General features: G+C 41.2%; 6 protein-coding genes across 10 annotated transcripts in view; 4 read left to right on the top strand and 2 right to left on the bottom strand.

Moving 5' to 3' along the window:
• Window positions 1-591: 591 nt before the first annotated feature.
• c2h16orf87 (chromosome 2 C16orf87 homolog) lies at window positions 592-6792 on the top strand. The gene is made up of 4 exons (XM_010897758.4): window positions 592-915; window positions 1849-1945; window positions 5283-5462; window positions 5946-6792. The coding sequence occupies exons 1-4, from the start codon at window positions 736-738 to the stop codon at window positions 6062-6064; spliced, it is 576 nt and encodes a 191-aa protein (XP_010896060.1). The 5' UTR covers window positions 592-735; the 3' UTR covers window positions 6065-6792.
• Window positions 6793-16247: 9455 nt separating this feature from the next.
• On the top strand, window positions 16248-34982 carry mylk3 (myosin light chain kinase 3). 2 transcript variants are annotated; one of them, XM_010897757.5, is made up of 14 exons: window positions 16573-16587; window positions 20819-21517; window positions 23197-23290; window positions 24165-24456; window positions 27721-28220; window positions 28395-28500; window positions 29565-29658; window positions 30234-30343; window positions 30516-30657; window positions 30756-30826; window positions 31252-31380; window positions 32042-32194; window positions 33107-33242; window positions 33376-34982. In XM_010897757.5, exons 2-14 carry the CDS (start codon window positions 20981-20983, stop codon window positions 33448-33450), a joined length of 2439 nt encoding a protein of 812 aa, XP_010896059.2. In that variant the 5' UTR covers window positions 16573-16587; window positions 20819-20980; the 3' UTR covers window positions 33451-34982. The 2 variants fall into 2 exon arrangements, with proteins under 2 accessions (XP_019909763.2, XP_010896059.2); XM_020054204.3 differs by lacking the exon at window positions 20819-21517 and having other exon boundaries at window positions 16248-16587.
• Window positions 34983-35140: 158 nt separating this feature from the next.
• Window positions 35141-43674, bottom strand: orc6 (origin recognition complex, subunit 6). The gene is made up of 7 exons (XM_010897756.5): window positions 43355-43674; window positions 43081-43207; window positions 42800-42963; window positions 40722-40811; window positions 40503-40612; window positions 35869-35952; window positions 35141-35712 (listed from the first exon to the last, which is right to left on the bottom strand). The coding sequence occupies exons 1-7, from the start codon at window positions 43417-43419 to the stop codon at window positions 35585-35587; spliced, it is 768 nt and encodes a 255-aa protein (XP_010896058.2). The 5' UTR covers window positions 43420-43674; the 3' UTR covers window positions 35141-35584.
• Window positions 43675-43810: 136 nt separating this feature from the next.
• Window positions 43811-55797, top strand: vps35 (VPS35 retromer complex component). Of its 3 annotated transcripts, none has more exons than XM_010897755.5 (17): window positions 43811-43927; window positions 45050-45133; window positions 45901-45997; window positions 46131-46254; window positions 46439-46621; window positions 46813-47032; window positions 47593-47676; window positions 47881-47990; window positions 48580-48676; window positions 49520-49668; window positions 50735-50942; window positions 52720-52875; window positions 52988-53110; window positions 53238-53417; window positions 53612-53851; window positions 54247-54390; window positions 54650-55797. In XM_010897755.5, exons 1-17 carry the CDS (start codon window positions 43925-43927, stop codon window positions 54827-54829), a joined length of 2382 nt encoding a protein of 793 aa, XP_010896057.1. In that variant the 5' UTR covers window positions 43811-43924; the 3' UTR covers window positions 54830-55797. The 3 variants fall into 3 exon arrangements, with proteins under 3 accessions (XP_010896057.1, XP_010896056.1, XP_010896055.1); XM_010897754.5 differs by having other exon boundaries at window positions 43812-43927; window positions 45047-45133; XM_010897753.5 differs by having other exon boundaries at window positions 43821-43927; window positions 45035-45133.
• A 528-nt stretch (window positions 55798-56325) lies between these two features.
• hrh3 (histamine receptor H3) lies at window positions 56326-58663 on the bottom strand. The gene is made up of 3 exons (XM_010897752.4): window positions 58283-58663; window positions 57917-58083; window positions 56326-57422 (listed from the first exon to the last, which is right to left on the bottom strand). Exons 1-3 carry the CDS (start codon window positions 58608-58610, stop codon window positions 56532-56534), a joined length of 1386 nt encoding a protein of 461 aa, XP_010896054.3. The 5' UTR covers window positions 58611-58663; the 3' UTR covers window positions 56326-56531.
• A 6022-nt stretch (window positions 58664-64685) lies between these two features.
• The window catches only part of shcbp1 (SHC SH2-domain binding protein 1), a 13153-nt gene continuing 7491 nt past the window's right edge, over window positions 64686-70347 (top strand). Inside the window, exons 1-8 of one of the 2 annotated variants that reach the window (XM_010897750.4) lie at window positions 64686-65062; window positions 65423-65629; window positions 66138-66253; window positions 66481-66689; window positions 67723-67818; window positions 68725-68955; window positions 69471-69648; window positions 69970-70090. In XM_010897750.4, the coding sequence (XP_010896052.2) occupies window positions 64852-65062; window positions 65423-65629; window positions 66138-66253; window positions 66481-66689; window positions 67723-67818; window positions 68725-68955; window positions 69471-69648; window positions 69970-70090 (1369 nt within the window). In that variant the 5' untranslated portion in view covers window positions 64686-64851. The remainder of the gene's footprint in view (window positions 65063-65422; window positions 65630-66137; window positions 66254-66480; window positions 66690-67722; window positions 67819-68724; window positions 68956-69470; window positions 69649-69969; window positions 70091-70347) is intronic. The other variant, XM_010897749.5, reaches the window with a different exon arrangement.

Raw genomic sequence — 70347 nt, 5'->3', positions numbered from 1 at the left:
ATCCTTGAATAAACGATACTGTTTACATAACTCCTCCCCTTCACTGTATACTTAGGCTTTTCCTTTATTAACCCTGTATCTCGCTGAATACAGAACAAACTTTCTGTCAGACTCTGGTGCCTTGTATGGGGGATGGTAGCCATGTGTACCATAAATGCTTGCGGTTTACACACAAAGGATTTTATATATTACCATCTATCTTTAATTTTCATCATAAAGGCACATTCTGAATATGGAGGCACATGGAGAAAAACATGCAATGTACAAAATTAAGAACAGCATTTTCATGTAATCATGAGCAACTCAAAACAAATTAAGTAAATAGAATTGAAAAGGTCAGCATGTGTCCCCTCGTGAAGTACAAATAGCATTCACATGAATGTACATTCTGCTAGCTATATGCCTTTGATTTATGTAACTCAGTTGTTCTTCGACCATGTGAAACGCCTATTGGGAGAGAAACGCATGCTCAGTTTAGAGGATAAAAATGCAGGCATTATCAAAGCTCGAAATTCTATAGTCTGCTGTATTGCTCTAGCCATTGGCCTACTGTTTTTAGGCAAGGCTGCGCGCATGCCCTATGTCATTGTATAGGAAAAAACATAATGAGGTCTCTCAGTGGAGTTGAGTGTACTCAGCTACTCTCTCATTAACCTAACGTAGCAGTCGTAAAAGAAACTCTCGCATTGACCTGAATGCGCATGGTCAGTGCTTTGGTGTGATTGATGTCGGTTTATGTGTCTGAGCAAGATCAGCTGCAGTTCATGTATTGCAGAAAGAAGTTTTACGGCGAGACTAAGCGTTGAAGTAGGACATTTAGAAAATAATCATCGGATACGGAAACATAATATGTCGGTGAATAAACCTAAGAAAGTAAAAATGGCTACCAAATCATGTCCTGAGTGCGACCAACAGGTGAGATTCTATAGATATTCATTTTTATATATTTTAACTTAATTAGAGATCATGTTGTTTTCCTCGCATTAGTCGTCTGCTGAAGTCCCTTGTGGTAGCCTATGGATTCAGGTTCTGCAGAAACATAGCCTTCTCTAGCCTGTATTTTGGAAAATAATCAGGACAGTAATTTAATGTAAAATTATTTTGTCAAAGACTATGTTACAATGTAACTGAATTACAGCAAGGCATTCCTGACAACGACACGTTGATACGATTAAAGAGTCGGAATGTTATTGCTCGCCAAATGTAGCTAGACGTTTCCTTATGTTTGATACACTTACCTAAATGACACCGGTTTATCATCGTAATCGGACCTCGCAAATCATATAGCCTTAACAGTATTGCTGGAAATATTATTATTATAAATTATATATAGGTCTTATATATGCTGACATTTGCTATTTTGTGAAAGTAACTGATCAAAGAAAATCAGCTTATTCCAAATGGCGACATTGAATATCGCTAGATGGTTTCCTGATATTATTTCTCTAAACTGCATAGATTAATTTATTTGCTTACACAAAGAATGTGTCGACGAAATGTAATAGTTTTCTGGATGGAAATGGGGGGTTTATTTATTACAACATTTTATTGTCACCACTGTTGTCGGCACGTGTCCAAAATGTGGTACGAGTCTGCCAGATTGCGTCAAGGACTTATTCATGAAATATTAGGCTACAAAGAACAGTACTCTAAAATCACTCTGTTGGTCAGTACAGTTACTATAGGGTGTTTACACTGGCTACGCCCTTGTTTAACTATTACAAACAAAAATTCGAAACAACTTTAGACTATTTATTCTACCACGTCATAGCCCATACCTCATCAACACAGTTGCTACAATGTTGAGGTTTATTTAATATTAACCATGCTCCTCCCGTTTTCTTTTAGATTCCAGTTGCTTGCAAGTCTTGTCCCTGTGGCTATGTATTCATTAGTCGAAAGCTTCTAAATGCCAAACTGAATGAGAGATCACCACCAGCTATAGGTAAATTCACAATGAAGGAGCCAAATGAGAATATTTTCTTATTTGATCCCTTCTGCATACACTCAATGTCACATTGTTTATTAACCTAGGTGTTTAGTTTATTATTCTGTAAAACATACACTGATTAATATATGACTGTATACGAGTTTGCAATCACATAGAATTAGCTAATTAATTGTTGTAGTCATTGTTGGTTGTGGGCTAATGGAGTTCAGTTTACAGTTAGCTGGATAAGAGCATAATGTTTGAGTGGTGCAGTGGTGGCTGGTTTAAATAGCTGTTTGCTTGAGTGAGTAGCCTAGTGCAAGAGGTGGGGGGATGGGATCTCCTACTCCTCACTGAAAAGCTTGTTCACACAGTTGTAGGCTTCTGCAGTGGCATAAAGCAGCCTGTAGTTTAGACCTCAAAAGTTAGAACATTTAGCTACAGGGCTAGATCAGTCTGTTGGGCATAAAATAGTCAGCAGAAAGATCTAACAAGATTTGATTTAGCCATTTCTGTAAGGCCAGTAAGAAAAAATTGAATAGACAGTTGTTATATAACCCATGAAAGGCCAGCTGATTTTTCATTGATCTTGTCAAATGTAGAAAGTGTTAGATAGATAGAGACCACTGGAGCCTGGCTGTGTATCTGAGTATGCAGATTAAGCTGGTACTAGCAGATTACTGGCTCATTGTTTTATTCCAGGGAGGGCTGTTCAGGGTGCATGTCATCAATGTGTTACTATCTGCCCACAGATATATCTCTCCCTCCAGGTAGACAGTTTTAAGATGCAGTGCCATTTTATTAATTATTTTAAGCAGTTGATTGAGCATGTAATTTACAAAAACTTGAAATAGCTTAGTGTTACTTTATTAACTGATATTTAAGCAAAACAGATTTTTTTAACCTCATACAATGAGAACAAAACATAAATGACTACATTGATGTTGTTTTGGTTTTAGAAGATTGAGTTCTAAATTTATACTGTAGATGCTGTATCATAATTTGAGTTATGTAGATTATAATTCATTACCTTTTTTAGAGGCTGATACATTGTTATGTAGGACAAATGCAGCCTGACACTTGACAGTGGAAATTACAAATGTCTGATGTTTTTTAAACACACTGCAAGTTTTGATTTTGTGCAAGAACAAGATGATCAAATTATGATACAACATTTGTAGGGTAGAGCTCTTTAAATGATTTTCCTGGGTGAAACCCTTGTGTAAAGACTACCACAGTGCCTCCAGTTGTGAATGGAATGTTAAACACAATCTGCCTTTGTGACAACTGTGTTATTATTATACACTAAGTATTTGACAGTTTTGGAGTAAAATTACTCACACCCTCTCTTGATTTCTGATACAATTTAATTAGTTTGATATGATACCAAATGAACTTTGAGGTCTTAATATATATCTTGAAGGATGAGAACACTGTTTCCTTTTAAAAACTCAGGGGTTTTGAATTACAGCCATGTGATATTTATTGATGTTTTAGGCGTTCATCATTGTCATTTCTCTGGTGTTTTACTTTAGAGTTTCATTTGTTAATTCAAGACAGTCTGATACAACAGAGATTTTCTTATAAAGTATTTTTTTTTCTCAGGGTAAATGCCATTTTTACTTACTCTCGAGTCCTTAGTGGAAATTTTCTCCCAAGCCTGTGTTATTTTCCGGTGGCATTTGAAAGTATTAGCTGTTCTTAAAAAAATCTTAATTTACCTTTGGAAAAGGGTGATGTTTCACATTTTTGTGTTCATTCTGCATGTCATACCAAAGGCAAACTACACATTCTTACAAGTTCCTGCTCGACAATGCAAAATTAAAGTAAAATATACAACAGTAGCAGGAATGATGTAATAATTATTTAGTAAATTATGTATAGCATTTATGTAATAGCATGCAGTAAAGTTGCTTTATCCCAATATAATTTGTAATGCCTCATGTTCATGCAAATATTGCCAGTTTGAAGACAAAGCCTGTTTGGGCAGGCTGTTGATAAGTTGATACATTCCTGGGAGTTTCTGGTTGCCTTTTTACTGTACACAGCAGAAATGTGGTTAATGTGGAAATATTTTATCAGACCTATTCCAGACATTTAACACATAATACAAATGAACACCAACTGTATTGCTATATACAATTATTATGTATTTTCTGAAGAACTATCCAACAAAATGTTAATATATTTTTGTTATTGCTGAGTAATGCTGGTTGGCTATGAAGTTGCCTTTTATGGAACAACATGTTTGTCCATTTGCAACAATATTTAAACTGTCCTTTGGATCATTTTCAAACCTGATTACTCACTTTTTTCCAGTGAGTAGCAGTACATGGGGAAACTAAAAGTTTAAAAGAGATATCCCATGTATAAATTCAGAACAGTGCACACCCTAAAGAGTAAACAAATCCGTTTTTACAAAATATATTTGACTGCACACTTCAACATGTTGGTCTAATGGGAGTTTGGGATTTCATCGTTCTCCCCCCTTGCTTGAGGAATAGAGGAGTAATAGAGAACAAAAGAGGAAAGCCTGCCCCCGCCACACACACAAAAATTTCCACACACTGGTGCCATGTCATGACATACCTGTACCTGATACTGAGAGATGCCTTTTGTTAAGTAAATAATGTGTTAAATGAGGTGAAAAGGAGACCGGAGTGCCACTTTAACTTTCTTTTAAAAGGCCACTAGACAGAAAGTCCCTGTGAAATACAGTACAAGCCTACTTCCTGTTTTGTTTAAAAGAACACTCCTCTGATTCATTTACTAAAACTGCATTGGAGGAAATTACGCACATAGGAAGGTGGATATGAAATGGTATTGCAAATAAAGAATTGCAAGCTTTTTCCTTTGGGTGGAATTGCATGGAACATGAGAGAAAATTATTATTTATAGACAGTGATTTGTTGGAAGAAGAGGTTTGAGATGTTTAATACCCATAGCCTTCTCAAAAAAGTTTCTGTAGTCAACATTTGAAGATGCCCTCTGGTGATTTTGGAGCTGTTGCTATTGACCAGCTAACATAACGGTTAACATACCACTAACATAACAGTTAAGCACACACACACAACCAATAGAGAACAAAGAGGAAAGCCCCTCCCGTCCACCCACCCACTCACTTGTGTTTTGTCATAACTTACCTGGACCACCTATTAAGATATATTTTGGTTAATTAAATCTTTGGATGAGATGAAAAGGAGACTGGAGTGCCTCTTTAAAAGGGAGTGTTTAGCTTGAGAGAATTTATCACTACGACGGGCGATGTGTGTTTGATATTTGAAGGAGTGCCTTATGAAAGTGTATTTATTTCGTTGATATTATCTTAAATCCTATTATCTGGTCTGGTTAGACAAGTTGGAAGCAAAAAGGAGGAGAACAGAAAGAATTCGCAGAGAGAAGATCAATTCTCCATCAACCAATGATATGGAGAACCGAAGGCGATGCCGCTCCAACAGCCAATCGGATCCGATACGGAGAGGGCGGGGCAGGCCAAAGACAGTTGGGCTTAAAAAGCAGGAGGAGGAGAAAGGTAACCAAACAATAAAAAGCCTCAGTCAGTAATGACAATTCATTGTAGATTTATGACATATCATGCTGTTCTAGTGCTTTAAAAGTGTATTTTCAGTTTAATTTTTTCATGCTAAGTTTATTTGTTTTATAACGAGAGGTTAGAAGAAACCTTCCAGTATTTCCTAGCCACAGGAGTGGAGGCTGTTGATTAATGAAGTATTGGGACAGCGCTGGGGGCTTTGTGTTTGGATGAATGATTTACAGAGCCGGTTGCTCTCTCCTCTCAACCATGAATAAAACATGGCATCTCTACCTCCGCCTGCGCCGTAGTGGCTGAATTTTAAGGACACATGTCTTTTTTCTTCCTCTTCTGTAGAAGACAGACATTTCGTTAATATGTTGCACAAGGTTATTGTTGCCAGAAGCATGTGATTTGTTTTTCAATTTGATTTCCCTATTAACCAGAGATGTTGATTTCATTTTCCTTTGTTTTTCTGAGCAGAAAAAATTGAGAAAGAAGTTGATATCTACGCCAACCTCTCGGACGAGAAAGCATTTGTGTTTTCAGTGGCATTGGCCGAGATCAACCGAAAGATCCTGGGCCAAAGGCTGATTCTGTAGGCCGGATGAATGCTGTGAGGGATTAACATGTGAAACCTCAGATTGTTACTTTGGAGAGACCTACAGGTGCCCACCACAGTGTGTCTAGCAGGGCATGACCTCTGATCCAAAGAACTCCCTTTCGCATTGGGCTAAGACCTTCGGACATTTTGGAAAACATGGAGATTCTGGCCCTTTGTCTGCTCAAGAAGAAAAGTTGGAACCAACTTTAGAGATTCTATAGCCATTGGAATTGGGGGGTATAGGAAGTCTGACATTTTTTATATATATAAATATAAATGTATAAAATATGGATTAGGATTCATCACCCTGTCATCCAGGAATCCAAGCAGTCAGTAATGAATGAAAATTAATAATAATTTAAAAGGGCTTACATTTGTTGAAGTTTGGAGGGCCATCCTAGCATTGTAACTGGCTTCTATGACAGAATTGACTTGTAAGGCTAGTATAAGCTGTTTATTTGTAAATCAAAATGCCATTGGAACATGATGTTCAATATATTTTGTATCATGCTTTGGACTTTGGGAGGAGGCCTTGTACATTTCTATTTATGATGCCTGTGTACAACCTTAATTTAATTAAGATTATTTCATCTTATGTTTCATTATTGGTGACAGTATATTATATTGGTGACAGTATGTAATATTCGCTCTTGACAATAACATAATTGTTAAAAGCAAATCTATTTAAACGCGACTTGTTTTGTCATTAAAATGAATAAATCTCAACCACGACTGTCGGATTTTTCACTTTAATGGAAATTTTGCCGCAGGTTGGGGGGGGGGGGGGTGTTAACCCAGCCTGTCATCTCCATTCGTTGCCAGGCAGCCGGCTACAGGGGATAGCCTGGGTTCCTGGGCCCCTGAGACATCTGTTTGTAACCTGCTCATTTCCCCTGGAGACAGCTGCTGCTGCCGTTCCTTCAGCTTTGCTCTGCCTCCACAAGGAAAGGCCCTGTCATTACTGGTTCATCCACCTGGAAAGCGGCCCAGTTTCCATTGAACTCTCAACAGATCTCTACCTCACATGGTAATCCATTTGAAGACATTTTCACTTTCGTGACCTCATTATTAGACTTCATTTTGTGTATGCACGTACATGTAAGTGCACGTGCAGAAACATGCTTTGCATCATACCCTGTGTCCGGGTTTGACTACTGTATGTTAAACAAGGTAGTTTGAAAATTGGGTTAAGAGAAGGGTGCTCTGTTTATCTGGTGTTGACATCTTTGTTTTTGAGAGATGTTTGTCAGAAATTGAACTGAAAGAGGCAGTATGTAGGCCTATGAGTAGGCCTATGAGAAATGGATGTGAATAAAAACAAAAGGCTGTGCTTTAAATATAGGAGGAAACTTAAGAAAGTGTGAGAATTCAAATGTCATTTGAGAGTTCCATTGAAAAATGTTGACCCCACATTGTGAAGAACTCCTTTAAGCAAACTAAGAAGAAACCTTGAGAAGAGACAGGCTCCGATAGCTGGTCAGTCCTCTTCTGACTATGCCGGTTCATAGGAATACCTGTCCATTTAGGTGATACAATTAAGATCTTTAAGATGTTTTAAACATTCAGATGATTACCTGGTCATGATTACCTGGTTATATAAACTGCTTTTCACTAGCCTGGATGACGTCTCTTATGCTTACATTCCATTTCCTGTTCTCCAGATTTGCCTAAAATCTGCCAAAGAAAATGAGTGGGAACGATTGGAATGTTAGCTAAAGACAGTAGTGCTAGCTTTTCATATCTTAGTGTTCAACTAATATTTATATAGGTTGCGAAAGTCACATGTAAAAGTAGGACACTGGCACTATGGCTGTGCATTACCCAAGGTGCATTGTTATAATTCATGGGGATTACATGCATTGGCTGACCTAACAGAAATTGTATTTACCCCCTTGCGCAACAAAACCATAAAATACATAAGATGGTTGAGTAATCCGCCGGCTGTAACGCAAAACCACACAAGATAGGCTGCAACTTCCACATTGGGACTCATCGAAAAAAATTATTCACCCATCTGCTCTCTTCAAGCACAACAAAAGACATTAGTCAACCACATCTCTAAATACTAAAACTGTTAATGAGATTTTCTGAGAAAGTTACTAAGCTCTGTGACTTTTAGGACATGACTGAAATAAGAACTGGCTGCCGACAGAAATCATTTTGGCAGGCAGAGCGTATAAGGATCTGTTGAGAGTTGAGGGATAAGGGACTCTACCTGACGAGCACATTTCTGAGAGGGTCAGCATCCATTCTGGTGTGATGTACTTCATCGCAAGAAAGTTCCATGATGATTGTAAGACAGTTTGCCGATGGATCATGTCTACATGCCTGGTATTTGAGCTGAAATGAACACCCAAAGTCAGGCTGGCCAGGACCGTGAACTATGACAAGCCCAGTCATCCGGAATACCATGCCTTATTATCACATGTCCCAGGGGGATGGAATACTCTGATTCCTGGCTTCATATCTAACAGGAAATATTGAAGGGAACAGTACTAATCACCACAGTGTGCGTGGGAGGAGAAAGTTGTATCATCGTTCATAGCATTTGATCAGTGTAGTGTGATCTCGTTTGATCTCATAAACAGGAAGTAAATTCTTAGTTTCGATCAGCTACATTCCAATCTAACATGAGATACAAGGTGTATATTTGGACAAAATCTAAAGACAATTTCATCAGCATAAAATACTCCCTACATTAGGCATATATGACAAATTGTTATTAGTTCATGACCTAAAAAACGTGAACATTTATATAACACAATCCTTGCATGTCAGTAGTGCTTGACAAAATTGTTCTGGTACCAAACTCAATGTCCACTCTTCCTATTGGAAAGGAATAATTGCATATCAGTAAGAAATGAATAGATCCCCATTCTACAATTACATTTATTCTGTTTTTATGTATGTAATCTTTCTGATAGGTTGAATCCAGGTAGGTAGCTTGAGAAGAAAAAAAAAAACCCAATGTGATGTATATCCCTTTTTGACTTTCTCACTAATACTCTGGTCCATTGACATACAGTAGCCTAACACATACAGAAATAGACCCTCATTTAAAAAACTGTGTTCAACAAAACATTTTTTAAACGTCTGCAATTGCTGGACTTAAGTGTTCTGTTTGTTAGTCTTATTCTTTGGCATTTAAATTGTAATACGTAATCTCTCCTTCCACCACTGGAGGGCAATCTAGAGTGACATACCAGAGTTACCTCTTAAAATATGACTTAATTACAGATCAATTTGAATAAATGTTTTACTTTTCTTTTCCTCCCCCTTTCCAAGTCAGTGAACTCTAAAATACAAATTATTACAGCACATAAGATGTGGCTAATACAATATTTACACCCTAGAGCGTAGGACAGAACTTTTTACTAAAATATGTATATATTAATAGTTTTCAAATAAATGGACATAAAATTAAATGTAACTATTAATGTAACTATGCACCACTCTGCTTCAAAGAAAACAAGTAAATCCAAACCATTTATTTTCATTGAAATAGAAGAAAAACAGGAGTTGTTTATTTCCTCTATTTGTTTCTCTGGCTCTATATTTAAACGGGAAAGCTAAGTAGAAAGCTCTCTTTCAATTAAATACAGTACACTCTTTATGTCCCAAAATACATGTTTTTTCTACCGTAATACACGACCTATCGAACTCCCATTGAACATCCTGTTCAGGGAGCCCACCTGCTCTTCACGCATAACAGACATGGTAGTGGTCTGTTATATCTTGTGAGGACTGATTGGGCTGTTTTCAACTGGAAAAACCATGGTCTGAGAGAACAGGACATCGAGTACCATTCCACTGAAACAGTGTCAGAGATAGAGACAAGGACAATAACACAGACAGGACCACATGCCACTGCCAGACACCAACGAAACGCACACCAGTAATGACAACAGTTTGAATCATGCTGTTCCGTCAGTCCGCACCACCTGTCCTGCGATATCTCAAGACAGGCGGCATGCGCGTCAGAAGGAGGATTATGACTTTGTGACAGTCCAGCGCCACATCGCCCACTCACGCTAGGGCATGCTGTTCACGGTTTCGTACGGAGCAGGCCCGTGTACAGTTAGACGATTGATCAACACCAATTAAATTAACGACCACATCGTCGGCACCATCATCCTTACAATCATTACCTTCACCCTTCCCTCTCGCGCTTATTGCTGGATTTCTCATTATGATGTTGTACGGCGTCTCCTCTGGGCCCGTGTGACATCATCCCTCCCGTATTCATAGATTTTTTCCCTTTGTCATTTTGAGTGACAGGCAAAGCCTTGGCAATTATTTTGATTTCATATTAATATATTCTGTTCATGTAATGTCTTAGTACATCCATCTTCATATCTATTTCTGTTGCATGTAGCCTGCCGTTCAAAAGTTCTTAATATTTTTTCATCCTTCATTTTACAGGGAAATTGGGAAAAATATACGAGAGAATTCTCGATTAAGAAGAAGTGGGCTGGACCACAACTCAAAAAAATTCGACAAACATTAAAAGAATTAGGCAGTAATCAATATTTAGTGACAGGTTTACAAAATGAAGATCATTATCAGGTGTATGAGTGAAACACCAATACATTTACAGTAATTCTATATTGAGGTATGCGAAAATAGGTCCCAAAATGTATAGGTGTCCTTCACTGTTTCTAAATATAGCCCTGGTGGCTGGTGTTTTATCCACTTACTGTAAAGAATGCATTTGCTACAAAAAATGCTTTAAATAAATTAGGAGATTGCCCATACATTTTTCAACTACATCAACATGAATGTTACCCTGATAATGGATAATCCAGAGTGGATTGTGAATAATAAATTAACAACCAACGTTAATGCTATTCTACCCTGTTATTGTTGAAGGGAGAGTTCAGTACAATGACTGAATGGCTTTGGGAACAGTTAACATGCTAATTGTTACTGTAGATGTCCTCTTTGTAGTTAACATTTTCTTGAAACACAACATGTGTTCTTCTGGACGTGCATAAAAATGGTATCCACAAGTTTGTTTAATAAAAGGGCTTAAATGTCCAAGTTTGTGCTTCTGTAATTTTCTCACTACTCATTAATCATGACTCATTCAGGATGACCTGTAATTATGATTGCACCCACATTATTGTAGAAGTGTTAAACACATTTTTTTAACAAAAAAGTGACTCCAAAATGACACAACACATGATTACATAATACCTATTGGGTATAAAATAATCTGAAAAACAAAAACAGACAGCATATCCATTTTGTTGTCCTTATATGCCAAGAATATGGGACCAAATATTTAACTTTAATCTACTTTATACACATAAGTGAAAATGTTCCAATGCTTTTGAATCCCTGAAATAGGGAAACTGTACAAAAAGAACAGGGATTTCCAAATGGTCACATACAACCCTGTGTAAAATGCAAATAAAAACAGAATGCAAAGATTTACAGATTAAATTAATTCCTATATTTAATAGAAAATACTACAAAGACAACATTTCCCAAAAACATATTGTTTTAGAGAAAGTACACATTTTGAATTTGATGCCAGCAACATGTTTAAAAAAAGTTGGGACAGGGGCATGTTTACCACTGTGTTGCATCACCTCTTCTTTTAACAACACTCTGTAAGTGTTTGGGACCTGAGGAGACCAATTGTTGTAGTTTTGAAAGTGAAATGTTTCCCCATTCCCTAAATGGTTTATATTGTTCAGCATTAATGATGCCTGTACAGATGTGCATGTCACCCATACAATGTGCACTAATTTACCCCCATACCATCACAGATGTTGACTTTTTAACTGTGCACTGATTACAAGCCAGATGATCCCTTTCCTTTTTAGCCTGAAGGACGCAGTGTCCATAATAAAATTAAAGTTATTGTCCACTTTTAATTTGTCAGGCCATAGGACAGTTTTCCACTTTGTCTCAGTCCATCTTAAATGAGCTTGGGCCTAGAGAATGCGGCAGTGTTTCTGGATCTTGTTTATATATGGTTTATTTTTTGCATGATAGAGTTTTAACATATACTGTGTTCACAGACAGTGGTTTTCGGAAGTGTTCCTGAGCCCATGCAATAATTTTCACTACAGAATCGTGTCTGTTCTTAATGCAGTGCCCTCTGAGGGCCAGGAGATCACATTCATCCAATATTGGTTTTGGCCCTGTCTCTTGCGTTTAGAGATTTCTCTGAATTCTCTGAATCTTTTAATTATATTATGTACGCTGAGAAACATTATTCTTAAATTGTTGCACTATTTGCCCATGCAGTCTTTCACTGAGTGGTGAACCCTTCCCCATCATTACTTCTAAAAGACTCATCCTCTCTGGGATGCTCTTTTATTACTCAATCATGTAACTGACCTGTTGCCATTTGTGAGATGTTCCACCAGGTTTTCTTTAGCATTACACATCTTTTCCAGTCTTTTGTTGCCTCTGCCCCAGCTTTTTTAAAACATGTTGCTGGCATCAAATTCAAAGTGGCATATTTTTCAAGAAACAATAACACAATTTGATGTGTTGTCTTTGTACTATTTTCTATTAAATATAGGGTTTGAATGATTTGTTCATCCTTGCATTCTGTTTTTATTTCTATTTTACACAGCATAACCAACTTTTTTGGAAACGAGGTTGTAGAATCTTACGTCCACTTAACAAAACTTAAATGTGTCTAAAAGAATATGAAATCTGTTCTTTGGCTAAAGGGAGATATAATTATTTGCATAGAGGGAGGCACCATTTGACTGCCATGTATAGATGCAATGGCTACAACATTGGTAATCACAACATGGATAAGATCCGGACAAAGGACACATGTTAGCATCCGGTTTGCATAAACTAGGGTCATGTCTCTTTCACTCACACTCTCTCCCTATCTCTTTCTCCCTTCCGGTCTCTTTCTCAACTATATATACAATATACTCTCTCCTTAATAGCATTGTGGGGGCTTTCATAATTATTTGTGTTACAGCAGGCCTTCCATTACACATATGTGCATGCACACACTAACAATGTAATGTATTATGAAACTATTCAGCACGTCCAATAAATCAGCATCGTTTAAAGCCTTTAAGTACAAATTGTTTCCCAGTTCATTGTGTCCATATGCCTGTCAGACTAATGAGTAATCAGCCAGGCTATAGCAGACAAAAACATGTTAGTTACTATCATCACCAAGAAAAAGTGTTGGTAAATTACAATCATTATCATAATCGCTGTGTACCCGATGACCTATGGTCAGATTTCTTTGCATAGATGGCAATTTAGGAAGAGGGTTTTTGAAAGTTTTAACTTTACCCCGAAAATGGGCAAGCCATATAGGAACTGCATGCACCTTATGAGCTCTGCAGTGAGCTTTGCCATTCAAAATATTCTGCCGTGAGGCTGAGTGAAGATGTAACAACTTGAAAGTACATTTCTTGCTGTTCTACACATTTAGCCAGGGATTATGCCATGTTCATTATCAGGGGCGTCATTAGCTTGATGGCCCTTAAGTACGTTTGGCTTGGGGGCCTGGACAAATGTCATGCCTCCCATCTGCTGCAAGAAACAATGGTAATTGAGTTGGGGGCCCCATGAATGTGGGTCTTTTCTGGAACAATGCCCTGTCTACCACTTCTGTACAAGCAAGCGTGTATTGATGGACAATGATTGTCCTTGGGTGTAGATGGAAATGACTGGAACATTTTACCAGACATTCTGTAGGTATAGTACATTTTCACAGACCCGTGATTGAGGAAGTTAAAGTATGCTTTTCATTGTTTTAATTAGGATGTTTAAAGTAAAAGAAATAGCAATGTTAACACTGTGAGCAACTTAAATAAAATGATCTGCCCTATGTTTTTAAGGGCTATGTTTTGCACTTAATGACATTTTTGGAGAAATATAATTAATTAGCAGCGCCCAGTACAATGTTGTTGGTGTCTGATCATATAGCTCTACCATCTTTTGAAGTCAAACGTTTTTGGCGAGGGCTGGTGATATACTTGTTTTATAGAAGGGATAAAAAGTTACAGGTTAAACATTCAGAACAGCTGTGGCCTGTGGTAAAAATCTGAAAGCTCTCCTTGATTACACAAGTCAGAACAATGCATCCTGAGCATTCTCAATCTTGCACAATTGTGCATTACTGTGCTGAAGGCACCCCTATTGCCACACCTTACATTGCAAAAAAATATGAAACAAAGCAGCACAGTCATATTATAAGGTCTGCTCACTGTTGAATTATTTTGCCTTGTTCAACATTTGTGACACTTCAGTGCCCTCTAGTAATACGGCAACCCTGGATAAATAGGAGCAAAAACGGCCATGAAAATGTTTTCTCTGTTATTTATCATTTTGATCTTTCATTCAAAATATTTAGAAAAATCTTACCTTTAAGTAAATCAGTTGAAGAAAAATATATAATAATAATATATTGACATCCCTTCATTTAATACTTTGTGCAACCTTCCTTTGCCAAGATAACAGCAAAGGAAAACATCATCACAGACACACGTCCTCTTCCAGTCTGGTTGTTAGTGATGGATGACTATTGGAATTGGGTCTGTGTGTCACTTCTTTTATTATACCCCAGTGAAACAGGAAGTCATATCTTACCACTTAAGTGTTCCAAATCACTCAGGTTAACTTAAAAACCTGAAATATGAAGGGGAATATACTTTGGTTAGATTTCACTAACCAGTAATTGTACGCGCCAATAATTGTACTGTGTTCATTTTGGTGACTTAAAAAAGGCCACCAAACGATTGTTTGGGAAAGTCACAGCGTAAAAACGCAAAGATACGTTCCCCTTTCAGCTGGATAATAAGGATAATAATGATTATACTAATAATCATAGGTCATAGGTCATCCCTGACCCTTTCCAAAAGTATCCTCCAGCAGGAGGAGAGATATAGAGGTGAATAATGATCCAAAACTCCTGCCACCAGAACAGTTTTCCCCCATGCTGATGGTCTCAGTGAGCGGCCATCTGTTCCATAGAGACTAATGAGACTATGCTCACCATGTCAAGCCAATTCTAAACTGTAATCTGAATAGCTGCTCTGTTCTACACTGAAACTCTGTTCATCTCCCTAAAATACAGATACTGGAAATGAAAACATGCATGCATATCATAGCCATATTTCATCTTATGATCTAATATTCCAATCATCACCTATACTGTAAATAAAGTATTAACTTTGTGTATATTTTATGTATTCAGTTTCTATATGTTGTCTCCCTCTAGCAGCACTATCACAGCAAGGACATTAAGCAACTAAAGTTCATTCTGATTCTGTTTATAACTGTATTTTATTTGTATGTATGTGTTGGGCTTCAGCTTATATTATTCTTTATAGCCTTGATTTGTAAATGATGCTTGTCACAGACAGGCACCACATCACCCTCACCTGTCTGAGGATATCTTGATATATTAACTGGTAAACAAGGTGTTCTGAGGAGGCAGATGGTTGCAGATGGTTGCTGGGTGGAGCAGACTTCCATTCCACCAGACTTCCATTCCACCTTAAACCCTGTTGCTGCCAGCCTAAGGGGGGGTTTCTGTAACTCTGTATCTGAGACAGCCTGGATGGGAGGTTCAGGACAGCAACATGATGCCACTGCATTTGAGTGTTGGTGACACAAAAAGTCTTTTTTTCCCGAACAAGAACTCTGTAGGATCAGACCCTTAGCAAATTTGACATGCAACCATGAACACATTACACACAAAGAACACACAGTCTATGAAATTAAATCTACAGAAATGAACATGTTTTTTTCTATCCTTCTGGGGACCTGAGAACAGACCCAGAATTCCCTAGCCCTAATCCTGACTCTAACTCTAAATCTTAACTTCAAGATTAGTCTTTGACAGATGGGGAATTCGGGTCCCCACATGTACACATAGACCTGGATCACATGCACACACAGGCAAAAACACACACACACACAGACACACACACATACACACAGGAGTAAACAGGATGGAGTGATCTGGTAATATCCTCAGTGGTGTCTGTCTTGAGAAAACAGAGACAGGGCTCTCCTAACCTCCGAGCAGCATTATCCTCCTATCATCACTGGTAGGGAAAGAGGGAGGAGAACCCCCCGTAGAGACTGTCCAAAACAAAAAGGCCAATCTGAGCCCCTATTAATAAAACAGGACACTCAAATTTCCTGCATACCCTGCCTAATCTCAGACAGCTGTTATCTCTCTGCAGGAAGTGCTCTTCGCTCCGGGCCGGCCGTAGCGGTTGGAGCAGGGCTGATATCAGGACGGGCTGGGACAGGGACCCAGCAACAGGGACTGAGGCACCGGACGATAAGATAGAGTTGACTCTGTCAGCACCCATCTTTCTCTTCAACTATGTTTCAGTATCCAGAGGGCCTGGCTCCTCCATTCACTCTCTCCAAAAGTCACAGAACCCCTGTTCTGGAGATCCGTAGTTCTTAACTCTGGGCAGGAAGAAAGGAATGGGGACCTCTGTCTACAGAACTCTCCTTCTACGTACTGGAGGTTTCAGTGTGTCTGACTACATTCAAAAGTTTACGGTAAGAGACCAGGCTTTCGTACCTTTTTCACTGAGGTTATACAGGATAGTCTTATTTTCCTCATTCTTTTTAATCAGATTTGAGGATGACATTTCAGATTTAGTTCAAGAGGATGGAGGATGCCTACCAATACTAATAAGTATCTAATATAAGATGTTAGGGAACATTTTATTAATGCCTGAAAGGTTTCTGTTTTATTTTGCTTTTCATACCGTCATCTGTGATTGCATTTTATTAGAACACAAATGATCACAAATCATTATTAGTTATTCAATTATTTATTAACTTAAATAATATAAATCATTAAAATCACTGAGCAGAAACAAATGAACAAACAGCTTCACTTCCTCAAAGTCAGATGACTCTACCATATCAAATTGCTTTACATATCCAGAATCAATGTGCATCTAACTTTTTAAGAATCTATAGCCAGTTGGACTAAAATATCTCAAGCTTTCTGATGCTTGTGTGCATATGACAATCAAATTCTGGCATATACTAATATTCTCTACATGCAAAGAATGGGCTATAGGCAATAGGTGCTAGTTTAATAAACATTTAAAAGCTGGATCAAAGTCTATAAGATTAGATATCTTTCTTTTTTACTATTGCCTTTTATAGATTATGGGATGATGGTAACTGGAGGTGGAGATTCGTTTTTTAATTATTACTCTTATATCTTGTTCTTCAAAATGTGCTTATTTTTCTGGTCCTTGTCAAGTAAATCAATATTTTCAGAATGCTTGGAAAGGAGGCAGCGTTTGTCTTTGTATGTGTGTGTATGTATTTCTGTCCGTATGTGTATTAACAAGGTATCTGCTATCCATGGCTTTAACTCTGGCAGCTGGCTTGAGAGCAGACACAAGTCCCAGCTATCAACTGGGAAGCTATACTTGTTGACAGACTGAGAGGATACCTCTAAAGAATGGACCAAGACATACAGTCCACTCACTTAAGACTTAGACCACAAAGTCAAACAAACATACTATTGCTGGCATTTGACATCAGTTATCACTTTGATAAACGCACTTTAGTGTATTTCATCATGATGTGATTGGTTGACTAAATGTTGAGGGCAGAGCTTTAATTTCATATCGGCTGTATGCTTTGAGAGGACATTCGAACAGGCTTAGTAATTGTCCATTCTCTACACCTTTACCCTAAACAATCTTTACTTTTAAGTTAAAATATATTCTCCTCATGGAAATTAGGTGTATTGCAACGCAAATATTTGTATTATATCATACATTTTAGCAAATTCCTAACATATCATACATTTTAGCCAATTCCTAACATATCATATATTTAGCTAAATTCTTAAAATATCATACATTTTTTTATTTATAATGGAATGAAACATACCCTGTAAGACTGCGTTGCACTAGTGCAAGTATGTTTCTCTTCCTCTTTTAGTGACCAGCTTACAAATGCAATAAAAACTAAATTTATTAGAAAAATGTAAATGGCACAATGATTCTCTACGCTATGCAATGCTTGTTTTGCTGTATGAAATGAGTGAACAGGTTAGAATTTTAGCAATGAGGAAATGCTTTAACATTCTTTTTCAATAGGCTTGTGCCACTATGTCTGCTGTTGATCAATAGAAATTCCACATTTTTGGCATCACATTTTTGGCTGTGCTGAAATTTATTTTTCCCCAATTTATTTCCAATAATTATCATCCAATATTACTGCAGATATATTATGAAAATGTTCTTATATTATAAATGTATTTCTTATATAAATCCTACATGTAGCCCCGTTTGATGGGGGGACTTTTGAATTTGCAAGCAAGCTCCGCCCTCATTATTGATTAAACCAATTACAGAATGTTTTCTTTGGGAGCTGATCTGCATCCAGAACAATATTCATGAGTAAAAAAGGCTATCCTGTGGTACTAATGCCACAGAACCACAATAATGGGTTGAACTCATGGTTGATACTTTATCTTAATGTCAAGGGTTGTGGAGAAATGTGAGCAATCAGTGCCATAAACACTTTCCATCAATAGATCTACAAACAAACAGATCAAAGTACTGACTCCTCTTGTTTGCCAAGATAACTAAGATAGACAAACATTCACAGAGAAAAATCAAACAGTGCTAAATCAGTATATCCTTTCAGATTCTAATACATTCCAGAGAATGTTGTTTAGCTACAAAGCTATGAGCAGAGCCTGCCTCCAGAATGTTCCAGAAGACAGAATTTAGAGAGGTACACACCTGTCAGGAAAGATACATTTAGATATCAGTGGGTCAATGGCAAACATAACTTGATCACATGACATGGAACTAAACCAGTTACCACAAGCTGGGAGAGTGGAAACTATGCAGAGGCTTTCATGTCAGAAAGTTTTCATATAGTGTTCTCTTTTGGTAGACAATAGGCTAAAGGTGTGAGACAGGGTTGAATGGAAAGGACCGGATGAAACCAACAATAACCTCTCCAGTGACCTCACAAGTACAAAGCGTTGCTGTGTTGGAGAGGTAGATTTGGTCATTTCAGAGGGTCACCAGGTAAACCTTGGATAAGATGATAGTCATAGCATTCTTACAGGCAGCTTGTGTCCAGTCAAAAGGACAATGAACAGTCAGGTTTACATACTTTCTTCATCTAAAGGTCTCCCAACTTCTATCTGCTCTGATTTCACGGTTGAGTGCCTAGAGCCATCGCTCCTTGTTGTTTAACTTAACAAGTAAACATGCTATATAAGTCTCATACAGCAGCTGTGCAAATACTGACAACTCTAATGGTCCCTAATGCTTACTGCAAAGGTCTATAATTTACTGTTGTGTGCTTGGTGTTCAGGACAGTTCCCTGTCAGATCACCTCTCCTTTTATATGGCTTCCTGTTTTTCATTGCAGCCAGTTTCAACATTGGGGGAAGAATACATCCCTTTAAGAGCAATGCTTTTGCCAACCTGTACATTCTGGTGAGCTAGGATGCTAGCTAACTAGCATGTGGTGATAAACAAAGTTATGGTGGTCCATGGTGACTGTGATGAAATTCCCCAGCCAGACAAACAACTTGTGGAAAACCAGAGCGGGGCCACATTCCTTTGCCAGGGCAGCATCCCACCAGATTTCCATTGCAACTCCATTCCTAATTCCTGGTTATATATCAGTGGGGTGGTCCCTGGCAAAGGCCCAGGGTGAAGAGCTAGCCTATACTCTCACTGGGAAAGGCTTTATAAAGAAAGCATGCAGCTAACATTTCTGACCATTAAGTTTGGCTTAGGGGACTCCCAAGAGGTGGTGGTACTACCAGGATGGTTCTCTAGGCCATCCGCCGCTCTCTGGATCACTGTAGCTTTGTGTTCACGTATTCCCAGCAGTTATTTATTTTGTCTTAAATCAGTTATCACTTTGCAATATATATCCTAAAACAAGGATTTATATTGCATGTTTACAAAGACGATTCTGCTTTGAATTGGATCTTAGAGCACAGTTTTAAGCTGCTGTGCATGACAGTCTACAAAGGTGTTAAGCAGCTTGTTAAAACCACTGAAAGTTACATGTTGAATTTGTCATAAAAGGTAGGCATAAGTTGTCTAAACAGCAAACAATCATTGCAATCTGATATTTGTGATGGGAGAAAATTCCAGGATGTTCCAAGTAAACATATAGAGTACTGTAGACCAGAGAGAGGGCAACTGTTAGATTCCTGCATGCACTTTATTGCCATTCCACCGTCTACAGAGGTTTATTTTTAAAGGAAAGTGTCAGCCAATGTCCAGTCACTTTCCTCTGAGTGAAGCAGTGGTACAGTCACCCACCAAGAAGAGCTGTGCTGAGCGGACCAGAAACAAAAAAATTATCAGGGTGTCACTTGACTCCATCTGTCACAAACACAGTACAATACAACAATCAAAAAACAAACCAACGACCTGTATTTTCGAATGGTGAAGCAAGGTGATAATTTCAATACAACAACCTTTCCAAACATCTCTCCCTCTCTTTAATCCTGGCAAAAGGGGATCACATTAGGGTGAAGTGAATTCCTTGCATGCCCACCAGTCAACAGCATCCTTTTGAGGTTGAATTTAAATGTTTTGTTGACGTCAAGCGGCCATTGGAATTTTGGCAATGGTGTGGCTGCTATATAAAAACGTTGGGAAGGGGGAAGGGGGCCGGACGGGGCGCAGTGTGTGGGGGGGGGGGTCAGACAAGTGGCGAGATAAGATAGTGAAGAGGAGGTGTCTATTTAAGTGGTGTCATGTCTCATATTCAGACGACGGAGTCCGACAAAGCTGCCTTTATGGAACAGGGACCGCGACACCCGGGGACCCTCCACTCAAATAGATCCGATGCAGCTTGGGGCACGGCGGACGACCGCAGCTTCCCTCGTCTCACCTGACACTCGTTTCCCCGCCGGGCGGAATTTCTAGAAGCTATGAGCAAACCGGAGACATTGGCCACGTGCATCGCCAAGATGTACGAGGGGGGTAAATTGGACAACACCGGTATCCCTCCTGGAGCCATGAAGAAGCCGACTAACAGCTTGCTAACCTGCCTGGGAGGCATGGAGGTCAAGCTGAACAAGTTGGAGGCCAAAGTGGAGCAGATAGCCTGCAGCCAGACCGAGGTCCTCAAGAGGCTGGATGTGGTGTGCCAGAGCATGGGGACGCTGGAGAAGGACCTGGCCCGGTCCAGAAAGGACAGGGGCTCTCGTGGAGCTGGAGGAGATCTGGCCTTGTTCTCGGAAGTCAGAGTGCTATGCGGGGAGACTGTGGCACTGTTGAAAAACCTGCAGCAGGAGGGCAAATGGCAGAGGGAAAAGATTGAGGGAATTGAGAGCTCTGTGTCGGCAGCCGACAAGCTCTGGGGATACGTGGGGGAAGTCTTCAAAAGCTCCAAGATAGTCGAGTTCATCTTGAAAGGCATTGTGCCCTGGAGAAAACAGGGCCTACTTTACAGCGGAGAGGAAGAGGTCAGTGAGCACGTTTAAATGAGGTCTGTTCTGCAGGCTGGCACATTTCAGAACAAAATGCCATGTCCTTATTTTGAGTTATAGTTTTAACCTTTCCTTCACAAACCGTGATTCAGGTTCACTGTAAATGTCTTAATATGACCTTTGGAAAGCATGCAGTGCCCACTTCAGTGAGTACAGGGTGTACTGCTGTAAGGATTTGTACTTTCTCTTCAAAATAATTGCTCTTTCAAATGGAAATATTAGTTTAAATTAGTTATCAGAATAGTATGCCATTTCCATCCTATTTATTAGCATTCACTTCTATGTTGTTGTATAAAATGAAAACTATCCATGCGTTGTGTTCACAGGAAAGGATTTCATTATTGGTGATTTAAAAAAACAAAAATCTCAAATAAGAACTTGCTACTTTCTACCATAAATGGTCAAAACTATCTTTAGGATTTGACCTTGCAAAATAAGGAAGTATGAGTTGTGCGTCTGCACAAAAATGTCATTTGAAATCTGTAATGCAAGGTGTTTATACTACTATAGTAGCCTTGTGAAGGAATGACGTGTGAATGTGTGAATAATGTCAATGTTTTTGTAAAAACATATCTGTATATGTGTTGCTTTTATTAACATGTTTTAAATACAACATGCAGCCCAAACATTGGACTGTTGTCTCATGAAAGTGGACAAGATGTCATGTTACATTTAAAAAAACATCAGGGTTGATCTGATAATGAACAGACTCTCCACAATGAGAGCCAGCAATGAATACTGTGTGAACACAGATCAGGGCAGAGTTGCCCCTTGCCCACACAGGCATGACCCTACAGTATATTCTGATCTCACTGAGACCTTTTCAGGCCCGATCCACTTACTGCTGGAATCTCTCAGCTACTCTTGGCTCAGTATAAACAAATGGGATTCCAGCTGAGTTGGCCCAGCATGCATCTGTCATCAGATATGTGCGGTTGTCATATCAAAAATTGTCCACCAGGTCATTATAAATACTCAAAGGGCTGTGCATCAATCATAACTAATTCATTAAGGTGGTGTTTTAGTTGTGAAAATTATGTAGAAATGTTAGCTATTTGCTTCTTTACAGATTCTTTGGGTTTAGAGAAGTATAACAAAAACTACACTGTGTTTTTGTCCTTACGCTTGTTCTGGAAGCAGATCTGCCCGAAAGCCATTTGTGATGTTTTAGGCCTGAACTGCTTGGAATGCTTAGTGGGCAACAATAGAAATCAGATACAGAGTATCTCTTTAAAGGTGGTCAAATTAATAATTATACTTTGAATGATGTATTAAACCACCCAGACACAGCAAAGATACATTCATCCTTCTGATCTAAGCTGCAGGACATAAATTAAACTGTTCAGGGATGTCACCATTAGGCCAATGGGGATTTTAAAAAGTAATAGAGTTCTGTTGTTGAGATGGGGGAAATCATAGAATGGATTTGTCACAGTATAATGACTTTACATTAAGGACCTATTTGGCAATGAAAGAAATAATGCAAAAATTAAGAATAGAAATAGACAATACTGCAGATTCTCATACCAAAGGATGCCATTCATAGAGAATTAGAGTATTTTGCTGCTATACCACATGCATTGTAGAATAATCATTACAGCTGATTGTGTTGCAACTGTGGTAAGCAATATGTATGAAGGATTTTCTCTTCTCAGAAAACAAAATCAGAAGATAGCACAGTAAAGCCTAAAGTCCCCGTCTGCAACCAGTTGACTGAGGTCCAGGAAGAAGAATTACATATCACCACAGGTAAGGTGGACTTGCCTCTGCGTTATCTGGCGCTGCCTGCATCTTGCTCAGTCAGTGTTATAGTAGCTATTTTAATTTTTAATTCCTCACAAAAATACATTACTTTCCTTGTTTAATCACGGCAACTCCCAATGGGCTCAGGAAAGTTGATGATCATAACATGTCATTCTGCTTCTGTACAAATTCCTCTTCAAGCCAGGCCATTTGCAGTATGACTGCATGTGAAGTCAGACAGCCCCCCACATTTATAAATCTGTGTAAGATTCTTGTTTCTACACTCAACTGAGGGAGTCATCTCGATGTTTGGGCAGTGGAAGCTTATGGAGGGCGATGGAACTTGGCAGCATTTTGCCATTTTCCTCACAGATTTCAAAACAGAATTCACCATTTGCCAAAGTTTCATTAAGTAATAAAAACCTTTGGTCCTTTTTTCTTGACTTACAACCTCAGTTAGCTTTGCCTGACCCACATGAGGGTGTCACTACAGTCACAGAAATCCCTTTACACTACTACAGTCACAGAAATCCCTTTACACTACTACAGTCACAGAAATCCCTTTACACCACTGCTGTCACAGAAATCCCAACAGTTGATACGTCTCCCCACAAAGGGCAATGCTGATCAATATAAACCGCCCATACAGCACAGTTAAGCCTCAAACATAGACTTTAATGGGTACCTCAACCTTGCGATGCAGTGCTTTGCATCCCAGTGCCACCCGGGACTTTCAAGTTTGACAATTTACTGAAAATGCAGTAGGCAGAAATTGCTTAGATCTTTTATGCAAAACTCATGCGAGTGGGTGGAGATTCGATTAACTAATGGGTCTTCACTTGAGCAAATTTCTTCTAGCATTTCCGTTGTTCTCCTACAGATGACCAGAGGGCGGTAGAGCTTCCCGTAGAGGATGAGAAGGACACAGACTATGGACTGGGCTCACAAGCTCCTCCTGATCCCTGCAGACTCTCAGAGGGCCCCGCAGTCAACTTCTCAACAGAGCAGGGCGAAGCCTTACCTACCGGCGGCGACGGTGGTGTCAAAGGCTCTCGCAAGCCCAAAGAGGTCACTTTAAAAAGCAGAGAGCTCACCAGAGTCCAGACCTTCGCACCGGATGTGGTCGTGGCTCAGGAGGAGGTCACCGTCGAAAGAGTCTCTGAGCTGAGGAGGTAGGACGTCGCCAATCGAAGATTACAGTTGACCAAAGAGCAACCTCATCTTGTTAAGTCCCTTCCCTGTATTTTGATGTACTTCCGTAAGAAAATAAAAATGAATTGGCATCGCCGCTGCTCTCAACAGGGTTAGCGAAAGTGTGACAGGTGGACATTAATTTACATCAAAGGGATCTAAACAAAGCAAAGATATATAAAAGCACACAGGGGGCAGATAATACAGTACCCTCAAGCTAAACCCCACAGCAGCCTTTTCATCTCTAATGAAAGGCTCTCAAGAGCTAGTGGGCTCTCACTTTGAATACGTTGAGCAATATGATGAGGCACATGCTAAATAGAATACAGAAAATCATGAGTCCTTCTGATGTTGCTATGTTTTACCAGCCTAACGCCTAAGTGGTAATTCATGAAGGGGGGCTATTAACATCAGACTGACAAGTTTGATTAATTGGATTGGGCAGGTTTGCGCATCGCTGCCACTGCCTATGGATATTCCCTGGGGTTCGATGTCAGAGGCTCGGACAAGCCAGAATACAAAAACAAAAGAAGCAAAGTGTAGATGCTACGTCATTGCCAGCTAGGTATCACAGCTGGAGCACCAGTACGAATGCTGTAATGTAAGTTCCACATAGGCTTTAAGCCAGGGAGCCTACCACCTTTAAGTGTGGCCCATTGAGGATGATAGAGAGCTCTCCTTTGTACTGTCCCATTATTGCTTCTTTGACAATATAGACAGCGCCATTGAAGTTGTACATTTTGTTGTTCTAGCACTTTCTATGAGTTGTTAAACAAACTGAATGGATGCATGCTGCCACCTGAGGTGTTTTATTTGATCAGGAGTGAAGCCATGGCTGGCAAAGTACTGCCACACAAGGGTGTAGAATTAGGGGGGGGGGGGGTCATCATTGCAGACAGGTCAGTGTGACCACCGTAGAAAAGAGTGGAAATCTTGACTCCGACTCCCCACCCCACATACAATACAAAGCATGTAGTGGGATTTTTATCATAGGTACTCTGCGAGTGACGGAATCTAAAACAAAAATCCAGAAAATCACATTGTATGATTTTTAAGTAATTAATTTGCATTTTATTGCATGACATAAGTATTTGATACATCAGAAAAGAAGAACTTAATATTTGGTACAGAAACCTTTGTTTGCAATTAGAGAGATCATACGTTTCCTGTAGTTCTTGACCAGGTTTGCACACACTGCAGCATGGATTTTGGCCCACTCCTCCATACAGACCTTCTCCAGATCCTTCAGGTTTTGGGGCTGTCACTAGGCAATACAGACTTTCAGCTCCCTCCAAAGATTTTCTATTGGGTTCAGGTCTGGAGACTGGCTAGGCCAGGACCTTGAGATGCTTCTTACGGAGCCACTCCTTAGTTGCCCTGGCTGTGGGTTTCGGGTCGTTGTCATGCTGGAAGACCCAGCCACGACCCATCTTCAATGCTCTTACTGAGGGAAGGCGGTTGTTGGCCAAGATCTCGTGATACATGGCCCCATCCATCCTCCCCTCAATACGGTGCAGTCGTCCTGTCCCCTTTGCAGAAAAGCATCCCCAAAGAACGATCTTTCCACCTTCATGCTTCATGGTTGGGACGGTGTTCTTGGGGTTGTACTCCTTCTTCTTCCTCCAAACACGGTGAGTGGAGTTTCGACCAAAAAGCTCTATTTTTGTCTCATCAGACCACATGACCTTCTCCCATTCCTCCTCTGGATCATCCAGATGGTCATTGGCAAACTTCAGTTGGGCCTGGAAATGCGCTGGTTTGAGCAGGGGGACCTTGCGTGCGCTGCAGGATTTTAATCCATGACGGTGTTGTGTGTTACTAATAGTTTTCTTTGAGAATGTGGTCCCAGCTCTCTTCAGGTCATTGACCAGGTCCTGCCGTGTAATTCTGGGCTGATCCCTCACCTTCCTCATGATCATTGATGCCCCACGAAGTGAGATCTTGCATGGAGCCCCAGACCGAGGGAGATTGACCGTCATCTTGAACTTCTTCCATTTTCTAATAATTGCGCCAACAGTTGTTGCCTTCTCACCAAGCTGCTTGCTTATTGTCTTGTAGCCCATCCCAGCCTTGTGCAGGTCTACAGTTTTAACCTTAATGTCCTTACACAGCTCTCTGGTCTTGGCCATTGTGGAGAGGTTGGAGTCTGTTGGATTGAGTGTGTGGACAGGTGTCTTTTATACAGATAACGAGTTCAAACAGGTGCATTTAATACAGGTAATGAGTGGAGAACAGGAGAGCTTCTTAAAGAAAAACGAACAGGTCTGTGAGAGCCAGAATTCTTACTGGTTGGTAGGTGATCAAATACTTATGTCATGCAATAAAATGCTAATTAATGATTTAGAAATCATACAATGTGATTTTGTGGATTTTTGTTTTAGATTCCGTCTCTCACATTTGAAGTGTACCTATGATAAAAATAGACCTCTACTTGCACAGTAGGAAAACCTGCAAAATCAGCGGGGTATCAAATACTTGTTCTCCCCACTGTATAATTCAACTCCCTGGTTGTGTTGCAGATCAAGACAATACCTAACGATTTCAGCTGCCAATCTGCTGACCCCCCCGCGTTGTCCCTTTCCTTGTCCATCTGGTCATGCTTCCGACCTGGACTAGGTTTAAATAGACTCTGGACTCAGCCCACATGCATTTATTAATTATTACAATTTGTACTCTTAATACAGTTTAGGAAAAAATTAAGAGACCACTGCACCTTTTCAAAAAAGTTGAAAAGCAAAGTTTTGAGTGAGGAACAGAAGCGTTCAATTTGCAGTTTGACTTTTTTGGAAAGGAAAGAAAAAGTTGCAGTGGTCTCTTAATTTTTTACAGAGCTGGATGTTCACCCGGCACAGCCAGAAAAGGACCGGTCACCCCTCTGAGCCTGGTTCCTCTCTAGGTTTCTTCCTAAATTTCTGCCTTCTTAGGGAGTTTTTCCTAGTCACTGAAATTGAACACTACTGTTGTTTGCTCCTTGGGGTTTAAGGGCGGGTGTTTTGTAAAAGCACTTTGTGACAACTGCTGCTGTAAAAATACATTTGATTGATTGATTTGATTGATTGACAAGTATAATTAATTGGCTTATCCCTCTTGATGAATGTGACAGTCACCATTTGGGTGCAACTACAGACAAGTTGCACCCAAATGGCTATTTCAAAATAGTGCATGTCCTCTCAGGCATTAACCATGCCTAAACGTAATTTTGTTCATGGTATGTTGACTGTATTGTAATGTTACTGTTTTTTTAGGACTTCTGATGTGACCGTGATTTCGTTGGGTACTGAGTTAGATACCGAAGTCAAGAAGAAAGACGTTCCAAAACCCACTGGATCTCAATCACCTACCTCCCCGACTGAGGAGCAACAGCGGGACCAACTGCTGGAGCAGGCCCCTTTAAGTGTCCCCCTTCTTTCCAAGGAGGAGGGTGCTCTTCATAAACAGGACCCTACAAAGGCTTCAGTCAGTGCCCGGGAGCCCGCTGTCATCGTAAAACCACGGACCTCAGACAGCAGTAAACGAACAAGCCCACTGACTTTGGTCACCAAACCGGAGCAAGCAAAACTCGGTTGTCAGGCTAACCCTGTGGCAGCCGCAAAGCCGCATAAAACCCTTCCCCCTCAACCAGTGTCTAAGACACTGAAAGACTCTGCAGAACCTGTTTTCCCTCAGCCGCCTCCCTCTTTAGATGTTAAAAACCCTGCAGCAACAGCACAAGAGGCGGCTTTAGAAGCACCGCAATTAGTCATAGGTATGGGCAGTATTACTGTCATTTTTAACACAATATGAATTGCACAAGTGTGTTATTGGGTGAAATGCAACATGTTACATGTTCCTCATGGTCTGTCAGTCCTCTGGAATGTCCACAGATTATTACCCATATCACCAAGCAGATAATAAATCATACTATTGTCTTCCCTTCCAGATGACTGCCCACCTTTGCCCGCTCCGTTTGAGCACCGCATTGTTAGTGCCAAGCAGGTTCCGATGGGAACGTATTATGCTGTAAAGCCTAACGAGGTTCTCGGAGGGTGAGCCCTTATTTCTTAATCCACCCCCAAAAAATGATATGATGGTACAAAGACATTCAGATTTTGGTTTTGCATATTTTACTGCCCCTATCATTACCCAACAAATATAAGTGACTTAAGTTGTATTAATCAATAGGTTAAAAATAACTAAATGTTATTTTTAACCTACTGATGTCAATAAAAGTCAAGTTGGCATCTACCTAATTTACGTTGCCTTACAATAGCAATGTAGCTAAAACAAGAAGAGGCGGTCGCCTCAGCTGAGGTAAACTGGCGCAGCGATAACCAGGGTTAACAGGCTGACAGTGTTTAGTATAGCATGATAGCATGCAATGGACAGACCAGGAAGAGAGATAACACATATCAGCAGCAGGGCTGAACAACTGGCACCAGAGACATGGCTAATCCCTCACAGAGTCTGCAAATAAGCCCTGGCTTCTTTTATACTTGTCATGAACTGGGTTTATTTCGGGAAGGTGTTGAGTGGCCATTTGCATAAGGCCTTTTTTTTTTAATTGCCGTGGCCCATTTAAAGTACAACTGCCCTCTCCCTACATAAAGAATTTGGCTTTGTACACTTCCAATGAAACCAGAGAACGAAAACATGTCATTTGAGTATTTCTGCAAAGCCCTGACTGAGGTCAAAGGACACCCCTCAAGGTTGAGTGCTTCTGGGACTTTGCAAGGGGTTTCCAACTCCTGGTACTCAAGTACCCCCTCCACACCACACTTCATTGTTGTAGCTAGCTTCGGACCAACATACCCAATTTAACCCACTGATTGTAAGTTGACAAGTTTGAATCAGGGTTGTCTGAGGCTTCCATTGAAATATGTACTCTTGGACGTTCTGAAGAACCAGAGTTGGAAACCATTGGTCACTGCTTTGGTTGGATGTAGCATTGAGGTCTAGCATTGTTCTCAACCCCCTGCAGCACCCATTTAGAAAATATTGCCATAAATATGCATGTGCATCTAGGACGTTTGAACAAAATCTAAGTGTTTACTCATGTTGTCTTTGCATGAGTATATAGTAACTACAAGCAATTACCATTGTGCTTCCACAGGGGACGTTTTGGGCAGGTCCATAAGTGTGCAGAGCTGTCGTCTGGCCTAACCCTTGCCGCAAAGATCATCAAAGTCAAGGGGATGAGGGAAAGAGTAAGTGGATATTCAACAACAGACCTCACTCTCTATCGTTCCCAACACCCCTGACCTTTCTATGTTCCTGTCAAGTTTATTTATGAGGTTCTATGTGAGCAATTCTCCAACCGCAGCTTAAAGAGATGCTCACGCGCCCGACTCTCTTCTCCTACCCAAAATCCACCATAGCCCCATTCCAGATCGATTTCACATCCTTAGGCTTCAACTGGTAACTCCTATTACACTTGTTAATCACCATACTCACATTGAAAACCATTTGAACTCTACTTTTCATGACTTGTAAGAAGTTGGCATGTAGTACTGGAAGCCTGTATTTATTTATGTGTAAAATACATCGATTTGGGAGTATGAGACACTTTAGTAAAAGGAGGAAATGACGGGAGTGTATGTTTGACCAAAACTGCACATTTTTTATTTAGAATTGTGCCAGACATTAATACGCTACAGAGTGGTTTTAATGCATAACTTTCCCTTTTGTCAAGGTTGAGAGGCCTCAATTCTTTCCTTTTATCTTCCTATCCACCACTTATCTCTCTCTCTTTCTGTTTCTCATTCTTTTTCTGGGGTGAAAGGATGAAGTGAAGAATGAAATTGGAGTTATGAACCAACTAAACCACGTAAATCTGATTCAGCTTTACGATGCCTTTGAGTCACGGACAAATCTTACGCTTATTATGGAGTAGTAAGTTGTTGTTCTAAGTGTAAAGAAATGTCCCTCATCTGCCTTTTATTTGAGACAACAAACACTGTTCCAGTTCATAAAACATTTCTTTTTGTGGAAGAAGTTAATTTCCTCAGCTCTTCTTTGCTACAATATTACTTCTGCAGCAGTGACCGGCTCTCTGTGTTTGCAGTGTGGAAGGTGGGGAGTTGTTTGACCGAATCGTTGATGAGAACTACCATCTGACAGAGCTGGATGCCATTGTGTTTATGAGGCAGATCTGTCAGGGGGTACAGTACCTCCATCAGCAATACATTCTCCATTTAGACCTCAAGGTAAAAGCCTTATAATATAAATAGAATAGATTTCAGAAACTACATTACATATCACACTGGTGATGGGGTTCTTACATTCTCTCTATATTTCCTATCAGCCTGAGAACATTCTGTGTGTAAACTCCACTGGAAATCAGATCAAGATCATTGACTTTGGTCTGGCGAGAAAGTAAGGTTCTCATTATTTTCTCTGCTCAGGGTACATCATTTTTATATACTAGCCTCATTCAATACATTCTTGTCATTATGATTTGAGTGAAATCCATACAAATCCATTGCAGTAGCCATGGCAACAGTGACCCAGTAGTCAATTTTGTTTGCTGCAAGGTTTATAGTACAGATATGAAAACAAAACTATTTATTAAACTGAAGTAAAATCTTTAAAGGAGAATTCACACATTTACATAAGTAAAGAGTCAGCATTTTTTCTGTAACCAAACAACATTTTTAAAATCAGAACTTCATCTTTCATTAGTCTTATTTTTTCAAAATTAAATTAAATTATGGTTTTGGTTTAGTAATAACCTATATGTTGGGAGTCTTGTGATATTGTATTAATTTACCCATAATTCAGATCAGCTCCTCTCCCCTCAGGTACAGACCTAGAGAGAAACTAAAGGTCAATTTTGGCACCCCTGAATTTCTGGCTCCAGAAGTCGTCAACTATGACTTTGTCTCATTCCCAACAGATATGTGGAGTGTGGGAGTCATAACATATATGCTGTGAGTATCACACATACACACACACACACACACCTCTGCTAGGCAGCAACATCAGTCGTATCATGTAACATGATGATCTGTTGTAAAAGGGTCAACCCAGTGGTATCCTAGCCAATGCTAGCATGCTTGCAATCCATCGCTAAACGCACCTTGGCCTTGTCACTCACACTTGCGTTGCCCAGCCATGACTTCATAACCAATAGCTGGCCCTGAATAAACTGTATACGTCCCAGTTGAGATCCTGGCTTTTCTCAGGACTTCAATTAATGCTAATGACATGACAGGTGTCCGCAGAGATTTGGCAAGGGCTCGCCCCAAAATGACAATGTGTGGCTGTTCCACACTCCATGCTGCTAGTTCAATTATTCTATTCTATTTTTAGCAAGTATTAATGTGTCCGTGTTGTTTTCGTTTCAATTTCTCTGGGGTGTGGCACGCTGAAACGTCATAACCATTTCCCATGGTATTTTTTTTTACCTCTTCTCAAACTACTGTATATATTCACATTCTACCGGGTGTGTCCTTTTCAGTTCAGTGCAACCGGGCACTGAGGGAGAGCTCTATGTCATGACTGGGAAAGTTTTTTCTTTTCCATAAATTACAGTGGACTGGACACTGAATGAAAACATGACTAACCCAATATATCTCACTGCTTTATTAGTCTGAGTGGCCTGTCTCCATTCCTGGGGGACAATGATGCAGAGACAATGAGCAACATCCTTCATGCCAACTGGGATTTTGATTCAGATGCATTTGAGCTTGTCTCCGAAGAGGCTAAGGACTTCATTTCCAGACTGCTAATACCAGCTAAATGGTATGTCTTCCTTGTAATTCAGGTTCCATGAATTAGTGAGGTACAATATGGCCAGCATATCATGCTGGGGGCTATACTTATAGACATGGCAATGTAGAGTGTGTGGATACTGCCCTAACCCACTGAATATTTTTCACATTTTAAGAACCCAAAGGGTTATTGCTATTAAAAACAGTAAAAATACATATTTTTTCATACCAGCAGAATCCATTCTCTTATTTTAACTAATTTCTTCAAACGAGAAAGTTTGTTTTTTGCGTAAGTCATTGAAATCACAACCTAAATGCAGCACATTTGCCACTGAATCATAACCTGACTCTTGATGATTAATTTGGCCCATTGTCTAAAAGGGTTATCTGGTGCATATATTTGTAATGTTGCCATGATATCTATCCAAGGATATGGCAGGTCAGAAGAAAGTCTACTACATGAGTCACATGAACTGTGATTAAAGTTGTGATCCCAGATCCCTCTGTTCACTGATCAACTGGCAGGTGGCTGACAGGAAATGACAACACTCGATATTTGGGACCTTGTTGTTCTTTCTGTGTTGTGTCATTGTTAACAATCTGTTAATTCCTAATCGGGGCTCTCAGTTGAGTTACACGCCCACCGTCAGACAATGCTCTGCTCATCCAGTATCTCTTCACAGACTACCTCTCTTTCTGGGTATGGGCACATCCCTGCTATTAGCAGCAGCTGTCTGATGACAGGTTGCCAGTATGATATGAGTCATAAGTTACGCAGAATTGTCTTTTGCACCATATCGCCAGCTGCGTGGAAATTATTGTGGTTTTGAGTTTGGGAAAATGTCCAACGTGTGTGTATTTGGAGTCAACAAATCATTTTGAGGAACGTCTGTAGAAAAGTGTGTGTGTGTTGACGCCATTTTCCTGTGTGTCTAAATTGCAGCAGTAGGCTCAGTGCGACTGGGTGCATGAAGCACACCTGGCTGAACAACCTGGAGGATAAGGCCAAATTTCACCGGGTGAGGCTCAAGTCCCAAGTCAAGCTCCAACGCTACCTGGCCGCTCACAGGAAGTGGAAGGTACGGACTGACTGCTGTCACTCGTGCTCACATGAATTATGTGGTTCAAGAGGTCAATTGCATTTGTGTTGGAGTTGTTAAAATATTTTCACCAAGAAACCGATGTAAATGGAATTGTTCTTCTTCCTTTCAGAAACATTTTTATGTCGTTACTGCAGCCAACAGGCTGAAGAGATTTCGCCAAGATCGTCCCACAAACTCTGTATAGTTTGTGTTGAGGAGACTGCTGTAAAATCCTAGAAGTGGCTGTCTTTCGAAACAGAGCAGGTGCCAAACAATGATCAGTTCGGGGCGAAGCGGGCATTTTCTTCCCAAAGGGCGACACTTGTTTTATGCTGGGGGTGAGGGGGGCATTTTCTTCTGAAAGGGGGACACTTGTTTTATGCTGGGGGTGAGGGGGGCATTTTCTTCCCAAAGGGGGACACTTGTTTTATGCTGGGGGTGAGGGGGGCATTTTCTTCTGAAAGGGTTAGACTTGTTTCATGCTGTATTTCTATTAACTATATGCAACTAATTTTCGACAAAGGACCTTCTGGGAGGATAATGTTATTGGAGAAGAAACATCTCAATATCTGAAGTTAAAATCCAGTGTGATGCCTGTTTAGACTTGGTGAACTCTTGACAGCACAGCTACAACAGACCCAAAGGGTTGCCTAGGTCCTAGGCTGGGAGCACTTATTCTGGAATGAAACACTAAAAATGCATTGCTTTGAGTGAGCAATTATTCAAATGGCATTTTACTAACATTTAGCCAGTTGGACTCAGTTGAAGATTACAATCATAATTATTGTGCTGTAGTCGTGATCATTTCATTACCAGTCAATGTAATTGCACTCTCTTTCTAAGCGAACCCTGTACCCAGTTGGTTATCAAACTTCTTCCCCAGGAGAGGATTGAGATGCACTGATGTATTTTATAGGCTATTTATCTCCATTTAATGCATAGTTTTCCTGGGGACCACAAGGCATGAATGCTTTTGTCCTAGCACTCAAGATTCAATTGTCACCATACCACTTACACACTTGATTGACATGATCAACCTATCCTCAAGTCTTTAATCTGAATCAGGTGTGAGTAGTAGGGCAAAAACGTATGTGTACTCCTTGGGGGCCCCAGGACCAGGATTGAGAAACACTGGCATAGTTCATTGAATTGCCATCACTCAAAATGGAATTTGGAAATGTATAATATTGATGTAAAAAAGAAACAAGGACAATGTAATTTATATAGAACTGTTGATCTGTTTTTGTGTTCCTGTTTGGATGTTGGACAGAGGCATCAGGACAGAACACAATCTCCATGTCTGGCATCGATGGAAATGTAATATAGTGTTTATGTTACGCTTCAGTACACAGTTATGTGCAGTCTTCTTGTGGGTGATGTTTCTACTCACCATACAACTGTGGGTCACTGTGAGCTTTCAGCAGGTACTACTTCATGTAACTGTAATTAATGACAAAACTGTTTAAATTGCTAGTGTAATTGTTTTGACATCAAGTTGTAATCACAAGGGCACTATAAACACCATATATTTTTTGTTGAGTCCAGTATGTTGAATGCAGTATTAGAACTAGACCACCTTGTCACCACATTACTTTTTCCTTCTATGAAGGCTTTGAATGGAACACAACCTGACTGTACTCTGCCCTTATCACGTGACTTCAATGCCCCCCACCTTTGTGTTTTGAAGAAGAATAACTAAACTAGCTGAAAAATATTTATTAAAAGCAAAAACAATGACCCAGTCTGTTAAAGATATTGTCTCCATAAAACCTGCAGCTAGGTGAAAGAGTTCAACATAATGACAAGATTGTGCATCACTCATCATATAAATTGGTGGGTATTGGTGTACCGGGACTGGAATGTAACTGACATTCATGCTAGGAATAAATACCTTAACACAACAGCATGTGAATGTTAAATCTAAAAAGCAACACGAACAACATGCGTGCCTCTCTTCCATATACGGTAAACCAGTGGCACAACATTACATATTAAAGAAACAAAACATGCTTGCTGTTAGGAGTCAGGCAACAGAACATGGTAAAAACACTGCAATAAAAATAAAAATCACCCCATATCTGCCTGCTCTAACAAATTCAGTTAACAGTGATACAGAGCTTGTACGCACTTCATTATCAGACATGTACCTGCTTATTAGTGTACCTGCTCATTAAAGTTCACAATCAGTGTCTCCTCATGTGAACTCCAGCCTCAAAGATAACAGTAGTGTCACTGCTAACATGCCCAAGCTATTGTGGGGATGTTTTCCCCTTTTGTGTCATGATTGCGCCAACGTCCTCTTTGTTAATAAACAAGAAGCAATGAGTGTCAAAATTAAGTCACACATCAACTGCTTTTGCTTTTAGCGCATTTTCCAAGATTTTTCGCTTCCATTCCTCGTAATCCTCTGTATTGCTCTCCTCAGAGTCCCGTTTCTGCTGCTTTGGAGACGTTTCCAGATCTTCCTCTGAAAAGCAGCGAAAAACCCAGCATGAACAGAACCTCCCTTTGTCTTAACCCTGCACTATTCAAACAGAACAGAAAGGAATTCCAGAAAGTACAACACTTAAAAATCAGGAATGTGCTACGGTTATTATTTATGACATATGTATTGGTCACTTACCTTCTTTTTGCTCAATACTTTCTATGAGTGTTTTCTGTCTCTTTTGTGCCTTTTGAACAGGGTTTCTCACTGGAGTTGCTTCTTCTGTTGGGGAGAAATCAAGCCATCACTTCAAATAAACTGTTGGAGAGTAGATTGCCTCTGAATGCTCTGTCCCTAATGTCAGGCTGCACAAATTACATCCAACAGCACAGGCCACAACTACTGAGATGGCATGTCATTGGTACATTTTATAAAGTGGTCTGGATACTTCTGATCATAAGACCGGTAAAGAATGAATGTTTGTAGTCCTGAAATATTTCTCCCACAAGGCAGTAAGCATGACCACACAGAGGAATGACCAAAATCTCCAGTTACCCAGCTCAATATAAAATCTACATATTTTAGAAAATTTGGCCATTGGTCATTTAACCAGAGCGACTTTAAGGAGAAATTTGTAGAATTTCCACAATATAAAAGCATGAATGATAAATATATTAAGGGCTTTGGTGGAAAGGCGTTATTTAAAATGGAATAGTTCCCAAATAGTTGGTTATTATCATTCACACACAGTAGATTTGCCATCTTCCCAAAGGTTTACTTTAGTGTATTTCTGTAGTGTTGCCAGTCCCAAAAAACTGGGAAATGAATAGAAGCATTGCTTTCAAATGATGGGACAAATACAGAGGATATGGACCTAAAAATATTATGTTAGCCATAGATACAGTTGTGCTCATAAGTGTGCATACCCTGGCAGGAATTGTGAAATTGATTTTGAAAATATGACTGATCATGCAAAAAAATTTAAATGTCTTATTTAAGGATAGTGATCATATGAAGTCCACCAGGAGCTTGGTCCGCATTGCCGGCAGTAAGTCAGACTTGTTCTCAGTGCATGTTGGACTCCGGCAGGGCTGCCCTTTGTCGCCGGTTCTGTTCGTAGTTTTTATGGACAGAATTTCTAGGCGCAGCCAGGGGCCGGAGGGTGTCAGGTTTGGGGACCACACGATTTCGTCTCTGCTCTTTGCGGATTATGTTGTCGTGTTGGCCCCTTCAAACCAGGACCTTCAGCATGCACTGGGATGGTTTGCGGCTGAGTGTGAAGCAGTGGGGATGAGAATCAGTACCTCCAAATCCGAGGCTATGGTCCTCAGTCGGAAAAGGGTGGCTTGCCCACTTCAGGTTGGTGGAGAGTGCCTGCCTCAAGTGGAGGAGTTTAAGTATCTAGTGGTCTTGTTCACGAGTGAGGGAAGGATGGAACGGGAGATTGACAGACGGATTGGTGCAGCTTCTGCAGTATTGCGGTCGATGTATCGGTCCGTCGTGGTGAAGATTTACCGGTCAATCTACGTTCCTACTCTCACCTATGGTCATGAGCTTTGGGTCATGACCGAAAGGACAAAATCCCGGATACAGGCGGCCAAATGAGCTTTCTCCGCAGGGTGGCTGGGCGATCCCTTAGAGATAGGGTGAGAAGCTCGGTCACCCGGGAGGAGCTCAGAGTAGAGCCGCTGCTCCTCCACATCGAGAGGGGTCAGCTGAGGTGGCTTGGGCATCTGTTTTGGATGCCTCCGGAACGCCTTCCTGGGAAGGTGTTCCGGGCCCGTCCCATCAGGAGGAGACCCCGGGGAAGACCTAGGACACACTGGAGGGATGATGTCTCCCGGCTGGCCTGGGAACGCCTCGGTGTCCCCCCGGAAGAGCTGGAAGAAGTGTCTGGGGGGAGGGAAGTCTGGGCATCTCTGCTTAGACTGCTGCCCCCGCAACCCGGCCCCGGATAAGCGGAAGATGATGATCATAAGAAGCCATTTATTATCACAGTTGTTTGGCCCCTTTTTAAAATCATAATAACAGACAATCGCCAAAATGGCCCTGATCAAATGTTTACATACCCTTGAATGTTTGGCCTTGTTATAGACACACAAGGTGACACGTGAAAATGGCAAGAAAGGGTGAATTTCCCACATCTGCGGCTTTTTAAATTGCAATTAGTGTCTGTGTATAAATAGTCAATGAGTTTGTTAGCTCTCATGCGGTTGCACGGAGCAGGCTAGATAGTGAGCCATGGGGAGCATAAAAGAACTGTCAAAAGACCTACATAACAAGGTAATGGAACTTTATACAGAAAAGGATATAAAAAGATATCCAAAGCCTTGCAAATGCCAGTAAGCACTGTTATTAAGAAGTGGAAAATTCTGGGATCTCTTAATACCAAGCCAAGGTCAGGTAGAAAAAGAAAGATCTCAGCCAAAACTGCCAGAAACATTGTTCGGGATACAAAGAAAAACCCACAGGTAACCTCAGGAGACATACAGGCTGCTCTGGAAAAAGGCATTGTGGTTGTTTCAAGGAACACAATGCAACGATACTTGAACAAAAATGAGCTGCAGAAAGAAGCATTTACTGCGCCAATGCAACAAAAAAGCCTGGTTACAATATGCCCAAAAACACGCCTCACAGCTTCTGGCACACTCATTTGGAGTGACGAGACCAAAACAGAGCTTTATGGTCACAACCATAAGCGCTATGTTTGGAGAGGGGTCAACAAGGCCTATAATGAACAGAATACCATCCCCACTTTGAAGCATGGTGGCCTCAGACAACTATTACAAAAATGGTACGCTGGCATTGTTTTAGGATTGTGCCATTCTGTTATGACCTACAGTTGAATGTGAATCCCATAAGAAATAAAAAGACATGCTCACCCATTTTTTCTATACAAATGGTACAAATATGACCAATTCTCCAAGGGCATGCAAACTTTTCAGCACAACTGTATAAGCAATAAATCAAAGCTCACTACCGCGCTAGTAAGCTACCCATATATGGTTGGGTCTCTGTTTGGCACCACTAGGCAAGGACACATGTACACTTGGTTTGTAGATAAACAGCTGGCAGAATAGGCTACAGAAAGGGTTATATAGAACCACATGCTGTATAACATGAACTAGCTTGGGATTCTAGCAAACAAGGCTAAACCTAGAAAGCCGTCAATCTGACCTGTGCCACGAGCCAAGTTTCAGCTATTACTCTTGTAGATGCTAGAGGGCTGAAATTTCAATTACCTCCTTTAAGGCGGTGAGGGAATACAGGTGCTGGTCATAAAATTAGAATATCATCAAGAAGTTGATTTATTTCAGTAATTCCATTCAAAAAGTGAAACTTGTATAATGTATACATTCATTCCACACAGACTGATATATTTTGGGTGTTTATTTCTTTTAATTTTGATGATTATAACTGACAACTAATGAAAACCCCAAATTCAGAATCTCGGAAAATTAGAATATTGTGAAAAGGTTCAGTATTGAAGACACCTGGTGCCACACTCTAATCAGCTAATTAACCCAAAACACCAGCAAAGGCCTTTAATGGTCTCTCAGTCTAGTTCTGTAGGCAACACAATCATGGGGAAGACTGCGGACTTGACAGCTGTCCAAAAGATGACCATTGACACCTTGCACAAGGAGGGCAAGATACAAAAGGTCATGGCTAAAGAGGCTGGCTGTTCACAGAGCTGTGTCCAAGCACATTAATAGAGAGGCCAAGGGAAGGAAAAGATGTGGTAGGAAAAGAAGTGTACAAGCAATAGGGATAACCTCACACTGGAGAGGATTGTGAAACAAAACCCATTCAAAAATGTGGGCGTCAGAAACATCTCATCTGGGCTAAAGACAAAAAGGACTGGACTGCTGCTGAATTATGTTCTCTGATTAAAGAAAATTTAGCATTTCCTTTGGAAATCAAGGTCACAGAGTCTGGAGGAAGAGAGGAGAGGCACAGAATCCACGTTGCTTGAAGTCCAGTGTAAAGTTTCCACAGTCAGTGATGGTTTGGGTTGCCATGTCATCTGCTGGTGTGGGTCCACTGTGTTTTCTGAGGTCCAAGGTCAACGCAGCCGACTACCAGGAAGTTTTAGAGCACTTCATGCTTCCTGCTGCTGACCAACTTTATAGAGATGCAGATTTCATTTTCCAACAGGACTTGGTACCTGCAGAGTGCCTAAGCTACCAGTACCTGGTTTAAGGACCATAACATCCCTGTTCTTAATTGGCCAGCAAACTCGCCTGACCTTAACCCTATAGAAAATCTATGGGGTATTGTGAAGAGGAAGATGCGATACGCCAGACCCAACAATTCAGAAGAGCTGAAGGCCACCATCAGAGCAACCTGGGCTCACATAACACCTGAGCAGTGCCACAGACTGATCTACTCCATTCCACGCCACATTGCTGCAGTAATTCAGGCAAAAGGAGCCCCAACTAAGTATTGAGTGCTGTACATGCTCATACCTTTCATGTTCATACTTTTCAGTTGACCAACATTTCTAAAAATATTTTTTTTGTATTGGTCTTAAGTAATATTCAAATTTTCTGAGATACTGAATTTGGGATTTTCATTAGTTGTCAGTTATAATCATCACAATTAAAAGAAAAGAATATTTGAAATATATCAGTCTGTGTGTAATGAATGAATATAATATACAAGTTTCACTTTTTGAATGGAATTACTGAAATAAATCAACTGTTTGATTATATTCTAATTTTATGACCAGCACCTGTACAAAGTTATTCTTTATTTTTGCTGCCTCCCCTCACAAATTTTCTACCATACTGTGTCAATCAAATCCCTTTATTGTCTGGCAGCAGACTTACTGAAGATGTCCTGTCCCAATTTCTGGAGCTGGGTGGACAGCCTGTCAAAGATTCCTTTTTTAGCACCAGACGATGCTGCCAACTTCATGTCCACTTTGATCTTCAAACATCTGGAGAGATATCCGTGGACATATAGATGGGGTTTCATTAATCTGGTTTAATGGTTTATGGAGAAACACTGAACTTAAAATCACCACAAAAGCTGCTCAAAACACTCACTTGCATGCAGCGTTCAAAGCAGCTGTAGTGAAGAGGGGTTTGGACAGGTCAATGTCTTTTCGCTGAGCAGCAGGAAGACTTGCTTCATACCTGGAAAACAAATACTGACAAATCTTATCAAAGGAAAACATTCACATTGATAAAGTTTTATTTCGATTGGGATAGTATCCTCAAATGAAACGATCTAGAAGATGAAACAAAAACTTTACTTGACCAACACGCTCAAGTGGTCTTGGTCAGAGGTAGGCTATTGTTCACGGTCTCCAACTGCTCTCAAACATATTCTCTCCCATTTCCTAAAATCTTCTACCTCCAGTCCGCCTCTCCCACCCTACTCTCTGCGTTTTCCCAGTCCTTTGACTCTCACTCTCCCCTTTTCTCCCGACTGCCATGGCCATCCCCTCCTGCTTCATGGCTAAGTGCCTCAATGCGAGCTCATAGGAGTGGACTTTGGGAAGCTGAGCAAAAATGAAGGAAAAAACTTCAGAATGACCAAGCATCCTTCAAATCCCAACTTGCTACCTTCCCTTTCTCCCCACCCACTGCTAAAGCCACCTATCAGTCAAAAGTATTTTTCTAACCCCAGGAAATGCTTTGCCACCATCTCCTAAAGCCTTTTTCCTCGATCTCGTCCCCTGCCATCTTCCCTCTCTGCAAATGACCATCATCCAACATCATGCCCTTTTCCTTTTAACCCCATCCCCTTCTCCAGACCATCTCAGGAGACTCAAGAAACCAACACTTGACCCCTACAATGTCAAAAACAACAGGACAGTATCCCTCCTGTCTTTCCATTCCAAGACATAAGCGCACTCAACAACAACCAGTCCGGATTCAAAACGGGACACTCGAAGACCTCCAGTAACAGATGCTCTTTGCAATACCCCAGCGAATTCCTGATCTCATCCACCTTGATCTATCCGCTGCCTTCAACATTAACCCTTAGTTTCCTACTTTCCACCCTCTCCGATTTTGGCATCTCAGGCTCTGTTCACTCTTCGATTGCTTCCTACCTGGCAGACCACTCCTACCAGGTGATGTGGCGAGGATTGGTGTCTGCCGCGCAGCATATTACTACTGGTGTTCACCCAGGCTCAATTCTGGGCACTCTAATTCTTCCTATAAATCAACGTCTCTTGGTTCGGTCACATCCTCATGTTTTTTCCTGTCACTGCTATGCCTATGACACTCCACCTTCCCCCCCTTTTGACACCGAGATGACAACATGCATCGTCGCGTGACTGGCCTACATCTCCACTTAGATATCAGCCAACCACCTCAAGCTTAACCTTGACAAGACTGAGCTGCTCTTCTTTTGCTGGAATGTCTGCTGCAGGACATCCATCACAGTTAACGATTGCACAGTATACTCCTGCCAGAGCGCAAAGAACCTTGACAAGTCGTTTTCTGCAAACATTAAGGCAGTGACTGGTTCCTGCTCTAAAACATTCGTAGAGCACAACCTTACCTCACTCTGAAAGCAGCACAGGTACTTGTCATCTCATGGCTGGATTACTGCAACTCACTCTTGGTGGGGTTCCCGGAGTGCGCAGTGTGCAACCAAAACCCTGCAACTCATTCAGAATCCAACTGCCTGCCTGGTGTTCAACCTTTCACTTCAAGGCTATGGTTCTAGCCTATGGAGTAATAAGAGGATCATCTCCTCCCTACCTTCAGGCAAGCTCAAATCATATACCCTACCCAAGCTCTTTGTTGAGCCCCCTCTAGGCTCTTTGCTGTCACAGCAATTCCCGATCCACTAAATCAAAACTGTTCTCAGTCCTGGCACATCAATGGTGGAACCAGCTGTCCTTGGTGGCTAGGATAGCAGTCTCTAGCTTTCTTTTAATAAAAATAAAAAATATATATAAAAAAAACACATTTTGTCAACATTTAATGTATATACACTGACCATTACCAATAACTAATTCATTGATTAGAATGCAATTACTACTTAACTGTATTGTTGTTTCATGTAGTTCTTTTAAAATGTATGCACTTACTGTAAGTGACTCTTGATAAGCGCATCTGCAAAATGGCTAAAATTTAAATATGTATAGTAATCTTAACATTCTCACCTTTCTAGTATTTGGGATGCTACTTTAACTGCATCAATGCAGCCATACTGAACAGCTATGTCCCGGAGTCCCATGTGAGATTCAAGGCCGAGCATGCATTCCATGGCCTTCAGAGTGCTTTGATACTGCTTCTTGTTCAACCCGGATAATTTGATGGCATATTCCTGAAGAAATAGCAAAGAACATATTCATGGAGCAAGTACAGTGAACATCACTATAACATGTCGCAATCTTAAGGGGAGGGGCCTTCTCATCACAAAACTAATACCAAAATGTTATACCTTGTCCAGAGGTGATTTCATTGACGTGGCTGCCAATTCCAGGCAAATTACTGCTTTACTTGTACCCGTCGTATTTCGCAGTCCTGTGCATTTAACCTGGGATAACCGCACATACTCCTCAGCTTGGCTGTAATGGAGATACATAAGTATGTTGGAAAACTATTTCCAGCAAGTTAGGAACTAACTAATAAAGAAAAATTAACAACTGTTGACAAGTTTGGTTAGCGACAATCAGTTGGTTGATTGAAATATCTTACTCTCAATTGAAACTCACCGTATAATTCTTGTAGAGGATATACCCATTTTTGATGCAAGTTTTGTAAACATTTCCTTCTCCATTTTCTTCAACTTACTGCTGACTACAAACGAGAAAATAAAAAGAAAAACTATTCAGACGAGTTGTCAGACCCAAAAACATGCTACACTTTCGCGGCAAAATTGTCTGATATCACGCCTACCAGCCAGCTCTCGATATTCTATTGGCTATGGCGAGACGACGTATGTTATCGTGCATTGACCTGAACAGAAGAACACTGTATACATAAAAAATAAGAATAAATAAGAACATGAATCCGAATATGTTCTGCTTACAATATTATAATAATAATATGTTTATATTGCATGGCAGTAATTATCTCTCAACTGTCGTAGTATTTATGCCAACACGGCTGCAGACGAAGATCAATTAAGCCAATGGGAGACTCATTCTTTCGCAGTGTTTTTGGTTTAGCCAATCCGGGCGGTTTTGCGGACAGGGTAGTTGGGTGGATTGCTAGCAGCAGTCACATGACTGGGTAACGATTTCAGGGTTAGCTATCAGTTTCCTGAAACAAACTTGATAATCATGGTAAGTGAACGGATAAAATGCATGTTATACTTGTGATTATTATCCATCCAGTACTTCTATGGGATTAATTTATTTTCGGGATTGTTTAGTGGCTTGCTGTGTGTCTGAAAGTCTCGAAAACAGACTTTACAATTGGTGGGTGGTGCTAGCTAGCTAACTAACGTTACGGCCTAGCTAGCTAAAACCAGATGCATACTACCAACTAGCTCGAAGCTGGCTAAGGCTAGGTTAAATGTCAACATATTTCATTTCCGAAGAATCGACAGATTCGTTTGTCTCTCCTCGTCCAGCATTTTCATATATTACTTTTAAAACATCAATTGTACTTTGTATAATGAGTGCAGGTTATCACTTTCATTGCAACTGGATAGCAGACTGTCAAATGAAATTAGATTTAATGTCTACTGCTGTAACGTTACCGTGTTAGCCTGTTAGCTAGCTAGCTATTGATTGCAATCTAGCTAACATAACTAGCTAAGATCAGAGAGAGAATATTTTCTCTATGCTAACATCGAGGGGTTTTCTATGACATGTGTGTCCAAGAGAAACGGTTGTTGGCTTATTATACTGTAGCGTAATCTGTCCATCACAACTAACCAGCTACTGTAGCCTAGGCAGGTTTACTAGTTTGTTGGTGGCCAATGACGGTTAGCTGTCAGTCATTTGTATACACTAATTATGATGCAAACCAGTATACTGGTAGCTAGCTGGAATCAAACATGGTTAACGTTAGTGTGAGGACACTGCCTATGAATGACTCATGTAAATACGATGGGGATGAGATTTGCAAGCTCACCACTTTATAGCCTGGTGAGTTAGTTAGCCTGTTGTAGTCTGCTACATGTACTACTATATTATCTTGATTAAGAATTTGAGTTTTAAAATGTGTCACCGACAGAGCAGACATTAGGATAACATAATATTTTTTGGGCCATGCACTAATACAACCAATCTTTTCAATATTTTTCAGTGGCCATATACAGCTTACTGTCCACCATTGGCTGCAATGTCATGTCTAATCTACCTGTAACTTACACCAATAACACTGGAGTATGTGAGAGTACCAATGCGTAGCAATCCTCTGAGCTTCTTTGGGCTGTCTTTCAGCCTACCACACAGCAGTCGCCTCAGGATGAGCAGGAAAAGCTACTTGATGAAGCAGTGCAGGCTGTCAAGGTCCAGTCGTTTCAGATGAAGCGTTGTCTGGTAAGATGTGATGGCAATTTCATCGATCTGAACTTTAGAAAGAGTTAGGACAGAGACAAAATTCTCTTGCACAATTTAATAGGTTATTTGCAAATGGAGAGACGCGTCAAATGCTTACAAACATAATCATCCGAGGAGTCTCGAACTTAATACATGAACAGTCATCAGTACTTATAGTGGAAAAAGGGGTGTGGTAAGATGCTGCCCATCTGTCTTGTCAGTAAAACACATTCCCCTTGTTCCATCACATATCCTGGGCTTCAAACAAAGGGACAGGCTGTCCTCCCCCACATGGGTAACCTTCTCAACCCTTGAGGAGGACTCACAGCGTCTGGACAAACAACAGATAGAAACTGATGGGTTATACAGATTTACAAGTAACCCTATAATCTGCTGATTCCAGTGAATAATGGCCCCTAGGCAAATACCAGATCCTCCTCTCCTACATTCCTTTTCTCATCAAAACATAGGGACTCAGTACCTTTAATTAGTAACCCATTTATACATGTATAGGACCAAGTACATCAGTTCAAGAATTTCCACAACATAAGATTAGGCTATTTCCGCCTATGCAAGTTTGTTAGTAGCATTGCAAATAAATATTGTGCAAATATGTGATGCATGAGAAAGACATTTTTCCCAAGCCAAAGGTTACACTACAGCATATTCAGTAACAGTGTATCAGAGATGAACAGTATAGGCTTACTGAATTTCTAATTCTAGATACACCATCTAATTTGTTGGCATTTATCACTTTTCATCTTTAGGACAAGAACAAGCTGATGGATGCATTGAAACATGCATCTAACATGCTAGGGGAACTGAGGACATCCATGTTATCTCCAAAAAGCTACTATGAACTCTGTATCCTTTACCTGCGGTAACCTGGTAAATCTCGTTCTGGGATGGATGTGAAATCAGATGGTTCTAGGCAAATCCATGTTAGGTGTGTTATTTACAGCTGTGCAGTGCTATGTGTCCCTAATTCCGAGTGCAGACATGGCCATTTCCGACGAGCTGCACTACCTGGAGGTGTATCTGACTGATGAGTTCATCAAGGGCAGGAAGGTGGCTGACCTCTACGAGCTGGTTCAGTATGCAGGGAACATCATCCCTAGACTGTAAGTGGTCAACCGACCTAATGACATCATCACCAGATTGTGCAATGAGAAAGCTGCACGTTTCTCATTGTAGCCTATTTGTACCTGAGACCACATTGTGTAAATCACATTAAGGAGATTAACCTGAAATAATCAGAAACAGGCCAACTAACGAACCCCCCACCCTCGTCTCCTCTCTCCCCAGGTACTTGCTGATCACTGTGGGGGTGGTGTATGTCCGCTCCTTCCCACAGTCACGTAAGGACATCCTGAAGGACCTGGTGGAGATGTGTCGCGGAGTGCAGCACCCTCTGAGAGGCCTTTTCCTCCGAAACTACCTGCTGCAGTGCACCCGCAACATCCTGCCTGATGATGGGGAGCAGACGGAGTAAGTTGTGATGCTCCCTCCCTCAACGTCGTGTCGCGTTTCCCTCCCCTAGCTGCTGTCTTGCAATTTTGTGTCCCATCTTCCGAACTGGAAGAGATTCGGGGCTCAGCGTACATCAATTATTATTGTGTTTGAACTTGATATTTTGGTCATCGATTTAATGAATTTGCCTGCGTGTCTCCTTTTCCCAGAGGGGAGGAGTCAATGACTGGAGACATCAACGACTCCATCGACTTTGTCCTGTTGAACTTCGCTGAGATGAATAAGCTGTGGGTGCGCATGCAGCACCAGGGCCACAGCCGAGACCGGGAGAAGAGGGAGAAGGAGAGGCAGGAGCTGCGCATCCTGGTCGGGACCAACCTGGTCCGACTCAGCCAACTGGAGGGGGTCAACGTGGAGAAGTACAAACAGGTTGGTGGCCGCCCATTCATGTCCCCGTCTAGAGCCGTGCACCTGCATGTGGTAGGAATACAAGGGAACACTTGACATGAACTGTGAGTGGTGCTGTGCTGACGTGAGCCACTGTGTAGTTCATATTAATCAGCATGCTTTTTGCCACTTATCAGATATTGGTTTGTAAATCTATTCATGCACTTGAATCGAGATGATGCAGAGAAGGATGGGAAAACCGCTCTGTGAAATAATTAACAGCACCGGGCTGTGCTTCGGCGTGGCTGTTTGTGTAGCTGGTGGTGTATAATCAGGTCTGTGCTATCCCCTTATCCTTGGAGGCCGGAGATTATCCTGCCAAGTTTAGAAGGGTTCTTCACCCCAAGAACCTCTTTTGATGTTTAATGTAGGCTGTCTATATCCACTTCACCTTAGAAAACCTCGTCAGGTAGAGGGACACAGCATAGCTTTGCAAACTACGTTGAATAGGATTTACAGCGTTCAAAGAAGACTAAACTGTGTGTCTTATGGCTGGAGGCTTGGTCTATTATGTGACTTTGTCCGGTTATTTGTCCCTCCAGATTGTGCTGTCAGGTGTTCTGGAGCAGGTGGTGAACTGCAGAGATTCTCTGGCTCAGGAATATCTCATGGAATGCATCATCCAGGTAAATGCTGTTCTTGTTTGGAATCTTTATGCCATCGTTTGCCTCTGCTTCCAGTTGCGTCGACTTGTCCAGTTGGAAAAGCATTGCGTACCTCCCACGCCCTATGATGGATTCATGGCATGGCGAAGGCTAGTGCTGGGTCACTGTGTTGTCTTACCGGCCGTGATTTACTCTGTGTGCCTTCTTTCTTGGTCTTAAACATAGGTTTTCCCTGATGAGTTCCACCTTCAGACACTGAACCCGTTCCTTCGCTCCTGTGCTGAACTGCACCAGCACGTCAATGTGAAAAACATCATCATCGCTCTCATTGACAGGTGACGTGAACTCCTGCTATTTAGGATTTCAGTTGAAGCACTACAAAAATCGACTCCAATCTTATGTCTTCATTGAGTTTAACAAAGGTATTTTTGGAAGAAGAGTTATTTGTGTTTCCAGTGTTAAGTCTAAAAGTTGTAAATGCCCAAACTATTCATATGGAAAAAGGCGAAAGATACGCTAGTGATGTGCTTTTGTTTATTCATTAATGAATGGATAACTAGCAAAAACAACCAGTGGTTCAGCTATGAATAATATGTTTATCTTTTGAAACAATCAAGGTATAAAATTCTAAATTGTTACAGACTAATTTACAGACTAATGATCTAATCAAATTGAAATATTCTTGCTACCTTTTGTCCTCTTGCCAAAGAATAGAAATGCAGAAGGCAGGTGTTTGCTAACAGAGTAAATCCTTGAAAAAGACCTTGTTGAAATGCCAGTTGTTTTTTTTTTCTGGCCCTTAATGAATTGTATATAAATTAATAAAAAAATATTGAACTTTGAAAATAACTTTGATATCCAGTGTGGCCTTTTCCCTTTGGATATTCCTTTGTATTGAAACCCATTTTATTCTCACTGGTTTAGACTGGCTTTGTTTGCTCATCGAGAAGATGGACCTGGAATTCCTGCTGAGATCAAACTGTTTGATATTTTCTCCCAACAAGTAGCCACAGTTATACAGGTGAGTTGCAGAGGAGTGTTATTTTTTTTAATCCTGGGCGTATATTTTTCCATTGATTTGCTCGTTTGAAATATACCTGCATTTCTTTTTTTTCGGTATTTGAATCTCAATTGAAAAATTCCATTGCAAAGAAAAATTTCATTTTTGTCTTATTCGCTGATGTCCTTGATAATGTATTTGAAAAAAAGATTGGTTTTTAGTATGTCAGATGTCACTTTCCACTTTTAGGGTTAAAGCATCATCCAGACAGTTGTTTGGATCAAAGTTCCATGTCTCAGATTTATTTGCTTTTCTTGTTTCATGCACGAGCCATACAGTTCACTTTCTCCCCAGCTCTGACTGGGCCACTAAAGGACATTTACAGACTTGTTCCAAAGCCACTTCTGTCTTGTCCTGGCCCTGAATAGTGTCCCAGTCCCTGAAAACCATCCCCACAGCATTATGCTGCCACCACAGTGCTTGACCATAGGATGGTATTGGCTTTGTGATGAGCAGTGCCTGTTTCCCCCACACCTGATGCTTGGCATTCATGCCAAAGAGTTGGTTTAATCGAACCAGAGATACTTGTTTCTTCTAGCCTGAGAGTCCTTCATGTGCCTTTAGGCAATCCCCCAATTGGTCTGAATACATGGGTTTTTTGTGTGTTGATTGGTTACTATAATTCTTTGCAGCACTCTTACTTTTTAATCTCAGTCGGTATCATGTGGATATCTGAAGGTAATTCCACCCCCCCCCCAATATGCTGCACATAAAGGAGTATAAAAGTTACACTGGTACAAAGCAGCTGGCTGATGTATATCAATGGATCCCTTATATTGTGCGTATAATGTTTCCTGCCTACAGTCCCGCCAGGACATGCCTTCGGAAGATGTTGTGTCACTGCAGGTGTCCCTCATCAACCTGGCCATGAAGTGCTACCCTGACCGGGTGGATTATGTGGACACAGTGTTGGAGAGCACAGTGGAGATCTTCAACAAGCTCAACCTGGAGCAGTAAGTGCACTGCCACATCCCCCTTTCTCACTGCTTAACAGTCCATCATCTGGATGATTCATTTGGTAGATGTAAATGTGAATTGGGTCTATCAGACCAAAGATCTCTGGTACTTTCACGAAATGATAGTGAAATGGCTATAAGTATTCTACTCATTTGAGTTTCAACCTGCTGTGAAGCACTAAATTCTGGCTGTGTCTACATGACCAGCATCTCAGTCTGTTGTATCTGTTTTAAAGCCAGCGGGTAGGTCCATTTAGGGTAATTTGAGTAAAAAGGAAAAACTCTGTATACTTTGATATCACTGAAGCCAAATTTAAATAGCAGACCACCAATCACAGATTTTTCACTGTCTTCAGTTTACTAGTTATCACGGGGGGGGGGGGGGGGGGGGGGGGGGACACTAGATGGTTGCAGAGCCTCATTTAAAAAAATTAAAGACAATTTTTTAAATTTTATTTAAAAGGAATGTATAACATTTTTACCACCACCCTCATGAAAACAACTGGTTCCCTGGTTTTACATAACTGCCTTCGAAAAATGTATATTGTATAGGTCTGAAAAGAAAGCACGAGGAAGTTTTTCAATGGACTTTAATTAATAAAGCACTAACAGGAAGAAATGCATAACAAAAAGATCATGCCTATCTATGATCTGAAGTCTCTGTACGACATCTTAATGCCTGATAATGGATATGTCACACACTCGACTGTAGCTGAGGTACAAGAGATAAAGAACAATACTCAAGGAAAATATCATTACCCTCGGGATCAATGCAACATTTTCAATTTAATATGCTGAGCTTTAGGTCATCAGACTTTAATCAGAGCATGAAAGTTGACCATGTTGCATTGATTCTGAGTGTGCGGAGACCTCTCTTCATTTTGATAATGGGTTAGTGAAATTCCCCCTTTGCTTCAGACGAAACATTAACATTGATTTGTGTTGCAGCCGTCGTGTGATGTCTGGAAGTTAGCCATTAGATTTCATATATAGCTGATAAAGGAAACTGCTGGAACTACTGCTGTGTTTTCTAATCTCCACTTTCTTTTCTCCCCTTTCAAAGCATTGCAACCAGCAGCGCTGTCTCAAAAGAGTTGACTAGGCTCCTGAAGATCCCAGTGGACAGCTACAACAACATTCTGACGGTTCTGCAGCTCAAGCATTTCCCTCCACTTTTTGAGTACTTTGATTATGAGTCTCGCAAAAGTATGAGCTGTTACGTCCTGAGCAATACTCTGGACTACAACACCACCATTATAGCCCAAGAGCAGGTCAGTACAAACATGCATACATAAACTATATCGGGGAGGAGTTTTGGAATATTTTATTATTGTCATTGCTTTCAGTATATTGAACGAATGCTGTGGCTGCAGTTGAGTTTTTGCATCTTTTGCCTGGCAGAATATTCCGTCTTCTGAAGCTTTGTACATTGTCAGTATTTTAGTTTTCTAATTGTTAAACTGTCCCTGCTCTGCTTGTTGAGAATAAGTTCTAAACATCAAATCTTCATTGTCATTCAGATAGCGTAGGCTTATGAACTCCGTATTCTACATAACAGACCTGAAAATAATAGCATGTTATGACATTTATGTTGGACGTGAACCCACTCCCACATTTAATCGTTCTAGGTTTCCCTGTGTGCTGAATGATCCATGCAGCATCGTTCTCCATAGAAGCCTAACCTTTTGATCTCAGTCGGTATCATGTGGATATCTGAGGGTATTTTCATTCCCCGCCTATGTAGCACACAAAGAGAGTAAAAAGCCCCACTACAAAGCAGCAAGCAAGTCCTCTGGAATTCAAAAGACTTTTGTGATTAACATCAAGGTGGAACATTTGGTGGCCTTAGTCAGCCTGTTTGAATATGAAAGACACCATCCACCTTGTGCTTCTGATAAGTAGAACAAGAACATAACTGTGTGCTTTTGTCTCGGGGTATGCTAAATGGAGTATTGTAATGTGGTTTTTGACTAAATATCATGTTGAATCACTACATTGATTTTGTGCATTTTGGTTCAGAAACATTAGTAGTTCAAATTCATAACTTGTTAGCTTGTCTAACATATTTCTCATGTATCATATCCTTTTTGGAACACTACATTTCAACGCTATGCCTATTTGAAGTGGCACTATACTGTTGCTTTTTGATGCCCCTGGCAATTCCAAGACCTAATGATAATTGACTAGTCTAATGACTTATCTACATTACGAGACAGAAAATAAAACCTTTCCATGGTGTATGTATTTACACCGGCATGTTTGCGATGTGCTACGCAGGATTGTACGTTAATTGAGGGAAAATCAAGCAGTATGCATGCGCACTGCACAAAACAATGATACAGTTTTGACACAATTGTCTTCACACTTACAAACCTCCACTGGACCTTGGTCGAAAGTCTCCATGCATGCATACTGCTTGATGTTCCCTCAATTAACGTACAATCCTGCGGCTGTTTTTTTTCTCAAGTTATTGAAATCTGCAAGTTTACGTAACAAACTAATCTAGCGTCTTGGGTCTTTTTCAATGTTATTAAAATGTATCGTAATGTAAATGTCTCTTTAGTTCACATTGCATTGCGTGCTACTCATGGTCTTTGGCGCACGGCAAGATGTACAGGGAATGGAATGGATTTTCTCATTTTGGAATGGATTTCTTAGTAATCCGATACAATGTTTTTAGCTATACACCAACAAAACTGTTCAAGAATTCTGCCTATTTATTCTGGTCACTCTCTTTAAAGGAACTGTCTGTCAAAGCCAGCCCTTTTCTAACTTTTCACTTTATAAAGTTCAAGGCGAACCATGACTCCGTATCCTTGCTTTCTAAGGGAGAGTATATTTCACAGTAATGACATCCGAGCCCTTTTCTAACGCCTCCTTCTCACACTGTTCTACTGTCACCTTTACATTTGGCCGTGGTAGTGATATATCAATCGTGAGTTGTCATAGCAATTGCGGACAGTGATTTGTTGTTGCTAGTTTACTTAAAGTCAAATGGCTAGTGACTTCACTGCTGAAGCAAGTTGTTTTTTTGTTTTTTCTCTCCAGGTGGATGCTATTTTGACACTGGTTTCAACGCTCATCCAAGACCAACCAGACCAGCCCGCTGAAGACCCAGATCCAGAGGACTTTGCAGAAGAACAGAGCCTTGTGGGTCGCTTCATCCATCTGCTTCTTTCTGATGACCCGGACCAACAGTATCTGGTGAGCAGTGCTCTGCTTCTTATCCATCAGAATCCACTCACAGTATGGATCGATGTCATTTCCCATGTGTGTTCTGTTGCGAGTTAATGGAGTTCTCTGTCCTGTTCTTCAGATCCTCAATACAGCCAGGAAGCACTTTGGTGCTGGGGGAAACCAGAGGATTCGGTACACCCTACCACCGCTGGTGTTTGCTGCTTATCAGCTGGCCTTCCGTTACAAAGAGAACTCCTCATCCGTGCGTCCTGTAACCCTCCTCCCATTTCCTCCATATAATGTTCTTCCGAAAATACAAAGCGGATTATTTTATTGTGAATGTAATGGAGGTTAGCTGAATATTCTTCTGTGTCCAACGTGTTCCACAGGATGATAAATGGGAGAAGAAGTGCCAGAAGATCTTCTCGTTTGCCCACCAGACCATCAGCGCTCTGATCAAGGCAGAGCTGGCTGAACTGCCCCTCAGACTCTTCCTCCAGGGTGCGCTGGCGGCTGGGGAGATTGGCTTCGAGAACCACGAGACTGTAGCATACGAGTTCATGTCACAGGTATGCGCAGGTGGCCAAACGGGTTGAGGAGGTGACCTCGACAGTATTAGGTGTCTGAGGTTTGGGCAGTCTTTGACTTGGGTCCGTCATATCCCCGGTGTTTGAAGCCACGATCCACTGGTTTTGCCGGTCATGGTCTGTTTTCCCCTGTGAAGCATAACTCGTAACTGACCATTCGCTCCATCTCTCCCCAGGCGTTTTCTCTGTATGAGGACGAGATCAGCGACTCCAAGGCCCAACTGGCAGCCATCACTCTGATCATTGGCACGTTCGAGAGGACAAAATGCTTCAGCGAGGAAAACCACGAGCCCCTGAGGACACAGTGTGCGCTCGCCGCCTCCAAACTGCTCAAGAAGCCGGACCAGTGCCGGGCGGTCAGCATCTGTGCACATCTGTTCTGGTCCGGACGCAACACCGATAAGAACGGAGAAGAGGTGGGCGGGGGATCCATGAGAAGGACAAAATGAGAGTTTGTGTGACGTACAATGCAGTACTCAATGCTGTACAGTTGCCACAGTAACGGATGTATCGACAGGGTTGTAATCATGCCTCGAGGCTCTTGATTGCTGTGCTTTATCTTCAGTTGTCGTGAGATGTGTTGTTCTGTCCCGCTGGGATACGACGACCAGGATGAGTAATTCTAAGGTCCCCCGGTTATTATGACTGAGTTAATTGGGGTATTGAAGCATCAGTTAGGGTCTTTGTAAATGGCAGCTGCTGAAGTGAAAACATTTCTAAACACCTGCGCATAGTTTCTCAATTTCAACTTTCTTCTTGAATAGGAAGTATGTGTGAATGTGTTCAGTTACGACTGTGTCTCTATCATCAGATTCGTGATGGGAAGAGAGTAATGGAGTGTTTAAAGAAGGCGCTGAAAATTGCCAACCAATGCATGGACCCTTCATTGCAAGTGCAGCTCTTCATTGAGATCCTGAACAGATATGTCTGCTTTTACGAAAGGGAGAACGATGCGGTGTGTACATTTGTTTTGCATCTATCTCCTTGTCTGTATTGCAACAAGTTTTCTCAGCCCCAGCCCTGTATTACAACAGCCTTATGAAAACCAGGCCTGTATTTCCAAAGTCTTGTGATAGCCAGGCCTGTATTTCCAAAGCCTTATGATACCCAGGCCTGTGTTACGAAAGCCTTATTTTAACCAGTCAGGTGGTCTATTACCTTTTAATCATTCAAAAATCATTGTAAATCATCAAATTGTCCCAATCCCCTTGCAGGTGACAGTCCAGGTTCTTAACCAGCTGATCCAGAAGATCCGAGAGGACCTTCCCAACCTGGAGGCCAGCGAGGAGACTGAGCAGATCAACAAACACTTCCACAACACACTGGAGCACCTGCGTCTGCAGAGAGAGTCGCCGGAGGCTGAGGGGGCTGCGTATGAGGGCCTGGTGCTGTAGGGGGCGCTACACTTATAAATAGCTATATATATATATTTACACACACCGACACATGTACACTTACACCAGGGTATTCCATCCAGTGGGACCAAACCAACCCCACCAACAACACCTGCCTTCATTGCTCTTTTTCCCCTCTATCCTTTTCTCTGTCACTTTTTCCTTCCATCACGCCCCTTTATTTCATGTTACCGTTGTAACATAAGGTGTTGGCTTTTGAGAATACATCGTGTACAGGCTGCACTTACTTTGCCTTGCACTTCCTGCGTGTTTTCATTCCTACGTATTTCACAGGTTTTTCTTTTGTCTTCAAACGTTGAAGATCTAGCCAGTGGAAGCTCTTGTTTGGAATGTGACGAACCCCACCCCCACTCCTCTCCGTGTGTCGTCATTCTTTCATGGTCATGCAAAAGAGTGGAACAACGCCTGCTTTGATTCGAGCTGTTCGCCGCGTTGCTAATTAGTTTCACCTGGGAGAGTTAACCTACGGGCCGTACGCCGCAACCCTCTTCGCACACTCACACTTGGGCAGTCGACCGTAGGCTTTTCTTTGCCTTCTATCTCATCGTTCCCACAAATGCTTTACTCGTTGTCTTTTGAGCTTCTATTTTTATTCCTGGTTGCAGCCTTACTTGTGTGGCCACCAGCCATTTGTAGAGAGCTAAGAGGAGTGTGTTGGTGCATGCTTTTAAACATAGACCTGCTTTGGATATCTCACTGAGTGTTAACAGGAACTGGTTTGTATGATATCCCTTTGTCACTGGAGCTACTACAGTGGCAGCTAACATTAATTTCTTAGATGTCCACATTGATTGAAAGACCTCAATTTGGGTCGAGTTCTATTAATCCTGTTCTCTTCTGGACCCCTATGTATTGTATCTATAGCCTACTTGTAAATCAGCAGAAACAGAATAAATATCATCAATATCATGTCATTTGCACAAATAAACAAATTGATATTAACCCTACATGTCTATAATTTATTTGTCATTCCTGGTGTGCTGCAGATTTCTAGCCTATTCTGGTGTTGAATCGCAATTGAGTAATTGTAACAGATTTGGTGTTTTGAGGAGCTGTACATCAGTGCACTGTAATGAATTCTAAATCAGGGCACATTTACAGTAAATTAGAGAATGAATTGACACCCATTATTGGTATTGAGTTCTGTAGGGCGACTCCTGTTACTCATTCTATCACAGAATGTGAATCTTTTCTACCAATCCGCAAACAATATATGGTCACGGTTGTGTGTGACTCATGATGATGAGGTCCAGTTACCTCCCTTGATTATTGTTATCCTGCTTTCATTTCATCTGTTGCTAGGCTACTTCTGTCAGCCTTCCATTGGTAATGGCCCAAGCCAAGGTTCAGAGTCTAAATAATTTTTAAGATGGTTTTGTGTCATTGTGCTTGATTCTAGTTTCTATGTAAGGGGTGAAAAACATTACATCATACCAAAGGTGCCTGATGTAGAAACCAGGATAATGGACGACATATTGAGCTGAATTGTGTGTTTATTGTACAACGTAAGTCAGACTACATTTGTGGGAAGACTAATACACAACATCTGCAAAAGAACACCGTACACAAAAGGGCAACAATACATCAATCGTGGAGTTCAGTGAACTGCGACACACAAGCTTTTCACCGACATCGTGACATTAAAAACTATCAGAACATGAACATTGTTTTCAGTAGGTCCTTAATACTTCTGTGCCATATAATGTGGTTGAATTTTAATCTTGGTTGGACAAAGCAGTTTTCTGAAAGCCTTTCTGAAGCTGGTGTGACACAGCGGGTAAAGGACTGGGTTGATGGAGGAGTTGATCCAAAGTAGCCAGAAGGAGATTTCATACAGGTAATTATGGACACATTGAGCATGGCACGCTGCGCGGATGATCATTAACAATGTGTATGGAGCCCAGCACAGACCAAATGTACACACAATCACTGCCAGGGTCTTGGCAACCTTCTTGTCTTTGGACAGACGGAAACGGCTGGCGGCTATGTCAGAGCGGCAGCGCTGCGGGCTAAACGAGTGCTCCTCAGACCGGGACCGTTTCCTCCTGGAATGCTGGACCATAATGCCCACTTGCAGAGGAGGGAGGTCCAGGGCGGTACTGTCCTTACTTCTTTCATGGTTGCTGTCCCCGGGTACTGCGGACACTTTAGCAGTAGATCGTAAGAAACCCCTTAGCCTGGCAGCAACGTTAGGGATCCTCAGAGAGTCACCTTCCACTGGTCTGACAAAAAACACATTCTGAACCTCTCCAGCTGGGAGAGTCTCCATCTCACAGTCCCCAGGCGGCTCATCCCTTATCCTGGTCCGCCTGCTGATGTTGATGTAGATGCAGATGTTGAAGTACATCACAGTAACAAATGGGGTGAAAAACTCAACAGTGGACGCTGTTATTAGGAAATACCAGTTGAAGTAAAACTCTGCATGGCACTCTTTTTCTGGCACCACGCTACTACCGGCGATGTACTCCCAGCTGATAATTGCTGGCCCATAAAGTAGGAAAGCAGCCAGCCACACACTCATCATCTTCAGGACAGCCTCCCGTGTCACACCTTGTTGACACCTGTTGCTCACCTGGTAAAGAAAGATGTAGTTGCATAATTTAAATTTGGTGTATGTTATTGGTGCTCCAAAAAGCAGTTGAAACAATGGCAGATGTGTTTTCCCTGCCTTTTTTTCAGTAGGCTTGTGGGATGGGGTCAGTGAAATTGCTCTCAAATTCATAGAACCGTGCAAGGACTGTCAATCAATTTGATCGTTTTTATAATGTTTTTAGGGTCTTTGGAGTTTTTTTTTATGTATACTTATGTAAACAGTGGTGTAAAACCTACATTTGGGGGTCCAATAGAGGTAGAGATAGGGGTAGAGTGTTCAACTGATTCATGAAGCATTTATTAGTTATTTTCTTTAAGTGTCATGTTAGATAAAGTCCAAACATTTATAAAGTAAAAGCTAATTGCCCATAGTAAAGTAAATCTTTATCAATATTTTTTTGGGGGGCGCATTTATTCCACATCACTAAAAGTGAGTTGGATTTTTAAAGGATAATCTTCAATACACTTTCTCACCGCTTGAGTCACAGATATAAATCTGTCGAAGCTGATCAGGACGATGTTGAACACTGATGCAGTGCATAATGTATAGTCCACCACCAGCCACATCCGGCACAGACCTCGTCCGAGTCTCCACTCGCCAGTAATTACATAGGGGATATACACCGGAATGCAAAAGCCTCCTGCAGGTTGACGGAACACATTTTACGCACACCTATTACGCACGAATTTAAAACACGTTTTCCCTAATAGTCAATTAAGAACAGTTCAAAGATATTATGTACATATAAGTAGCAGTAACTTATGAATAATCCAAGCAGTTCTGTATACCCAAATGAAAATTGCACAAAATACATTTAATTGATCACTTTATGCACTCACCAACGAGCAAATCGGCTATGGCCAAATTTAAAAAGAAAAAGTTCCCTTGAGTTCGCAAACTTTTCTCCACGACAAAGGCTAATATTACAAGCGCGTTGCCCAGCACAGTGGCGAAGACAAGGAGCGTCATAAGCACAGTCAAGAACACGGAGGTAGACGGCGAAAATTGTCCATAATGCGCACGCGGGTTGCCAAGAATCTCCATATCACCAATCGCTGTTACGTTTCCCGAAGGTACCACAGACCAGTTTAGCATCTCATCTGATTTCCAATGCGATGTTACGGGGATGGAATAGCCAGCATCCAGCATAACAGATTGAGACTGCATGGTACCAAAATGTTATATTAGTTAACTTAAGCAGCATATTTAGTCGTTGCCATGGTGTTGTGCGAAATCCAAGAGGAAGATGCCGTTTTTATAGGCTACGCTCAGCAACACTACAGCCTACATCAAACCAGAGCTGCGTTGTTATTGGTTGTTTTTGCAATGTATGGAAGACGTGAAAAAAACGTGACCTAAAATGCCTAAAAACGCAAATACTTTATCTGAAATAAAAAAAAAGAACTGAGATTGCTGTAAAACACACATTTTAAAGCATATTTATAGTCTGCATTACTTAATATATTTATTTGTTGAGAGAATATATTAATTTAAAGACATTAAGAATTATTTAATTTCAATTTTATATTACTATTATTAACATTGTGCTCGAGACATTTCCTAGATTTGTTTGCGTTCTTCACATATGATGACAGTTTAAAAATGCCTGGTAAACTGACATATTTTATAAGCTTAGTGACATTGTGGATATTGATGACTCACCCCCTTACAGCCTAATGTGGTACAGAAACTTTGCCTTGATGTGTGATGGGACTGGGGCTCAGGGGGACCATTGCCTCTTTCATCTATATAATATTGAGTTGACAGATAATGGTTGACAAAGCGGGCATGAATACACTGAAAAGGCTACATTAAACAACTTAGAGATAAATATATAAATGTGTTAGATTGTTGATGTAAATGTGCAATGTTGACAGATCAGTAGACATAAAAATGGCGAGTTGTTTGGATACCCGAATGCTGGTTGGCAGACCTTGGCCACTTATTATGTTCATTGTTTTAAATCAAAAAGACAAAGGTTGATGCTTACTGCTCTGAGGTGGGGTTATCTTTGAATTACTATGGCTCTTAGAAAGACAGTAACAAGCTTTTCTTGGGGACTGGCAGGTTGAGTAGTGAGAGGAGCTACTCTACCACTCTCAGATCATTCTTGCTTATCTTCCACTGAAAAGCAGAACTCTCTGGAAGCTCATTATAAGCACCCCTGCATCTGTTTTTCTGCTTAACTGTTCGCAAGCAGCCACTGCCTCGCAGTTCAGCAACATTATTCTGGCCAGGTGTGTTTAGCTCCTGTGGGGTCTTAGGACCAGTAAGGCAATGTATATTATGGAGAGTGACTCCCAGCTCATGCAGCCTCTGCAAAGCAATTGTTCTCTGTGTTACAAGCTTGCCTAGAGCTAAAAGCCCCACACAAGCAGTATTCTCGCAAGGGGCATCCTGAGGCTGGGAAAAAACTGTTTGGAGGAATCCTGGTTTTGTAACACTCACACTGTGGGGGTGTCAATGACTAACCACTTCAGCCCTTCCTTAATGTTACTGAGGGAACCCGGGCGGCAGAGAAAAATGTATTTCAAAGCCTTTGGCTCCCTGACATACACTCTCACGTTTTCCACCAACGCATATATTCTCTGCGCAGCAGCTCATCTCCTGTCCTTGGTCACATAAAAAAATTGAAGAGATGCACTTTTATCTTCCTATGTTAGGTTCTCCCCAGGCATCTTCACAAGTTTCTAGACAGGCACAGAATTTAGCATAACAGCTTTACCTGACACGCAAGAATGTCAGATTGCCATTCATCATTTACTGTGCCCTCCAACATACATCTCACCAAATGGTTCTGCTTTTTATAATACTGCTTGCTGAACCAGGAAGTATTCACACTTACATACTGGGAGAGAGTGCATGTAAAATGTAATAATGTTACACACTTGTCAGTGTAAAATAGATATGACATATTGCTGTTAAACTATTCTTTGTTAGAATAGACTATAGGCCTAGAATATGGATAGCCTAGTTTTGGTTTGGTTTATAATTCTAAAAAACAGGAAACCAGAAATTGTTACAGGAACATCAATTCTAAATATGAGAGTCACCGGTATATTCTCCGCTCATGGAGCTCTCTGCTATACTAGTTTTATATAGACCTATTTATTCAAATTCACACAATGCAAGACTTAATAACAACTGCATGAGAGGAAAGAGGGGCTTACTTTTACCTCATGGAATACCCTGGGTCTGATCCAGCCCATTAAGAGAGGCAAGGTCCCTGCCCATCTAAAATCTCTGTACTCTGATAATGTACTCTTACCAAAAAACCCATCAGAAGAAAGACTCCCATATCAGACTTGGGTGTGCCAAGTGTATCACTCAAACTTTTCCACCAAGGCAAAAGGGGAGGCAATTTTGATACCGAAGGGAACTCTTCCAGCACAGAAACACTTTTGCTGATAGGGACTATCTGATCGTAATGAGGAGATCCACTCAACTCAGATCTCACTATTAATATCTATGGCCAAAACATCAATTACCTTTTTTTCAGGAAACCCTGGAACCAGATATGTCAGAATAATTTGTCTGTCAAAGGAAACCTAAAATGTGTGATGTATTGGTACTTGACAGTCCATCTACCATGCTTCAACCTTTAACAATAATGAATTTCTCAACATTTTTAGAAAACCTGAAACCTGAAAAGCAGGTAGCATAAACAATGATCCACACAACAGTGGGGAAAAACAGGGCAGCTGCCTCTAACTGGGGACAACCAAAAACCAAAACACAGAGATGCCTAGAGGCCTCCCTGCTCTCAAGGCCCGACTGGCACCTCTAGGCCAACACAGAGATGCCTAGAGGCTTCTCTACAGTCAGGACCTGACAAAAACACAAATGCATTTCATGTGAGGAGGAACTTTAACCCCACTGGTAGAGAATATTCCTTTTACTGTTATATCCTAAATGTTTACATTGTAACTGGGTATTTTCTGCTGAATGCCACATTTCTCCCCTACTCCTTTAATGCAAAGTACTATGTCATTCTAATCTCATATCACAGCTCACTTAAGTTCTCCCTAAAACTCTGGGACATGGGCCGAATGAGGAAGTGTGGAGGCTTATCCCTAAGCTTGTCATGGAACTAGTGTTCTGTGAATATAATGATAATCTCTTCCCAGCTAATTCCTCTGAGACTAACCTTCCCTCTTAAACACATGACAGTGATCAGTAACTAGTTAAACTTTACTATCATAATGACTAGAACAGTTTTCATTGTACTTACACAATTATACTTACTACTAAAATACATGAATAGTACATCTACATTAAGCATTGCAGATTATCTTGTAAGGTTAAGTATGTGAAATGTTAAAACCATTCTTGCTGTGATGTTTCAGAGTCCATTTTTGAAGTTCTGCTATGTTTTACCAGAACGTAACAATATCAAGCAAAACCCAAGACTTTTGTATAACAAACCTGTTACATTTAACTTCAGACAACTAGGATGTGCTGAAGTTCCAAAGGTGGGAATTAAATCCCAATCTTCTTCTTTAGAGCCTCAGAATTGACCCAAAAACTAACCAGGAATAGCTCAGACCACAGTTGTCAAGTCCACAGGCTTCTAAGTACTCATATAGAAAACTGAAACATGATTCTAAATCTCTTCAGTCCCAAAAGTCTTTGTGTTAAGTCATGTTTTATGATAGTGGACCTGCTACTACTGTGCAGTGTAATTCACAGATCATTCTGACGGATATGTAGAACTGGGGTGGGTTCAGCAGGATGCAAGGATTCGGAACTGAAAGATATGCTATGAAATATGTTGTCTAGAACAAACATGTCTCTCCAACATCTTAAATAAGGAGTCATTTCAGCACTGTAATGGAATTTCTACGGCAGAGGACACTTTGCCACTGGCTTTTTCCATGTGCAGCAACAGCACATCTCCTAAACACAACAGGTGCCACAAATTAACAGTATCAAAGTAAACTCTGTGAGGACGTAGCATGTTACGTAGAAGTGTCATGGACTATGGACAACATATCTTGACTTAGTGATGCATTCATCTTAAACCACATCATGAATACAAAAATCTATTGCCTCAATCTATTGCCTTCGGCAGGTGCCATATGCTGAAACACTGCACAGGTGGTCAATAAGAGGACAAACAAAGAAAATGCCCAAAGAAGGACACAGTAGTGCATGCGGAGAACAGATTTTTGACTCTCCAGGATGTTACAGCCAAACTGTATGGGGAATACTGAATGAAGAAGTTCCCCTCCTCTGGCTCCTGAGCCAGCCTAACTTAAGGAGAATACCAAGTTTTTGTTTCATTTATTTTTGTTTATGTTTTAAGCTTTTAAATGTAAAGGCATTTGATATAAAATAGAAAGTAAATATTTGTCGTATTGAATGTCATGCGCCCATGGTACATGGAATTGTGTAGCACTTTCCCCCCTCTTCCTCACAGCTTCTGTGGAGGAAGTCTGCCTAGTGGATGCCCACTGCAAAATCATGACAGAGCACCAATCACAGCAAATATCCTTCAGAAGGCACACCAGGGGGAACTGAAGCAGCTTGGTCAAATGGCATAGTGTATTTTCTAACACCGAACCCAGTGCTCTCTTGTGGCACCTATTTAGCACCGAGCAGTGCTTAATGTAACCCCTCTTCCCAATCACGTTCTAAGTCAGTGCAATACACACGTAACAGGGATGCAAGGTCTGATGAAAACGCTTGAGGGACCCTTGGCACTGCACATGATATGTACCGGCCAGATTATGTTCCATACAAAGTTGTCGCAAGACCTGTGCAAAAATTTGCAACATGAGGTTAAACCTCGATCGCTCCGAATCCCCTTTCACCATTCCAAAAACTAAGCCTTCACAACAGACTTGGCGGTAATGTTGCGAAGTGGATAATAAGCTGGATTTCTAGTAGCCTGATTCATAGCAGTTCATATGTAGGTGCTACAGTAGCAGCTTTAGAACAAGGTTTTGGTTCAACACAATCGACCATATAATCAAATGGTCAAATGGACCGTTACCGTGAGGCATCCATTTCCTCATCAAAACCTGATCTTGAAAATAGTAACCCTCGGCTTTCAAACAGAAGTACCCAATCAAATGAATATTTTCATGTTGGATCAACAGACTTCTCCATCACAAGATCAGTGTGGCACACAGGTAAAGGTTAACCAGTTAATGGGTTATCATAATCACATCAGCTATGTGTCCTGTATGTTCTGTTTCGAAAGCTATTCAACAGATTTAGCGCGGCTCACAGCACAGCACAAGTAGTCACAGGCAGACTACTGCATGTGGGCATGTTGTTAGGAGGCTGAAGTACGCTAAATGACAGCCTGTCTTGTGAACGCCCACAGAACATGTGTTCCCCATAAAGGGTCTCAGAACACAATAAATAATATCCAACAGACAGGAATGGTTTCAAAAGGTTTAAGGGTTGGCAATTCCCAAGAAAAAGATAAGGGAGATTTAACTAAATAACTACAATCTATTTGCAACTTTACTGAGGATTTAATGTGTTCTTTACCAGCATGTTTACTTCTCGTATGAAATATAGCTACTCTTTGATAATAATGTCTGATGTAATATAATTTGCTCTATTTATGTCATGCCTCCTATTGTTTTTCTTTAAATGCTGTCTAACCTGTTTCAAAATGTGTTTCTGCTGACACCTACTGGACAGGAGAAAGTTATGAACTTCAGGGGCAATCATAGTCTTTACAAACCTGTTGGCGTCATGTCTGAATCACGCCATCAGAAAGGATGAAGTCCCACCTATTTGACTGGAGATACCTTCAGTGGCGATGTTCATGCCCAGACTCCACGGCAGGATATATATACGTCTTTCCATATAATCTGTCTATATACTTTTAGCACTGATCTGAATCAACAATTCAACAAGTTAGAGCTAATAAGAAAGACCAAATATTTACTTTCTATGTTTTATATCAATGTTACATACAACCTTAATATATATTTATTTATATTATATTTTACAAACACGTTTTAGCTGTCATTTTCTGGTCATTGGACGTCATGGATAAAAGATTGTAAGTTTAGAAAGAATTGAAAATGTAAGTAATTTAACAGACGCTTTTTTTTTCGGGATCAGAAAAAATAATAATAATACTGACAAGATGTATCACGGACCACTGTGGACTTATGGGATCTGATCCCAAGCCTGTCTTTTTCTTTGAACGCCTGGTACGTAAGGTAATGACACCCTCGCCGGACGTTAAGCAAACGTCACTGCTCATTGGTCAGAACTCCTTAACCGGGGAAATTTTGAAACCAATGACTGGCAATAAAGTTGTTTATGTAAAAGTGCATTTGTTTGGAAAGGCGTTAGTTAACTGGTTTTCTTGTCATTTCACTACACGGGATTAACATTTTACTGTCCTTTAGACAGCTCTAGTTAGTTTGAACGCTTTACCATGTCTAATGACGGTCCATCTATGCCGGAAGAGCTACAAACTGAAGCAGCAGGAGATACAACAGTGGATAAAATGATGTCGACACCAGATTCAATTAATTTAAATGAAAATGGACAGAACAAGAAAATAAAAATGGACTTGGAGTCAAATGTCGATTTGGAAGATGTTTCAAAAGTGGATTTCAGACAAACTGTCGTCAGTATAACACAAGGTTTGTTTTCTAGTTTAACCATGCGTTCCTGCTAATACTGGCTAAAATAATGTTTAGTAGCTATATTGTAACGAATATCTCTAGTTACCCACCGTGCGGAGCCGCTAATAGTTAACGTAAGTCTACCTAGCTAATTGTTTACACAGTTATGTAATGACACTTCACTCGTATAATTTACTATCAGCAGCCAGCAAATAACTCTACTAATACAGTAAGTTGCGGTACAGCTCGTTGACCTAACCAATGTTAGTTATGCTATAACGTTATTCAAAGAACATCTAGCTAACTAACTAGCTACAGTAATTAGACATATAAACTGTTTTGAAAGTAGATAGCTATTTATATTTTCCCTTTCAACAGGACTTTTCCGTAATGAGGAGGAAGATGATGATGATGATGATGATGATGATGACGAAGACAGCGGAACGGACTACTTCCACGCTGATACGGCTGGTACTCAGTTGCAACGTGCTGAACGCATAGGAGATAAACCCCTTCCAGACACATTTCAGACAAATCATTTGCTCTATTACGAGAGGTTCAAAGCCTATCAGGACTACATGTTAGGTATGTAACCTTTAGGTATTTAACGGTCTTGTCAGGCTTACCGTTGTCAGGCTTACTGTCAAAAGAAGATAAAATATGTTCACCAGAACAGCATTGATTAGTTCTAAAGGGTCATAGTTAAATATAATATCCAAACAAAATCAAACAGACTGTAGCAGGGATTATTTGGTTGTGTAAACTTGCAGCTAGCTCGAGACCCCACCTACAGAGGTTGCATGCACTTATGGAGCCCCCAGGAGTTTTGCTAGTGTGAAGACCACTCTGAAATGTATCAGGTTTCTGTGCAGTGCGCAGGCATATTGCTTGATTTTCCACAATCCTGCGTGGTTTGTCACAAACATGCTGCTGTAAATTCACTAAGTGAATGATTATGCTAACTAAGATATGTTTATCTAGTGTTTTATTGTTTCTCATAATGTAAACAAGCCCCAAGATAAGTCTACCTTGCATTTTATTCTGTCCTCTGTAATGTAAACAAGTGCTAAGTCTCAGGCACTGTTTTGATCAGGTGATTGTAAAACATCAGAAGTAAAGGCCTTCACAGCTGACTACCTGGAGAAGGTGGTGGAGCCATGCGACTGGCAAGCATTATGGTGCACAGATGTGTTTGATGTGCTGGTGGAGGTAAGTCACTCTTCAACCTGATTGCTTTACTGCTCGGATTCATGTGTAATGTACAGTTTTGTTTTGTGCGTTGCCTTAGTTGGAACAATTTCACTCTGAATGTTTCATTGTACATTTTTCAACTAGAATACAGATTGTCGTGTTTGTCCGTATCTGTGAAAGTGTCAGTCTTTACCCATGACGAAAATGCCTAACGAAGCTTACAACCTCATGCTTGTACCCCTCAGGTGGAGGATGTGAACTATAAGGAGCTAAAAGCCAAAGTGAAGCTGGTGGTGCCCATGCAGTGTGAGACTAGAGGCTGTGACCTGACAGAGGAGGCCATGAACACACTCCTGGAGGCCACTCTGCACAAAGTGCCTCTACAGGAGCTCCATGTGGTGTTCAACGAGTCTGGGGAATTTGATCAGACCGTACTGGCCCTGGAACACCTCAGGTAAAACCCCATTGTTAATTGCAGCTATGTTTTTTCCCTCAAGGGCTATAGATTACATAGGTGAACTTAGTCTTTCCACGTCAGAGAGCTCCAGGAAAAGTGGCAAAGGGCTGGTGCCCCTTCCCTCAATGAAAATGATTGGAACATGCTTTTGTTGGAGCACTTTTAATGGGTTGGAACAGACTGATATTGGATTCATGTGTTCCCAATTGCCATCTCAGAACACAGGCGCTCTTTGGTTTGAGTCGTAAGACACACACATTTGCCACCCCTGGGCACATTCATATTTTCCCCAGACACTAGTGCCTGTGGATGAGGTCCTACACTGTACTGTACAAAAATAAGTGCTCAGTTCAAATGTCTGTGGGAAGAATATTGTATTTGGTTGCCTAGTTTACCAGTTAACTACATATAGGAAAATCTTACACTCCCGAGCATGTCCCTTTGAGATTTGAATGTTTATTTTGTCAGCAGCAGTCACAATAAACTGAGGCGTTTAGACAGCATACTTAATCAACAAACAAATCAACAAACAATTCAGCAAAGTGTTGTTATCAAGTAAGTTGATATAGGGGAAACACTGAGCATTATGAAGATGGTTTCGTGCCTCTGCCTCACTCCCTGCCAACTTGTTTGTTAATGTCTCTCAAAGAAGTAGCCAACCAAGTTTTTTTGTCTGTCTGTTTGCTTGTCTTTGTTTGGCTGGCTACTGGCAGTTGCATCCTGCGTCTCCATGGATACCAGTTGTTTTGGTGTGATGCCACCCATTATTAAAACGGTGAAAATAACATGCTTTAGGGCTACTGTATAAACATGACTGACAGCAAAATCCAACACAAACCGTCACAATTAACCCAGCATAGACTAATCCACTGGGTCATTTTATGTGCTGCTGAATGATAACAGGGGGATGTGTTGGGACAGTGTGTTGTGACAGAGGCCCTGAAGGGTTATTACACACCTGAGGAACCAGTTGTACCACCCTACCATGATCCCTTCGTTGATCTCCATGACCCAATTCTTGTCTTCTCAGGTTTTTCTACAAACACATCTGGAGAAAGTGGGACGACGAAGACGAGGATGATGACTTTGACTACTTTGTCAGATGTGTGGAGCCTCGCCTCAGGCTGTACGTGCAGAGCGGTGATAGTGGGATGGCGGGGGGGAGTGGGGGGACACGCTCGTCAGTATTTGGGCTCGATTGGCGTTCTCTCATCTAGGCTGTGTTATTTCCGATCTGCCAATGACACGGCTAGGGTGAACCCATTCTTTCATGCTGCTATCAGAACGGCAATACGCAGGGAACCTGTGGAGCATTGCAAATCAGTGCAGTTCATACACACTTCAGCAAGCTCTGCGTGTTAATGTTTGGAGCTGATATGCTCATGGCTGTTTTCAGTGAGGGGGTGCGGGTCCTGACTGGGCCACTAGATGGCAGTATGTGCCTTGCCATTGTACACATGCGGTTAGGCCTTCCTGTTTGTTTTTTACATGTGGATATTTTATGTTGGGGACCAGGGTTAAGGCATAATACATTTTTTTGAAAATCTTGTCACCAAATTGGCTGCTGGTTTGTAGCAAAGACACTGTCCTCATTTAGCTTTTAATGTAGACTACAGAAATAAGTCATGTTTGGGGTAATAACATTAGGTTCAGAGTCTTGGTGACGTCCACCTTGTTTCTCTAAATAGGATGACATTTTAAAAAGACGGACATTCAAAGCCTTTATGTGGTTTGATCTTGTCCACTTAATTTACCCCACCTTAACCGCTCATTGCCCTCAAGGATGTCAGGTAGCCTTGCGTTCAGAAAAGCCGACCCATAGCGAGTCTCAGAGCCGGCAAGTTGAAAACGGACGTTCTGTCCTTGAGCAATCCCATTAACCCTAATCGCTCCTGCGCTTCACTCTGGAAAAAGCGTCTGCTAAATGACTAAAATGTAATGTTCCCGAACAGTTTGCTCCCAGCAGTCCGCCTTCTGGAAAAGAAAATCTGATCGATTTCTTCGTCGCTCTGTTGCTGCCTTCATCCTGCAGGTATTATGACATTCTGGAGGATCGTGTGCCTGCTGGTCTTGTGGCCGAGTACCACTCTCTGTTGGCACGCTGCTCCGAGAAGTTCCAGGAGTTTTCTAGCCTGCGGAATGGCATCAGCAGCGACTCGGAGTCGGAGCTGGACAACGTGTCCATGGTGGAGGGCCTGAGGATGTACGAGCAGATGGAGTCCCTGAAGCGCAAACTCCGGATCATCGAGAACCCGCTGCTCAGGTAGCTTGCCAGGGGGATACGAGGTGGGGATGACGGAGGGGAGCTATCAGTGCCTCCGCAGATTGCTTGCGTGCGGAGGGAGTCAGAAGTAGTTGTGTGATTGGAGTCGGTTGTCGTGCAAAAAATAATAAATAGGTGGAGTATTTCTGTGAAGTCTTTTTGGTTAGTGCGGCATTTTCCCAAATTGTGGCCCTGGAGACCCCCAGGACCAGGACTGGGAAACACTGGGTTAGGATTCTCCTGAACTGCCATGTTTTACCTATACTCTGCCAGTTAAGTGTAAAAACTCAGATTAACACCACAGCCCAGTTCAGTGCATATGATTATTACAGTTTGGATATGCAAGAGATGCACTGCAATCAAATTCATAGCCTCTTCTAAATGCCGATGTGACCTGGGCATTTATTTCGAGAGGCTATGTGGAAAGTAGAAAAGGACAACGATCCCATCTGCACTGCCCGTTTCTATACTAATGAGTTCATTTATTTAAAAGCAAGTCTCTCCCAACCCGGCAGGTATGTGCTTGGCTACAGGGGGAACTCTGGGCAGCAGTCGTGCAGGGCCAAGGGGCCTCGAGCCTCAGGAACCCGGATTGTCCACGTTGTGTCTGTCTCCACCACGGTCAGCCAGCTGCAGAACCTGATGACCGAAAAGCTGGGACTGGAATTTTTAGGGGATGAGTTCGAAGTGCAGGTATTGCCTACTCGCAGAGTTAAATGCAGGGACCGGAGAGAAGGGGGAAACGAGTTGTTTTCTAACCCATGTTTGGGACTATGTTTAGTGGTCTGGGATTTGTGGGCTTTGCAGAGGTGGACATTTTATATCCCATAAATATTGTCAACTGGAATCCCTGGTTTTATTTTTTTATCTTCACGTTTCCTCGAGCTCCTCTGCTTTTGTAACTGTGTGATCCGCAGATGCTTCAGATGCAGAGAACACGTTTCCCAGTGTTTGTTGAGTGCAGATCTGTGTCGTACAGACCGTGTCGTGAAAAGTCTCCGTGTCTGATGTTAGTTTCACAGTGACCCCCTGTTGGCCGTGGGTGCCTGCTATGAGCGAGACGTGATCATCATCCTACCGGGGCACTACAACGTCACCAGCTCCATCAGCATCCCAGACTCCATAACTGTGGAAGGTAAAGTTACGCTTCTGAAATCAGGCCCTCTAGTTAATGGCTGCTCATGTATATGCTTTTGCTATTGGACTGCATTGGAGGCTGTTTAAAGGACCTGCCGTTTAAAGCATTCCACTGCTTGTTAGATCTGCGTGAAACCAGGAATATTCCTGTCCATATATTCTCTCTTGTATTCCAATGATCCTAGTGTTTTATTTTTTGAAGTGTAGGGGAGGGAGTTGGGTCAAAAGCATTTTGCAGGTTCTGAGTCCCTCCTT

Source organism: Esox lucius, chromosome 2 (genome assembly GCF_011004845.1).
Source record: "Esox lucius isolate fEsoLuc1 chromosome 2, fEsoLuc1.pri, whole genome shotgun sequence".
NCBI lineage: Eukaryota > Metazoa > Chordata > Actinopteri > Esociformes > Esocidae > Esox > Esox lucius.
Note: the sequence above shows the minus strand (reverse complement) of the source record. Positions and strands in the feature narration are given on the sequence as shown.

Excerpts from the sequence above, each read along its gene's own strand:
- c2h16orf87 (XM_010897758.4), top strand. The coding sequence starts at position 736 with ATGTGTCTGAGCAAGATCAGCTGCAGTTCATGTATTGCAGAAAGAAGT. Across the intron at positions 916-1,848 it reads GTCCTGAGTGCGACCAACAG|ATTCCAGTTGCTTGCAAGTC; the intron begins GTGAGATTCTAT and ends GTTTTCTTTTAG. Across the intron at positions 5,463-5,945 it reads AAAGCAGGAGGAGGAGAAAG|AAAAAATTGAGAAAGAAGTT; the intron begins GTAACCAAACAA and ends TTTTCTGAGCAG.
- orc6 (XM_010897756.5), bottom strand. The coding sequence starts at position 43,419 with ATGGAGAAGGAAATGTTTACAAAACTTGCATCAAAAATGGGTATATCC. Across the intron at positions 43,208-43,354 it reads TCCTCTACAAGAATTATACG|CCAAGCTGAGGAGTATGTGC; the intron begins GTGAGTTTCAAT and ends TCTCCATTACAG. Across the intron at positions 42,964-43,080 it reads TGAAATCACCTCTGGACAAG|GAATATGCCATCAAATTATC; the intron begins GTATAACATTTT and ends CTATTTCTTCAG.
- hrh3 (XM_010897752.4), bottom strand. The coding sequence starts at position 58,610 with ATGCAGTCTCAATCTGTTATGCTGGATGCTGGCTATTCCATCCCCGTA. Across the intron at positions 58,084-58,282 it reads CATAGCCGATTTGCTCGTTG|GAGGCTTTTGCATTCCGGTG; the intron begins GTGAGTGCATAA and ends GTCAACCTGCAG. Across the intron at positions 57,423-57,916 it reads TTATATCTGTGACTCAAGCG|GTGAGCAACAGGTGTCAACA; the intron begins GTGAGAAAGTGT and ends TTTCTTTACCAG.
- vps35 (XM_010897753.5), top strand. Across the intron at positions 45,998-46,130 it reads AAAAAGCTACTATGAACTCT|ACATGGCCATTTCCGACGAG; the intron begins GTATCCTTTACC and ends TTCCGAGTGCAG. Across the intron at positions 53,852-54,246 it reads CCGATAAGAACGGAGAAGAG|ATTCGTGATGGGAAGAGAGT; the intron begins GTGGGCGGGGGA and ends CTCTATCATCAG.
- mylk3 (XM_010897757.5), top strand. The coding sequence starts at position 20,981 with ATGAGCAAACCGGAGACATTGGCCACGTGCATCGCCAAGATGTACGAG. Across the intron at positions 23,291-24,164 it reads AGAATTACATATCACCACAG|ATGACCAGAGGGCGGTAGAG; the intron begins GTAAGGTGGACT and ends GTTCTCCTACAG. Across the intron at positions 28,221-28,394 it reads AGCACCGCAATTAGTCATAG|ATGACTGCCCACCTTTGCCC; the intron begins GTATGGGCAGTA and ends CTTCCCTTCCAG.